This window comes from Tamandua tetradactyla, chromosome 15, assembly GCF_023851605.1.
Source record: "Tamandua tetradactyla isolate mTamTet1 chromosome 15, mTamTet1.pri, whole genome shotgun sequence".
In the NCBI taxonomy this organism is placed as follows: Eukaryota; Metazoa; Chordata; class Mammalia; order Pilosa; family Myrmecophagidae; genus Tamandua; species Tamandua tetradactyla.
This window is the reverse complement of record NC_135341.1, coordinates 11,799,936-11,872,024: the sequence shown is the minus strand read 5'-3', so window position 1 is coordinate 11,872,024 and position 72,089 is coordinate 11,799,936.

The window sequence follows — 72,089 nt, the reverse complement described above, 5'->3', positions numbered from 1 at the left end:
CATCATAATGTGACTGCCAAGTTTGCGTCATCAAGAAATTACCGCTTCCGCCTGCTTTTCTCTTGGGTCACTTCTTCTGGGGAGGACACCAGCTGCCACGTGGGAAGGACACTCACCAGTCCTGTGGAAAGGGACTGAGGCATCCTGCTCTCAGGTCACACTGACCAGCTAGCCCTGGGAGTGAGCCGCCTGGAAGTGGGTCTTCCCACTGCAGCTGAACCTTCAGATGACTCCACAACTGGCTGACAAGTTGACTGCAACCTCCTGGGAGGCCTGCAGCTAAAACTGCCCTGTGTTGCTCCCAATTTCCTGACCCACTGAAACTGTGTGAGAGATAATAAATGTTTAATGTTGTTCGAAACTGCTAGGTTTTGTGGGTTTTTTAGTGCAGAGACAGGTAAGTAATACAGGGCTTACTGTGGCTAAGTCATCATTCCATAAATGTTGTTTGTTTTCCACATGACCACTCAGGAATGTGCCTTCACAGGAACATCACACCTAAATCCAAATTTCCAGCTGATCTTGTTGCCCAGCAGTACTAACTTCATACTGAGGATATCCACTCCCAAGGGAAACTGACCAGGCTCACTTCTACCCCTTTTCTTATGCCATTTCACTGTCCTGGAATGATGCTATCCTCTCTTCACCCAACCAATGCTCACCCCCTCCCTTTAAATTCATCCCAGATCCTGCCTTTGGTAAAATCTGACCCTAAATCTCACTTCCTATAACTGTAAATTTATCCATCTTCCTATGAACTCTTAGAGGATTTGTTGTCTAAACTTCTGATAGATATTTATTCTTATCTTGTTCTGCATTCTAACTTGATTATTCAACTCTTATTCTTTCTCTTACTTTTTTTTTACATGGGCAGGCACCAGGAATCAAACCCTGGTCCTCGGGCATGGCAGGCAAGCACTCTTACCTGCTGAGCCACCGTGGCCCACCCTCTTTCTCTTACTTTTTAAAATAAATGAATACACATATCATAAGCTCAGAAAATTGAGTACACTTCTGTGGATTTCTCCTCCCCACCCCCCATTCCTGAACTGGAGCTCTGAATAACGTGTACATTTTGATGAACAAAGTAGTGAATGAATTAATGTAAAATTCAGAAGCTAAAACATCTGGAGAAGTGACTGATTTTTCTACCCCTCACCTTAATCTTTTGGCCCTTTAAAATTTAGTTATACTTGGAAGCTAGAAACAAATTAGCCTTCACCATTAATATACGTGATGGAGCCTCTTTCCAGGTGCCTTACCTTATCTGTGAATTTGTCCCCTGCATAGGAAGTGATGCATGGCACTTGCTCTCACAGTCTAGCTTAGAGGGCCTGTAACATGAGCTGAAAATATGAGGCAATTAACCATGTAATTCAGACAAAATCGCCTGGAAATGTACTTCATAAGTAGGTACACAGCCCAGTAATGGAAAAGTTGAAAAATTCATTCATGATAGATATGGAATCATTTATTAGAGGAAGCGTGGGATGTGCTGGGAACATTTCTAATCTGTTAAAGTCAGCATCTTGGAGAGAAGCAGACTTGATGACACAATCTCCCTTGACACCTACGAGAGACAGAATCTGGCACTGACGAGAGGGCACTAGTCTGGGTGGAGATGGTTCTGCTTTGTATTTTCTGAGCTGGCTAGGGTTCTGGATTGGCAAGTGAAAAAGACAGTCACAGAAACAGGCCAACTTAAGGAAAAATAAGGAGCTATGGGATAGCTCTCAGAAGTGAAGGAAAGGCTAGAAAATGAGACTTTGGAAAAAACTGGAACCAGGGAAGTTCTAGTATTTGGATGACAGGAACCAAGTCTTGGATATTTTCACTTGGAAATCCCAGTGGGACCTACCATTTTCCCCTCATCCCCAAGGTGCCATTGTCAGGATTAGCCAGCTCCATCTGCCTTCTCCCTCTGTCACCTGCATTCTGCCCTAAAAACAGGCTTCCATTGCAAACAGATTGCATTAGATTTTGGTGGGTCTTTTCAATACTCATTCTATCATTTAACAAGTGTTTCTTACAAACCTTGGGATAGGGACTATGGGGATTCAAAAGTAATTTCATTATAGATTCTATCCCAGGGAGGAAAAGGGAGATATGAGTTCAAATACTTCTAAGAAGGAGTAAAAGGCTATACATCTCTCAGGACCTTTTCATTACAAGGGGCAGAAACCAATCCCAAACCATCTTCACCAAGGAGGAGAGCTAGTGGCCTAGATAGAGGAACAAACAGTCCAGGAATAGAACTTAGCTGAGATGTGGCTGTATGCAAGGGCTCAGTGGGGACAGACTGGCCTTCCCCATCTCTTGCTCCTCTCCCTCTGCACCGGTTCTGTGCTCAGGGGAGGCCTCTGCAGCAGATCTGGACCTGCCCAGAGCACAGCCTTTTGCTGTTTGCATTCCTGGTTACATACCAAAGTTCCCTGGTTACAGTTCCTGCGATTCTCAGCCTGGGGCCACTGAACCAAGGTCAGTCTGATGGGGATCAGGTGCCAGGGAGTTAACTGCCTTGGGAGCATCCCTTGGTAGCCAAAGATAGACAGGAGGAGTTGGTAGATTCAAGAATTAATTAGTGTCTTTTGGTGGGACCTTCTGGGACATGTTCTATGCTTTTCCCCAGATGTCTCCAAAAGGATTACACCTTAGCTGCCCCCAGTGGGAAGCTGCTCATTAAGGCAACCTGCTTTGGCTTCCATCCCTTTGTATTACTTCCCTGCTCTCTTATCCATACTTCCAGGTATCACCTTCAAAATACCCCTCTCCCACACAAATCTGTGCCTAAAAGTCTTCCTCTTGGGGAACACCACCCTGGCAATGGCTTGGACCCTGCCAGTGTTCAATCTGGTAGAGAGAGAGCTTCCTTCCAAATACTTCTAGTTAAATTCTGAGCATGACTCATTATCCAGGGTTGGCCACGTTCCCATCCCTGGGTTGTAAGACACCTATAGGCCAGGTCTGACCACCTATGCATCGGTGAACTGAAAAGGATGGAGCTAATTCCACTCAAACCACATGATTGGGGAGAAGAGGAGGGATGGCTTCCCTAAGAACATTCAGGCAGTTACCAGGCTAGTAGGGAAGCAGTCATGAGCAGGTCAAATCACCAGATGTCCACTGACTGCGGGGGCCCCAGAAAAGGGACAAACAATCCCAGAGGAAGGTGACACAGTTTTGGCTTAGGAGGGGAGGGTTACAGGAGATTAGAGCGGAATCAACTTGAAATATCACTTTCTAAGCTTCCACTGCCTGCCCACCTCCCCCCCACTTCATTTTAAATCATGGAGAAGCTGGTTAATTTTCTCCCTCTTAATAACCCTGTGTTTTGAAATACCATGTCATCCAAACAAAACAGCATGCATTCAGCAGTAATTAATTCATTCTCACATTTAAAAAAATTAACAAGCTGCATTTTTAAGTCCATAATTCTAATAATAGGGAAACATCATATCTCCAAGAGGATCTTGTAAATATAAAAAGAGCTCCTGGTCCCTTCTATCCTTCTTAGCCCCTAGGGGTGGTGGTTCTCCTCTGATGTATGTGAGATTCCGTTAGGAGATCGGCTGGCGAACTGGACCATTTCATTATATTAATAGTCTTCCTGGCTTGATAAATTATCCTTCAGGTCACATTTCTCAAGGAAATTCCCCATGCTTCATTGTCACATCATTTATGTGCTAGCAGGGATATTTGGGAGATTATGCAGGTCAATTCCTAGTTAAGGAACTTCACTCAAAGTGATGAATCCAAATTCTCACATTCATTCCTGAGCCCAGAACCCTGAGCACCTCCTCTGTGCTAAGCTGGGCTCCTGGTTCTTGAAGAGGCAGAGCAAATAAAATGGACACAGGCTCTGCCAAGTGGGAGAGGCAGGTGAAAAATAACAATAAAACACTTAATATTAAATGCTATGGAGGAAAGAAGCTGAATGTTGAAGAGTGTGGATGAGCAACCCAAGGGAGGGAGCATAAAGGCCTGGATGAGAGAGAACTGGGCATGTCCCGGCAGTAAGGGGAGCCCTTGTGATGGGACACGGTGACTGAGGGAGGATGGAGTTGATGTGGCTATAGAGGAAGCATTGGCCAGATTATTCATGGTCGCAGAAAGAAGCTTGCTCTCTACTCTTCCTCTAACAAGCCTCATTCTTTGAAAAGAGCTTGTTAGAGATGAGCCAGGATGAGTTCAGATCTCTTGGTTTTCAATCTAGCGCCTACTGTCTACTGCCCTAATACATAAATGACGAATTCTAGAATGCACTGTCTGGAAAAAAAACATATATTCAGAGACATGCAAGCTTTTCAGTGGCCTCAAACCCTGTGGTCTATGGGCTGCTGTAGGGGCAAGGAAGTAATAAAACACGGTACACAGTGGTGTTGATGGGTATAGCTTGAACATATTGATATCCAGGCTCTGTGGTCAGGGACAACCTATTCTGCTTTTCTGAGTCCCTGTTTCCTCTTCTTGGAAAAGGTGATAATAAAAATACCTCTGGATTGGGTGGCTAAGACAATGAAATGAAATAAAGATTGATTTTCTCCCAACCATGGTCATCCCCGGGACTTCCATCTCCTAACTGGCACACCTCCCACCTAGGGACTCATGACAAAAATTTTGAGTCAAAAATCCTTGATTTCTACCCCCATTTTTCTTTGAATTCCAAATCTAAATCTTTGAAATGCTCTGATGACTCTTTTTCTAAAATATATCCTGAGTTTGTGCTTTGGTTTATCTCCCTTGCCACCATCCCAGCCCTAAGTACTATTGCATCCTCCCTGGTCTGCTTTCTAATGAGCACCCTCACTGGCCTCCTTTCCTTCTTGTTGTGCCCTACAAGCTGGCTTTGCAAAGCAGCTGCTTGTAATTTTTAAATTAGATTTGGTCACGTGTAAATCCTTAGATTAAACCCGTCTAATGCTTCCTACTCCACGCCTTCCTGCTTTTGTCCCTGTCTTTTTCTCCAGTCCTATTTCCCTCTCTGCTTTGCCCAGGGAGACAGTGGATCATTGTGCTCAATTCCTCAACATCTTCTGTAAGATCATTATATACCAACATCTTCCTTGGCTTTGCTGTAGATGGAGTGGATTTTGGGCCCCTCGACTTGTTTGGCTATGACACTTGTTTTGGCCAGTAAGATGTCAGTGGCTATGACATGGATGGGGCCTGAAATATGCATGTACAGTTTGGCTTGGCTGCTTGTACTTCTGTGACTCACTAGGAGAAGAACATACCTCCAGGGAGCTGCTTGTACCAGGAGATAGAAGAAAGATCTGCAGCAGATGTGAACCTAACCCATAGTCTGAAGCCAATCCTGCCCATGCTGCAGTGTGAAGCACAGACGCCCCAGAGCTGTGAGCAGGAAAAATAAATACTCGTTGTTGGAGGTAACTGAGCGTTGGGGTGTGGTGTGTCATGATTGCAGTAAGAGCTGACAAATATATCAGGATCTCTGTTTTCTTTCTATTTTTATGTAATTTTCATCCTACTTCTTCTACCTGAAGCTATTCCCTATGTCTGGGACAGAGTTTCTCAACTTCAGCACTATTGGTATTTGGGGTTGGATGATTCTTTGCTCTGTGGGACTGGCCTGTGCATTGCAGGACATTTAGCAGCATCCTTTTGCCCTCTACTCACTAGACGTGGTAACAACTGCTCCCTGCCAGGTGCTACAAACAAAATGTCTCCAGGTATTGCCAAGTGTCTCCTGAGGGTAGAATCTCCCGTTGCTGAGAATGACTGGACAGGCATCCCCGGACACTTGAGGAGATGGCTCCTCATCATTTAGTTCTTCCTTCTGATATCACTTCATCGGTGAGTCCACAGCTAATCATCCATTCTGTTGCTCATTTATTTCTTTTCTTGCCTCTCCTTCTTGCCATCAATGTAAGCTCTGTGAAGGTAGGATGCTTGTCTGTTTTGTTCATTACTGACGTGATGAATGGTTCCTGATATATGGCAGAACCCAATGAACATGTGTTTAAAAAAGTCAACACATCTTGTCACCTATTGACTTTAAAGCACCATAAAAAGTAATTATAAACATAATAGAAGATAGAAAAATCACAAGGATCTTTATATGTGCAGTGTAAGAAGCTTGCCCACTTAGAATTTACTAGCTGGAAAGTTTCTGATGTTATAGTTTTCCTTTCTGTAGCCACTGCCCTCTGAATTTTGGGCAGAACTATCATCAAAATAAACATTCTGGAGCTTAAGCTGGATTTGAATAACTAAGGAAAGAGAACTCTCATTGGTCTTAAGATACCTTTAGGATGCATTTAAACAGCAAAATAGTTCAGTGGGTGGGATTTAATTTGTATCCCTAAAACATATTAGCTGTGCCCCCCACTGAAATCTCTGACAACGCATATATAACCATCACACAGCCACAACTTAATAGTAGGAGACAGGGGAAGGCATGTTAAAGTACGTGAAGAAGGGTGCCAACCTGTTTCTTAATAATTAACTATGCATGGAATTTATCAGTACCCTCCACACATCCCCTTCCTTAATAACAGTTGACAGTGTCAATTTCCTCACTGGCACAGAGCCCATCACACTGAGAATTATTTGCTCAAATGAAGATATCACCTAAAGACAGAATCAGCAACAACGAAAGGTGTGAAGGGGCTTTTGTTGTTTGGATGAGAAGACAAGTGGAGGGGAGGTGGGACTGGATCTCCATAGCCCACCTCAAACTTTGATCTGCAAGCTGATGAGATAAGAAAGTCAAGGCAGTTGAATGTGGTACATGTGGCTTGGGCCTGCCTGGGAGAGGGATTGAGACAAAGACGGATGGTTGACAAGGTCTTCCCAGAGACCCCCTCATGACAGATATGTTTTGACTCAGTCTGATTGGACCTAATACCCCAAGGCAGATTCTTAGAGCTTTACAACACTTCTTGGAAGTTTTCCCAAATGTCCGATTTAAATTCCTTGTGTTACAGTTGAAGCTGATTGCATCTCATTCCTTCTTCATAGGAAGCTGGGGAAAGTTGCATTCCACCGATGACACCCTTCTTATTGACAATGAAAATGGATAAACAGCTTCATCTTGACCCCTCCCGTCCAGAGGATTTTACAGTATCTGTCCAGACTCTGCTCTTTAGGAGATGCCCTCTCTGCATACTCTGCACCCATCCCACCCCCACCCCAGTTGCCATACTTTTGCTGAGTTGCCCTTCCCGGCTACTGAGCTCAGTCAATATGAATTTCTCTCTTCAGAACCAAGGTCTACAGAAAGAAGCTGAGTCACATCATGGCAAAGCTCTAAAGAAGGAACCACAAACTGGATGCCAACAGACCAGATCCAGCTGGCAAACATATTTTATTTGGCCTGCACCATATTTTAAACTTTTGGAAACTTCACTGAAAACCCAGATTTTTGGTTTCTCTTAGAGAATTGGCTGATGTGGCCACACTGGGCCTGCATTCCTAGAAGGCAGCAATCTGCTAGAGCTAAAGGCTCCTTCGTTAGAGTGGCCAAGGGCTCTTTCAATCCCTGCTGTGCCGCTGTGTTTTCCTGCTTCCCTTCTTTGCCCTACATCCCAATGCTTGGAATCATTTTGGTTTGGGATTTGTGCTCTAGAAGGATAAGTCTCAAATACCAGTTGGAGCAGTCCTGGTATCTACTCTTTTGAGACCTGTTAGTTCAAGCCATTAATGAAGTTCATAAGATACCTCTGTAGGCCATCAGTAAAATCACTCTAGCCCCCTATCATTTAAAGTAGTTCCAGTTTCTTTCAGTTTCTGGTAACCAGGGAGTCCAACCAATAAACATGCTTTCTCCTGCAGTCTGATTATGTCTCCTTCATTGCCCAGATCCTTTTCTCTGACTTTTAACCATATTCTCTTCTAAGCCTCATATGTGAAGGCTTGTGAACAAACAAAAATGAGCCAAGATCTTGGTGTAAATAGAGATGGAAAGTCAGATATGGAGACAAATATTTACGCTCTACTCTACTCATCTGCTTAAGTAGCTGCACAACCTTCAGGGCCAGTGTTGTCACATCTAGATATTGTGACTGGACAAATACTAATAGTCACATCTTTGGAAAATATGAATACCTGTCTGAAAAAGCTTAAGGTTGCACTTAGATCATGCATTCCCCATTGAGAAATAGGGGTGATGTCACTGCCAAGGAGGAGAAATTGGCTCTTGGGGGCAAGAAAAATTCTATTCTTTTTACAAATGAAACACAGATATACATACAGCACACACAGAGAAATGCATAACATATCTGTAGTTTTAAAATTTCCATTGGAGAATAATTAGGAAAAAAATATCTGTGGGTGATAATAAAATGATTAAGAAACACTGATCTAAATATTTGTTATAGTGTTAATACTCCTTTCTTAGAGGGCATTTCACTGTGAGATCTATTTGCTTTCAGGACTGTCCTTTTTTAACAAACAAATTGTATCTTTATACAATCATCTTCAAGAATCAAGGCTATAGCTCAACAGTTTCAGGTACTTCCCTCCAGCCATTCCAATACACCATAAACTAAAAAGGAGTATCTATATAATGCATAAGAATAACCTCCAGGATAACCTCTTACTTCTGTTTGAAATCTCTCAGCCACTGAGACTTCATTTTATCTCATTTCTCTCTTCCCCCTTTAGGTCAAGAAGGCTTTCTCAATCCCATGATGCGGGGTCCTGGCTCATCCTGGAACTTCTGTCCCATGTTGCCAGGGAGATTTACACTCCTGGGAGTCATGTCCCATATAGGGGGGAGGGCAGCAAGTTCACACCGAGTTGACTTGGAGAGGGAGAAGCCACATTTGAGTAACAAAAGAGGTTCTCTGGGATGATTCTTAGGCCTCATTTTAAGTAGGCTTAGCTTATCCTTCGTAGGAAGAGGGTGAACCCCAAGATCAATGACTTGGCCTATTGATTTGGTTGTCCCCACTGCTTGCGAGAATATCAGAAATTCTCCAAATGGGGAAGTTGGAAATTTCCTCCTTTCTCCCCAGCTCCCCAAGGCGACTTTGCAAATACTTCTATCCAGATCAGCTTCATTCATATCTCTACTTGAAGTTGCTTCCATGAATTTTCAATGTGGACAATTTTAGGAGTTCTTAAATAGAAAAACCTATCTTTGCATTCTTTTACTCCTAGGGTAAATCAAACAATCAAAACCATTTAGTCTTACTGACTGAAGAGCAAGGTTAAAACAGAAGGAACTGGTAAGGGTGTGGTGGACACAGTGAATGCCTGCCCAATAGCATTTCCTTCACCTTCTTTCTTGTCGGCAAAGCTCGCTTCCCAGGATGGAAGCTACTTGTTATGCACCTAGGGCATAAGTATGTGATCTAATTCCTCAGGATGTGGCTCCTAACCAACGAAAGGGTCTAAACAGAAGAAGGTCCCTGTCTCTCCTTGAGTTGGTTGCTCTCTTATCTTCTGTATTGTCAGGAGCTGCAGTGACCATCTTGTGGCCATGAGGGGATGACCTTAAGGAACAAAGGAGCTAAGAGTAATGAAGTGGAAGCAGGGTAAGAGACAGAATCATTGATGACATTGATCAATGAGGAGTAAGCTGACAAAAGAAAAGAGCAATGAATAAAATCAACCACATTTCACATTAAAAACAAAGCTGGGGGGGTGGGCCATGGTGGCTCAGCAGGCAGAGTTCTCGCTTGCCATGCCAGAGACCTGGGCTCGATTCCTGGTGCCTGCCCATGCAAATAAAAAATTTAATAAAAAAATGAAAAATGAAAAATAGCAAAGCTGAATTTGGGTGTGCAGTGACTGTATTTTGTATTAAAATTGAAGTTAAATTTGGGAATCAAATGATTGATGACCAAAGAAAAAGGACTAAGTAGAAGACAGAAATCCTGGATGTTAGTTCTGGTACTAGTACTAATGAGAGGGATAACTTTGGGCAAGCCATTTACCTTCTCAGCTTTGGGGAGATGTTTATTCTGCTTCTTGTTGGTTTACACTGTGTCAACTTGGTTAAACTGGAACTACATTTCTCAGAATCTCCTCCCTGTGTGAGTGTAGGTTAGAGTTGGCCAGAGGAAAAATTTGCATGAAGTTTGGAAGGCAGAAGAGAAGCAGCAGTCATTAATCTCTGACAGTCACGCGATGAGGGACAAGTGTTGAGATTGTAGTGGATTCTGGCTTGTCTTCATTCTCTTCCAATCCATTTGCAGCCCTGCTAGACCAGCCGAGACCTCGCCGACTACCATACTCTGAGGCAATAGCCTCCTGTAAACCGTCACCACATTCTCCCATAGTTGTCCCACCTAGGCAGTGGGACATGCCTGCCCTCCCATAATCTCTTGCAATCTCTTACTCATTCACCCCATACAAGTGCCTCATGATGGTCTGGTGGCTTCACTCTGACCCTCCAGGTCCCTGTTTTGGAGACTTATTTTGAAGTTTCTCCCACAATCGAACTGAGTCTTGTTACTAAATTAAATACTTATTCCATACCATTCACAGAGTTTTTGCTTCCCTGACAAAATCCTAATTGATACAAGGATAAAATGAAATAAGGGATCTAAAGCAGTTAGCATAGCTGGGGCATGGCAAGAGTGTAATAAATTGTTAGATGCTATTATCACTGTTTTCACTGCTTTTAATACAAGAGACCTTGGAGACTCCGCTTGTCTAACTGCCTCATTATGCAGAGAGTAAACTAAGATTCCGCCAGGTTCAATGACTTGCCCAGGGTCACACAGCTCACCCGTGACCCAGACAGCACAGACTTTGGCCTGTGGCCCTAGTAGTCACCTAGTAGTTGCATTAGTCACCTGTCAATCAGGACATTGTTGGTTGAAAATAACATAAAACCCAATTCAAATTGACCTAAACAATAAGGAAGACCTATTGGCTCATGCAAGTGAAAAGTTGAGAGAGAGGGCAGACTCAGGCATGGCTGGTACAGGGATTTATGACGTTGGCAGGGCTGATCTCCATTTCTCTTTGTTCTCTTGCCTCTGCTTTTTGTTGGGTCCCTGTCATGGCTCTCCTCATGCAAACCACCACTGTCCTGAGGAAGAGAGAGTTTTTGAAAATGCAAATACTGAGATTCAATATGATGGGTTTGTGTCACATGCCGACGTCCCCCCAGTCTCTGTAGAGGTGGTGAGAGTGGAGGGCAGGAGGCTGTGATCAGTAAGCCTAGAACTGGCAGGACGGGAGGTGGTGTGGGAAGAGTTAGTTTCCCTAGACCCACATGGACCCATAAGTAGAAACTGAGGTGTGTGTGAGTGTGTGGGGAGGGGGTGTTTTGGGTCTTGGGATTGAGAAGTGAATGCCGGGGAAGTCACATTTGCAGAGTGGCTATCACATTTCTTGCCTTAGTATTTTTTCTCAATGATTCTGAAATGTCTTTACCATCTGGATGTGCCCAGATGAGCACTACTCCCAAGATGAATGTGAAATTGTATGTGATGTAGTTAAAAGTAGTGGCCACATGATTAAATATTCATGGTCACTTAGTTTAATGATAAAACACCCATCAACCATTTCCGCTGAGCTTGCCTGATGTCCGTGAGTCATGCGGATGGTGGGGACATTAGGGTCATATCTCACCCTGCATTCTGCTGTCATATTAATGAGTCCAAGAAAAGGAGAGCTGTCCACCTGCTCCCGGCTGGGTACATCCTACAGTATGGAAATGTGGGCCAGGAAGCCAGCCGGGACACGATAATCCTCCCCTTCTTGATAGTAAAGACCAAGCAGAGAAGCATGAAAGCTGATTCTTTTTTGTTTTCTGCTTTTGTTTATTACTACTGATTTGGCATAAGCATCCAGTAAAATGCAGAGATCTTAGGTTTTCAATTCAAAGGGTTTCAATAATTATATATACTTGTGTAACTCTTACCCAAATAGAATATTTTAATCACCTCAGAAAAGTCCCCCTTGTTGTTTCCCTCCTCCCCCACTCTCACGCCTGCCATCTGATTTCTATGACCGTAGATTCAATTTTTGTCTCTTCTTGGAATCCATATAACTAGGATACGATGATGTGTACTCTTTTGTGTCTGGCTTCTTTATTTAACATGATCTATTTGAGATTCATTTACACAGTTGTGTCTTGCAGTAGTGTGTCCCTTTTTATTGCCAAGTAGTATTCCGTTATATGCATAATATACTGTTCCATCCTCCTGTGCATGGATATTTAGGTTGTTTCCAATTTGGGGCTATTATGAAAAGAATGCTATAAACATTCTTGTATAATTCTCTCTGTGCCATGTTTTTGTGATTCTTGGACAAATACTGCAGAGTGGAATTGCTGGGTCACAGGGGAGATGCATGTTTTAACTTACCAGAAACTGCTAAACAATTCTCTAAAGTGGTTGCCTCTATTTGCATGCCCACCTGCAGTGCAAGAGAGTGTTGGCATTTGATACCCATTTCTGACAGGGACTGACAGATGACATCTGTGGCTCCCAAGATCCATTTCTCCCTGGCATAGAAGGGGGCTGCTTCATGTGGGAACCGGACGACGGCAGCCTCTGGGTGACAGCAGTGTGCAGTCCTAGGATCTGTTGGCCCTCTGATCTAGTCTCACCCACACCTGCTGGGCTTCATGGCTTGTGACTGGCTTTGGCCAATGGGAGGTGCTATTGTGGGTTTGGGAAGCTCTGTTTCTAGTAGCTTCTGCAAGGATTGTGTGTCTTCCTTGACTCCAGCCTCCCTGATACAGACTGGCCAGGGCTCCAGCCTCCACTGGATGACTCCAGCCCCTGGACACAGGTAGCAACAACTCCTATCTCTGTCTCTCTAGCCTGGTAGGGTAGTGACCTCCTGCTATTGCTAATCCCTGGCTTGTCTCACAGTTCCCCATTGCTTCTCAGCCTTTCCATCATCCGTGTGATTTAGCTCTTTGCATTCAATTCCCTTTGTTCAAATACCTAGCGTGGGTTCTGTTTTCCTGGTTGGACCTTCACAAATACACACAGTGTCAAGGATTAACAGAGACCATTTTGAGGACAAATCACATCTGAGGCCTCCTAAAACTAAAACTGCAAAAAAGCAAATCCTAAAACTGCAAAAAATAGGACAACCTTCTTCAGAAACACCATCTGGTACCATAATACTCCCTGAATGTCTAGCCTAAATCCCTGCTGTGATAAAATTTGCATCTAACAACCAGATAGAACCAACTCACTTGGCCCAGGCTCTAATGTGAGTGTACTGTCACTGTCCACGGGCCATATCTTAGCACTGGCAGGAGCCAAAGTCATGTAGGTGGGAGAAGGAAAGGGAGAGGTTAGGAGGAAAACGGGTATTTCTAAACAGCCACATCATTGGATGGATTGACCCAAATTCTAGGCCATCAGGCCACACAATCAGTTCTCAAAGAAGCTGGTCATTTTGCTGCTTCTCAGGCTTTTTCTTTAAGACTGAAAACAGTGCCTTGGACAAAGGAGATACTCAATAAATACTTGTGGAATTGTATTTGTTCATTCATCATTTGCTAAATACCTACTGAGTTCCTGGGTCATTTAGGAATCTTGATTGCAAGTGAAAGAAACCCAGCTCAAATTGGTTTATCGAAAAAAGAGATTACAGTAATCCACGTAACTGAAAAGCCCCAGGAAGCAATAGCTTCAGGCATGGCTAGATCCAGGCACACAAATAATACAGTCAGGAGATATTGTCTCTGTGTCTCAGTTCTGCTTTCCACTGTGTTGGCTTCATGTGCAGGTAGACTCTTCCAAGGGAGGGTAGTAAGCAGATCCCCAGTAGCTCTCGGCTGATATCCTACCAGAAGAGCAACCACGGGTGAAAGAGAAAGCTTCCTTTTCTAATACTTTCAGTAAAAATCTAGGATTAGTCATTCACCAACTGTGATCGGACTGACTTGTGTCTCCTGACTCCACTTAACCAGGGTAGGAACCAGGGAAAGGCAGGGCACTTTGATTGTAAAATCCTCAAGATTGTCTGCAATAGGAGGAGGAGTAGTTCCTCCAAGGAAAACAAAGTGCTGCTGTCAGAAGACAGACAAATGGAAGCTGGACAGTCAGGAACCACAAATGGCCACAAGGGGATTCCACCGTGGGCCAGGGGTTGCCGCAGGAAACAAGTCAGGTATCCCCATCCTCATTTGGCTCACATTCTAGCAGGGAAGCCTGGTGGGGCCCACGTTTTTGGAGTCAATGACACGAATCTTTTCATCACAGAAGTGAAGGATCATTTCCTCCTTGGAAAATGACTTCATAGACTGCTGTTCGAATACCCACATATCCTCAGATTTGGCCTGTCTGGAAGCCGGTCAGCTGGCTTCGTGTCCTCGTTGGACACTCAGTGCTTCACTGATGTATTCCAGAAAGCTTTGCTGGAGCTACGGTCTGTAGCAGATTATGCAGTTTATTGAGATGCCAGGAGTTTCTGGGAGAATGGACCGTAAACAATTCGTAACACTGTGGTGGGGGGAAGGGTGGACATGAAATGGATCTGCTGTACTGAAATGTACTTCGGGTAATATGGAGCTGCCATTTCAAATCAGTTGGAAGATGTGAAATTTGATTTTTGCTTTTTTTTTCCCCCTAATTAAACATTGTTCATTTTGAGGTAATTGATTTCACGTGAAATTGTAAGAAGTACTACAGAGAGAGTCCCCCATGCCTTCCATACACTTTCCCCATTTTCCCCCAATAGTAACATTTTGTAAAACCACAGTGTAATATCACAACTAGAATACTGGCATTGATGCAACAGAGCTCCTCAGATTCACTTGCTCTCATTTGAATGTGTGTTTGTGTATTTAGTGCTGTACAAATTTATCACGCGTGTAGCTCAGCAAGTCCATCACTGCAGGATAGTTCCAACCAATGCATTGCCTTTTTAAAAAAAAATAATATCTTTATTGAGATACCTTCAAGCACATACAGTTATTCCAAAGCATAAACTAATGGCTCACAATCTCACCCCATAGTTGTGGAAACGCATTGCCTTTTTATAACAACACCCCTACTTCCCCTCCTCCACCCCTGGCAACCGTTAATCTGTTCTCCATTTCTAGAATCTTGGCATTTCAAGAATGTTGTATAAAAGGAACCATACAGTATGTAACCTTTTGGGATTGGCTTTTTAGCTCAACATAATTCTCTGGAGATTCTTCCAAGTTGTTGCGTGTATTAATAGTTCGTTCCTTCCTATTGCCAAGTAGTGCTCCAGGATATGGAGTTACCACAGTTTGTTTAACCACGTCCTGGTTGAAGGACATCAGGGTTGTTGCCAGTTTGGGGCTGCTACAAATAAAGCTGTTTTGAACACTGGTGTATAGGTTTTTGTGGGAACCTACGTTCTCCTTTCTCTGGGATAGATGCCCTGAGACTTCTTTTGAACTTGTGTTGTAGCCCTTCCATCCTGTCCTGTCATCGACGTGATCCCCTCCCTGTTGAGTGCTCACCAGTGGTGACTTAATATCCCTGATGTTCGTACAGCCTTTTCCATCAGTCAGAGCAAGTTCACACTGATCACCTCAGTGTATCTCATAACATTCTGGTTAAAGGGAAGAGATGTTTTTCTTTTTAAAACAGAACTCGTTTTCTGTTATCTCACAGCGTTCTTTTTGCTTCCTTCATTGGGCTCAAGTTTCATTTCTCCTGCTGAGCAGCCTTGCTTCCTTATTGGAATGTCGGTTTCTGGCGAGCAACACTGCATCTTTGCACTGACTTCAGGGTTGGCAATTTCCTGACACTTTTATTCATGCAAGCAATACATGCTTGATGAGCACCTACTGTGTGCCAAGAGTGAGGGAGAGAGTAGCGCACCAAATAGTCTCTACCTCGTGGAGCTTGCAGTCAGGGGGGAGGAGAAAAAGAACTAGGCAGGGGGGAGAAAAAGTGAGCAATAAATAAACAAGAGAGATACTGATTTGTTAATGGCTCTGAAGGAAATAACTGGGAGAAGTGCTGGGGAATGACTTATGGGGGAGGTGTGCTGTGTGGTAGGGGGTCTGGAAAGGCTACTTCAAGGGCATAATAGCTAATCTAAGATATCTCTATGTTGCGATCAGACATACCACCATTTCCCCTACACACTATAGTGAACATCTTTAATCAGCCAATATGCAGCTTCAGAACCCTTCTCAACACAGTGCTCCCAGCAACCACATCTGTGGAACTGGATGTGCCACGTGGAACTTATCTGCTTCCTCAATATAATCATTCTTCAATGAACATTAGGGAAAGAATGAACAAACCTTCCTCTAACAAGAAAAGGCAGATGTCATGGAACTCATTGGATCAGTAAAGAAAAAAATCCAAGGGAGGAGGCCTTGAACTTGTTGAAGATCTCATAACTGGCCAGGGCAGAGTAAGGATTAGAATGCAGCTGGTACAGGCACAAGCATAAGTCAGCCATTCTCAGACTTGGGGTGTAACAAAGTTACATGGTATGCTTGGGGAAAGGCAGATTCCTGGGCTTTGCCCAAAAGAGTCTGTTCCGGTAGGTCTTTGGTGGGACTCCAGAGGCTGCATGTGTAGCAGGCATCCCAGGTGATTCCTATGCACGTGGCCCATAGACCAGACTCTGAGAGTGACTGCTCTGACCGCTTGGTGTCTGTGGGTGACAAAGTCTACCTTGTTTCCATAAATGAGCAACATTCCCTTCCTGCAGCTGCACCTAATTTACTTACAAGTTCCCATCTGAAGACCCCAGATCCCCAGATGTCCAGGACCCATGGAGACAGGGAGGTGATGTTCTGACCTAGCCCTGCACAGACGTGCTCCTGCCTCCCTCTCCAGCCTCTCCCTGCACCCACTCCCTCATTCTGTTCACTTTAGCTAACTTGGCTTCTTTCCATTCTCTAGGACACAGTTCCCCAAACAAGTACCTACTGCTCCCTGCATCCCTTCCTTTCCTCTCTTCACTGAACTTCTAACCACTCTCCAGGTCCAAGAAATTATCACTTTACTTGGAGAACACTTTCCTTCACTCCTTGGCAGTGACAGAAACTCCACTAAGCCCTAGAATTTAGTTTGTACAATGTAAGGAATTGTGCCCTTTCTGAGGACATTTTGATACCACCTACTGGGAGGCTGTCATTATATTCAAATCTATGATATCTATGTGCCTCGCCCCCCTAAAGTTGTGCAGTGCACAGACAGCTAACCATCTCTGACAGTCCTGTCCCATCTCTGTCGAATTCTCACTTTACTGCTACTTATTGCATTGAGAGCTTTCCCTTGGTAGCACTGATCTCAGTTGCAACATTAAATTGTGATGTTGCTTAATATTTCTTTACCCCACCTGGGGGATGATTAGGAAGTCTGGTTTTGTTCATGTTTGAATCCAGGACCTAGGATTGTGCTTGGCTCATAACAGTCAGTTAATATACAAGCAGCTCTTGCCTCCTGCACAGCTTTCCAGTCCCTTCTAAAAGAGCTCTTGCCCTTTCTTCTAACCTGCTACATGCTCCCTATTCCTAGGACGTCCCTGTCTTGCAATATTTATCACCAAGTGTTGCCTGCCTGAGTTTTGTCTCTCTTTTAGCCTACCCATCTCCCAATAAACCACTGAGCACTAAGCTCCTTTAGAGCAGGGGTCAGGCCTGTTGTGTCATCTTTTGTCTCCCCGTGACTCACCTGGAACCTGGTAGTTGCTGACTTATGTGCTGAGTGCCTGAGAGGCGAGAACGCTCCCGTCTGCCTGAGGTGGGAGCAGGGGGGCCAGGGCTTTGCTTAGCAGCCCCTCTTGGAGACCTTCACTGCAAGAAGCATGGCTCCCAGCTCACCCCACAGAGCAGAGGGTCCTAGTGTGCCAGCGATCACCATAATACGAGCCATTATCATTTAAATCCCAGTGGCTGATAAGAGCATGAATTTAGGGCATCATCTTTGAAAGAATCTCTCTATTCAGTACTTGCCAATTTCCTACAGGAACACCCCCTTCCCCAGACCTCCCCTTTCCCTCCACAAACCTTGAGAACCAGAAGCCAGGAGGCAGACAGGGACCCCAGAATGGGTTGAACTTGCAATCCCGGGCAGCCCTTGAACCCACTTTCCCAGCCTTCACATATCCCTGCAGAATAAAAAGACCCACAAATCCTTTGTCTGGAAAATTATCTTCCTGTAACACTGGAAGCTGTTACCATGGAAATAAAATAGCGTATTAGCCCAAATCTACCAAAACACGGGAGAGGCCTGGTTGCATTTCCGAGGTCCTTCATTAATAAGGAGAAAAGCAGATTAACCTTTAAAAGAATTGACAAGAATGGCCATGACTTGCTGGATTATGATTTTCACATTGAGTTTATCTGGGTTAACGTCTCAGCCTGGAGCAGCCATGCTGGGTGGAGAAGAAACAAACAGAGGACTAGGTCTGGAGATGTAAACTCCTGCCAGCTCTTGATTGGGTTGGCGTGTGGTTTTGTCTCCATCTTTGTCACCCCGGACTCCTTCCCTCCCATGGATTCCTGGGGTAGCCTCCTCCCTAGACCAGTCCACTGGCTAGAGAGCGATTTCCCTGTCCTGTTTGGCAGCTAGAGTGAGGCTAGAGTGGAATCTGCAGAGGGCTCCGAGTGGAGCAGCTGAGATGCCAAACAGAAGCCAGAGACAGATGGAGCTGAACCCAGCCTGTCCTCTTCTGCCTCCTGCTTCCGAAGGGTCCCCAGTGCCAAATCCCAGACGCCCAGGCTGCCGGCCAAGGTAGCAAGGGCTTGGTCTCTTCCTGCGCCTGGCACAGAGGTTGCCAGGGCCGAGGAGGGATGCTGCGTGGTACCCACTGTCCCCAGCAGCCCCAGGCACTGTGCCGTCCCCGGGCTGGGCAGCCAGCAGGGGACTGTGTCCTGCACAGCAGGGCAGCCCCCCACACCTGGCCACGAGAGTCCTTGGTGTCTTCACACAGGCAGGTGAGGCATGCCAGGGTCTTGACAGGTGTCTCAAGAGGGGCTCTGTCAGCGGAAAACTGACAACAGCCAGCGTGTCCTGGGAATCCCCCCATCCCCCTTCTGTTGTTAGTACCAAATTAAAGGAAGAAAGGTAGGAGCAGGTCTCTGAGGCCATCAGTCATCATTATGAAAGGCTCTGGTGCCTGGGGCCTCCTTAGAGCCTCCTGGGGGGGCTGGCCTTGTGCAGGTTCTGACAGCAGGATGGATGTCAGCCGGGCCGTGGTGGGAGACACAAGGTGTGAGAAGGGAGAGATAAGCTTTTTCTCCTCATCCTGTAGCTGTTTCACAGGATGGTGGCGTGAGCTGGCTGGGGTCTGCTTGTCCTGAGTCGCCGCTGCCCTTAGCTGGCCCGGGCTCACCACCGTAACAAACCCGACCCAACTCTCAGCGCCTTAATCCGACAGGAGGTTTACTTCTCGTTCATGTCTCGGTCCTATCAGGCGGTGGGGACAGCTTCCAGGGCCCCGGATTCTTTGCATCTGAGGGCACCGCTGTCTCCTAGGACTCTGGAATTGCTCACTGGTCCTTGCATCTGGCTAGGAGTCGAGGCAATAGGTGTGGAGGTCTCAAGGGGGGACTTTAGGGACCAGGCCTCTTGCCCTCATTCCTTGGCCGGGATTTGGTGGCAGCCCCACTCGTGGACTGGAGGGGTGAGGAATGTGGTGGAGTGACGTGCCAAGGCGGGGGGGGGGGGGGGGGGGGCGTCCACAGACATCGGAGAGCAGCTGCAGACTCACCCACCAACTCTGAGACCACAGCTGAGAAGAGAAGACACCCGCTGCCCTAACTTCACTGTAGGGGTTCTGAAGGTTAGGGGGAGGGGGATTCTACCTACTGTACTAGCTGAAAGGTATATATGTTGAGGAATTCAAGTCCTGCCCTGTGTTTCTTGGAAACGGGCTTTCTTATCCTGATATGCTTGGGGAACAAGGAAACGGAGGTTGTTTCTCGGTCTTCGCAATGCACGTTGCCTTTGCTGGGGCACAAAACAGCTTCAAACCAGCACAATGTTCTTTTAATCCATTCCTATGGGTGCAGACCTGTTGCAGGTGGGAACGTCTGGTTAGGTTATTACAAATGAACCGTGACCCAGCCCATTCAAGGTGGATCTTGATCCTTTTACTGGAGTACTTTATGAGAGGAGAAAGGAGAGGGGAAAGCAGACCAAGCGTAGCACTGTTTTGCTTTGTTTTTGTACACAAGCTGACTGAGGCTCACAATGAAGGCTTGATTTACCCAAGTTCTAACAGCTCATGAGGAAGCTGCGGGCCTGTGTGAGGTCTTAACTAGAGTGTTTATTCCCTAAACTTCCTCGAATGGGGTCGTGACCTCAGAAGCATGAGATTGGCAAGTACGCACTAAGCTACAACATATACACAATACGTCTTCTTGGGGAGAGGGGCCAAATTTATTCATTTAGCAAATGAATCAAGCTGCCTCAATTTTCTCATCTGTAAAATGGGGACTTTAAGAGGATCATGCATTTAAAACACAGCCCAGAGGTAGGCACTGGGGCTACAGCAATGAACTCAACAAGCATGGCCTTTGGCCTCATGGAAACTACAGGCCAGGGTAATAACTAAATAACTAAAATAGTCATGATTTGTGTAAGTGCTAAGCTGGAAATGTTCAAGGGGCTGAGAAGGACGGATAGGTGTGGGCTGCTTTAGATGGGATGGTCACAGGCAAGGTTCTCCAAGTTGGTGATATCTAAGCAAAGCCCTAATAAATGAGAGCATAGCAAAATGAAAGAAGAGTCCATTAAGGGCATGAGTCATAGTAAGTGCTTAGTAAGTATTAGTAGAATGAATTGTGGACTGAGGTACAATGTAATATTTTGGAGTTTTCAGATAAAACACTTCAAAAAAACTTCAGTCTTGCACCCTTAAAACTCTTCCCACTGCATATGTTTTCTCTTTCCACTGCTCTCCACTGATAGAGTTAATTCAGTGGGAAAGTTCCAGTAATCTTAGTGCAGGAATTCTTAATCACAGCACTATTGTCATTTTGGGCTGGATAACTCTTTGCTTAGGATGGACTGTCCTGTGCATTGCAGGATGTTTAGCTCCATCCTGGTCTGTACTCACTAACAATTCTCCCATCTCCCCCCAGCTATGAAAGCCACAAATGTCCCTAGACATTACCCCATGTCTCTTGGGTGACAAAATCCTCCCCCCAGGTGAAAAGGACAGCTACAGCATAACTGAGCTCTTTCATTTTAAAAATGGGATGAGTGAGGATCAAAAATCACTGACCGCCACTCTCCTGGCCCTCATCTCTGTGGCCTCCCCAGACTTCATGAACCAATCCCACGGCCTGCCCCACACCCACCTATCACTATCTGTGCAGCACTGGCTCATCAAAGCAGCCCCTGTTGAGTTGTCTCTGTGCTTCTCTCCTCTCTCGCATGCTCCCAGAATGTCCAAGTTGGTTTCCAACCATCCTGCTACAACTTCTCAACAGAAAAAAATTTTCCTGGGTTTGCATTCTAGCAGCACTGCCACCTGAGCCCTTTGTGTGTTTTTGGCTCCTGTTTCTGATTTCCATGCTGGGCTTAGAGAAGGGAATAAACACTCTTTGAAAGCCTTGTGCACTCCAGAGGAAACATCCAGTAGGCTCTGAAGAAGAGAGTGGGGTCCAGGGACTGGCTGGTGGAATATACGATGCCGGGCACTTATGTAGAAAAGAAAAAGCCAGAGGGTGAGCTGTGTGCAAGTTCCCCAAGCTCTTCGCTTACTGGCTGAGTGACTCTGGCAAGTCCCTTAAATTGAGACTCAGTTTCTTCCTTTGTAACAGGGAGGAGATGCTACTGTCATTAGTGGCTTCTGTTACATATTATGCTGAGTACTATGGCACAATAATTTTTGCCCTAGGCAGCTCAAAGAGTTATTGTAACGGTTACATTACATAAAGTAAATGAAAGTGCTATAAAACTCCAAGGTCTAATTATAGTTAATATCTACCTTAGATATTTATACCAATAATCAAACACATGAATGTAGCAGATTGGTTGAGTCTGGTCATAGAAGCAACCAGACCTGTAGTCAAATTCCAGATGGGCCACTCCAGCTGCATGACATTGGGCCTATTATTCAACCTTCCTAATCTGTAAAGTGGAGCTAAATAGGATTTTTAGGATAATTTAATTTTGATCATGTATGTTGAGCATTCAGTGCCTGCCACTTAGTGAGCCTCGATTGCTAACAGTGGCCAATGTTTGGGGTGTCAAAGGGTTTAACTAAAGGAGCAGAAAGAAGGGTTTGAGCAGGAATTGAGTGGGAGGGATGGGGAACCTGAATTTGTGGAATGGTGGGGGAAAAGGCCCCACTCCTCCAGTGATTCTGGGATATTCTGGACCAAAGAGAAAAGAAATAGTAAGATTCAAAACTTCGTATTCGCTATGCCAAGCATGACTGAGTGAAAGAATCTTGCCCGTAACTCTTCTGAAACCCACGTCTGTCTCTGCTGCAGGCTGGGCTTATTGCCCATGGGACTCATTTGTGACCAGTCTAAGAAGGGCTTCGCCTAACCCTTGGGCCCATTCTTATATACTGGGTCAGCTTCCCCCGACTCCTGCACACACACCAACTCTGACCCAATGAAGCCCAGTGTTCTAGTTTGCTAGCTGCCAGAATGCAATATACCAGGAATGGAATGGCTTTTAAAAAGAGGAATTTAATAAGTTGGAAGTTAACAGTTTTTAGGTCATGGAAATGTCCCAATTAAAGCAAGTCTATAGAAATGTCCAAACTAAGGCATCCAAGGACAGATACCTTGATTAAAAAAGGCTGATGAAGTTCAGGGTTTTCTCTCATCTGGAAAAGCACATGGAGAACATGGTGTCATCTGCTAGCTTCCTCTCCAGCTCCCCGGGAGGCATTTTCCTTCTTCATCTCCAAAGGTTGCTGGCTGATGGACTCTCTGCTTCGTGGTGCTGTGGTGTTCTCTGCTCTCTCTGATTCTCCCGCTTTCTCCAAAATGTTTCCTCTTTTATAGGATTCCAGTAAAGTAATCAAGACCCGCCTGGAATGGGTGGTGACACATCTCCTCCTAATCCAGTTTAACAACCACGCTTGATTGAGTCACATCTCCATGGAGATAATCTAATTAAATTTCCGATTTGCAGTTCTGAATAGGGATTAGAAGAAACCGTCGCTCCCACAAGGTTGATTAGGATTAAAACATGGCTTCTCTAGGGTACAAAAACCTTTCAAATCAGCATGCCCAGGATGTCCCAACCTCAGCCCACCCCCTCTCCTGATAGTGCTTCCCGCCCACTAGAAGAAGCCTAGTTGGGTGAAGACACGTCATAGATATATCTCACACATGCCCCCGTAACTTGTGATGATATGAAAACAGACCTATTCGTTTAGCAAAGACTTATCCCGCTAAATCAGGCCCTCTCTGGTTTGGTGCTTTTGGGTGGGTCTTTCCTGAACCTTCCCCCTCTAACTCATGCGTGTGCCTCTTTGCTAGGTGTCTTATCCTTGTTCTTTAATTTGGATTTCTCCAGCAGCTGTCTCTGGCTTGGAATCCCAATCTTCAATCTTAGGTTTAGTTTTCCCCGAAGGCAGACTCTGGGAGGAGGATTTGAGCATAGGTAGCTTGTTGGGGAGGATGCACAAATGAGGGAGTGGGGAAGTGAGACACAGAAGGGAAAGAAGCCAGTGGGGTGCATTATCGAACAAGTTAGTCTCGTGGGCAATTGGAGCTCACCCTTGCTGGGGAGTTCCAGGAGACAGTGCAGAACCTGCCTCCAAGTTATCCTGGCTGAAGAGGTGGGCCTGAGGTGTTGGTTCATCCAGCTTTGGTCAGGGCTGCTCCCAGACTGCTCACTCTCTGCCCTGCCCTGAGGCCAAGGAAAAAGCCCCTGGGCAGAGATTCCCAGGGCGGTGTGCAGCAAGCTGCCTTCCACCAGTCCCTGGTTGAGATGTGTGCAGAAGGCACCTGACGGGGCACCCATATCATCTGGCATCCTTCCTGACGAAAGTCTGTGAACACTCAGGGCCCCCAGGCACCAGCCCCGCATTGGCCATGTCAGGGGAAGAGGCGCTATCAGGGGGTTGTGATCCACCCCCTGCCCCTCCAGCTTCCCAGGGGGAAGCATGTTGCAACTGTTGAAATATTGATGGAACTCTAAAAAAATATGTGGAATCTACTAAGGAAATTGGAAAACATCAGTCACAGTTCTGTTTATTCAGTGCCTCTCTAACCATGGCAAATTTTTCATCAGAAGAAAAAATTAAAACAAAGTAAAACCATGAGCACTCTCTCCCAGGAGAGGCTCAGAGCTCATTTCTCTATCTGTTCCCAGCCTGCCCCTCATTGCTAATATTGAAATTTAAAAAAAAGGACTTTTTTGTTGTTCAGTATTGCAGATCTCCTTCCCTCTCTCATTAAACTTGCAGGGGTGGGGAAGGTTTGGGAAGAGAGATGACATTGATCCAGGGAGTTCTTTCCAGTGACCTCTCCCAGCTGATACAAACAGATGTCCCTGGACTGCCCGGAGGCCGCCTGGACCTCTAACCCCTGCCTTCTGCGGGCTGCAGCTCCCTGACTGTATTACCGTGGGCAGACGCATGACTCCTTTGAGTCTTGGTTTCTGCAACTTTAAAGTGTAGGTACTAATAGGATCCCCTCTTGGGGTTAGTGTGAGGTTTAAATGAGATAACTGGCACACACTGAGCCCAGTGTAGGCATACAGTGAGTGCCCCATAAATGCTAGCTCTTAGTCGTACTCATCTCCAGAGCTCCGTCTTGGAAGCTAAGGGGTGGGCTTCAGTCCCCCATGCTTCCTTCTTATACTTTTAGTCCTATGGGTTCCACTCAGCTTTGGTCTCTTAAACCTTTATGCAACTAAAACGCGGTGGTCTACCTGTCACCCACTGACATGCTGGAGTTCCAACGGAGGTCCCTGAGAGAGCCTGGCAACATTTCCCAGGACATCAAGAGAAGGGAGGGGATTCTCAGTCCAGAACAATTGCACCTCAGGGTCTGGTTTTATCCCTACATTAATCCCGAGTATTCAGGGGTCAGTGTTAAGAGTAGCTAGAAGGAGGGAGAGTAATTCCAATCAGGTGTGTGGGGGGGGGAATGGGGTGGGGGGTGGGTGCAGGTCGCTCTATGTTGTTGCTTAGACCATGTCTGCATTATCATATTTCTTCCTAGATGTCACACTTTGAGGGACTTTGGAAATCAGATGTAATTTTTAGATACAGAGATTCATTTCCAGGCTTTATAGGGCGCTATGTGTAGGTGGAATGTGTGACAAGAAGGGTGAGAAAACCACTTAAATTCCTAAAGCATCTAATGCAGGGGGCTCAGTAAACACTAATGAAATTGAACTAATGAGAATATTAAACCATAAGGCTGTGCATATTGGATCAGACCACTTGACTGTGCATAATCACATTTTAGCAGCAGGTATCTGAAGCTCTCAGGAATTTTAAGCCCAAAATGGAGTGTGTGTGTGTGGAGGTATTCCCTCCTTTTCTGCGGCTACAATGTGCGAATGGAGGATGCTCTGTATCTCAAACCACAGGACTCACAAACATTCGCAGTCAGGAAGTCTTCGAAGATTTCCTGCGCTCCCGTCTCCAGCCAGCCCCCAGCCGCCTGCTTCTGGGCCGCCTGGTGTCACGTCTCCCGGGACCGTGGATTAGGCAGGCCTCTGTTCATTTGTAATTCTATTTGCTTTGGCCAAGACATCAGAACAGAGGTGTTCGATCTGGTTCCTGTTTGAATGTAGCTCACATGGGAGACTGATTAGGGAATCTGAGCAATTCGTGGTCATGAATATTCAGGATGGAGGAAAAAACAAACAGGGTTTGTGGGGCATGTAACTGAAGACAAGTGAATACTCAGCCAGAGTCACAGGAATGGAGCCCAGGGGTCAGGACTGACATTTCACCAAGCAGAATAAGAGGATCCCTTAGGATGGGTTACTTAGGAAATCAAGAGCAGGGAGTTTGTCCTGTCCATGGCTCTACTCCCAGTCCCCAACACAGTGCCTGGCACAGTGGGTTCCCAATAAAGATGTGTGGAATAAATGAAAGAATGGACCAAAACTTATAAACCCCTACTGCTGTCTCTAAGATGCGTTGTATTTGTCCCCTGAAACATCTTAATGTTGTTTGTTTTTTTTTTTGGTTAAGTACAGTTGTAGGCAGAATTTGAATCCCCCAAGAATTCCAGATCCCTCTCCCCCAACACACACACACACACACAATTCCTGCCCTTTGGTTATTCAATCAGACACGAATCTAGACACTGCTATGAAAAGATTTTGCAGATGTAATTAGTCTCAGCTCAATTGACCTTAAGGTAAAGAGATTAACCAGGTGGGCCTGACCCCATCAGGGCACCCTTTAGAAGCAGCGTCATCTCCAGCTGGCGGCAGAAGGAATGTCAGAGAGATTCAAAGCACAAGAAGGGTTTCATGTTCTGTTGCTGGCTTTGAAGACTGAGGGAGTTATGTGCAAAGCCTGGGGAACAGCCTTCAGAAGCTGAGCTCAACCCCTGGCTGATGGCCTACAAGGAAAAGAGGACTCAGTCCTACAACCACAATTTCCCAAATGAGCTTGGATGCCAATTCTTCCTCAGCACCTCCACATGAGAACCCAGCTCAGCTAACAACTTGATTTTGGCCTTGTGAGACCCTAAGCAGAGAGCCTAGTTGAGCCCACTTACTTTTGACCTATAGAATGGTGAGCCAACAAATGGGTATTGTTTTAAGCCACTAAATTTGTGGTGATTTGTTATACAGTAAGAGTGATTTTTTTTTAAAAAGTGAATATATCAACAAATGGTGCTGCAATAATGGGATAGACACAGGGAAAAAGAATGAAATGTGACCCTCTCCATGTAGCATTCAAAAAAAAAATGTGAATGTAAACAAAATCAAGAAATTTATTTTCTGGCAGCATGGTGGTTAGAGATATGGACTTGGAGTCACACTATCTAGATTCAAATCCCAGCTCTGCCACTTACCCGGCTGAACTCACCACTTTGGGCAAGTTATTTAATCTCCATGAGACTCAGTTTCCTCATCTGTGAAATGGGGAAAGAATGGTACTTTCCTCATCGTGGTAAGTCTCAAACAAGTTAATACATGTAGTGCTGACAACAGTGCCTAGTACATGGTACATGCTTTGTAAATCCTGTTATTACTATTATTTAAAACAGTAGGATTTCTAGAATCTTCCCCAAACCCAGGATCTGGGAAAACCAGGCTGACAGATCCGCACAGCAGCGCCAGTTGGAGCTGTCCTCCTTTACTCTCCCACTCCCTATCTCATATCCAGCCTTCTTCGCTCACTTGCATTTGCTGCCTAGTCCCTGTAGGCATTTGGTCTTGCAATTCCGGACCTTAGATTGATTAGCTGGAGATAAGCAAAACCTCAATTCCAACCTTCACCTATGAAGGCAAGCCAAGGTCTTCATTCATTAGATGAGTGGGTATAGTCTTCTCCTAAGTTGTAGTCAATTTTTCTTGGGAAGAATTTAAAGGGCTGGCTGGAGTTCAGCTTCAAAGAAAATGTGCAAAGACTCTTGTGGGCCTTTGAACTGAAGATCCCAGTGGATGAAAGAGAAGTGGCCCACAAGGGCTCTTGAGTATCTAATCCATTTGGGGCTGTCATTTCTTCCCTGCTTCATAAAATAAAGGACAACATGAAGCCTATGAAAGCTGTCATCTGTCCCTTTGGTGACCCTGAAGTCCGAGTCCTCTGGGCACTCTCTCTGAATTGTGAATGTCAGCAGCTCAAGGACCCTCTCACCTCTCTCTTTTATGTTTTTAAATGATCCCTGGTCCTGGACCATTGCCAAGAAGGAAGAGAAAAATGCCACTTCCAGCCTGAAGCCATCTCCCTATCTCGGCTCCAATTAGCCCATAGCATTTGGGGAAATTGTGTGTGTGAGAGTGGCAACAAGGAGCCAGCAGAGCGCTTTCCAGCCAGTGGGCAGATGGGCAAGGAAGAAGGTCGGCATTTGTTTGAGATATAAAGGAGGGCCCAGGGCAGGGAATACAAGCAGTTTTCTCTCTGAAGGGTAATCTCTCAGGGCTGTGAGAAAATGATTCACCGCTATGATGCCTCAGTTTACCCCCTTTTTTAGATGCTGTGTTAGTTAGATTCAGTTGTCAACTTGGCGAGGTGAGCATACCTAGTCTTGTTGCTGCGGACATAAGCCAATGGTGCGTGAACCTCATCTGTTGCTAATTACATCTGCAGTCAGCTAGGAGGCGTGTCTGCTGCAATGAGTGACGTTTGACTTAATTGGCTGGTGCTTAAATGCGAGATTGCAATGTAGCACAGCTAAGCAGCTCGGCATTCCTCATCTCAGCACTCACAGCTCAGCCCAGGCCTTTGGAGATGCAGAAAGAAGTCACCCCGGGGAAAGTTGTTGGAACCCAGGAGCCTGGAGAGAAGACCAGCAGAGACCATCCTGTGCCTTCCATGTAAGAAAGAACCTCAGTGGAAAGTTAGCTACCTTTTCTCTGAAGAACCAACAAAATAAATCCCCTTTTATTAAAAGCCAATCCATCTCTGGTGTGTTGCATTCCGGCAGCTAGCAAACTAGAACAGATACTATGATCTCCCCAGGCTTTAAAATGGATGGTTGACAATGAATTTTTGGTCTCAAAACCAAGAATCTGGTTTTCAGCCTCACTTTGGAACAATCATGGAGTAGATCAGTTGGCTGCACCTTTCCTTCTCTCAGACTTGTACCACACACAAGCTTGAGTTCTAGGAACAATTTTGAAATATTAGATGATGTGTCCATTCTTCCCTGCTCCTCCCTCTTAGAACCTGCCCCCCACAATACAGGCTTGCTATTCAAAGTGAGTTTCTCAGGCCATCAGCATTGACATCACCTGGGTATTTGTTAGAACCATAGGGTCCCAGACCTATCGAATCAGAAACTACAGTTGAACGAGATCCCCAGGGGATTGGTGTGCACACGAAAATTTGAGAAGCAACCCCTTGCTTAGGGATCTTTCTCTGTAGCCCAGACAGCTGGACAAAGTCACCCAGAAAGTAGTCACTATGAAATGGAGAAGAGGGTAGAGATTCCTGACTACTGAGTTAAAAAAAAAAACACTAGTTTCAATGTAAGGCAGAAATATTTGCGTGCATATGTGCAGAACACTTCTCCCCCATCCCCCATGACAGGAGCTAAGTGAGATCAAAAGACTCAGGATCTCTGGGAGTGATGCTATCCAGGGCCCGAGCCAGGAACCACATGGCAGCCCAGCCAGTACCCAGTTGTCCTTCTCAGGCCATCTGCTGGGGACACTCATGGACATGTTGCCAGCCAGTTGTACAGAAGGACGACTGCTCTTTGGCATCCAGAGAATGTGCCTCAGTGCCCTCCTCCCCCTCTGACTACCAGGGCCCTTGTGACCCCCAGCTCCCTGGAATGGAGGATGGGACCCTGGAGAGTGAACGAGGTAATGTGTCCCAGAAGGAAAGCCCAACTAGGACCGAGATGGCACTCATAGTTAATGGACCCAAACCACTCACACTATACTTTCAATCTGGTTTTCTCCTGGCAGGGTCCATCCCTTGGAAGAAGTAGAAACAGCTAAATAGACTTATCGTGTGATATATTAACAGAGCTGAGAATAACCTCTGAGGCCATAAAATATAACCTGCTCTTCCTTCAGTCAGTCAGTCTGTCCATCCGCCTACCCTTTCAATAATTTAACAAACATTTACTGAGTGCTTCCTAGATGTCAGAGATCATACCAAACACAGGGGATCCAATGCTCAGCTAAAGCAGACATAGACTCTGTCCTTATGTAGCTTACACTCTTATGACAACTGAAATGACCAGATGTGGTTCCCTCCAGGCCAGGTGATTAGAGACAGCCTGAGTTCTCCTAGGGAGTTTAGAATAGGGCTTAGAAAAAGAAGGAATGAAGTAAGCATTTGAGATAGGACTGAGAAGGCTGCATAGCTGCCATCTCTCTGCCTTCCAGGTTCTCTCCTAGCTGACTGGGTCAGGTTGAATATATGCTAGGTACAGTGCTGGGCATGGCAAAGCTGGTCTTCTTTCTCGCTTATCTTAGTGGATTCCCTGGCCCCTTGGTTTGTTTCATTCAGCCACTTACCAGGCATTGTGAAGGAGGGAAAGGTAGGATCCCTGTGCCTCAGAAAAGTAGGAAAGAATGTTTCTCCAGGAGATGCATCAGAAAGGGATACCTCCCCTTTGCTAACAGTTATAAAGGTCTCCGGTTGTGGCCAGCACCATGCTAAGTATGACTTGCATAATCTCTTTTAATCCTTGCAACAACCCTATGAGTTGAGTTCTGTAGATATCCCCAGTTTGCAGAAGTGGACATGGAGTCTTGGAGAACTTAAATGACTTGTTCAAGGTCACAGAACTAGTGCGAGGTAAAGCTAGGATCTGAACTTCAGGGTCTATTTGGGATATGGAATCTGGTGCCCAGTTACTAGGCTACAGCCATCTTCCCCACCCAGGCCTGCCTCATAGGTAGGCAAGCCATGCTGTGCATGGAGCCCCAAGCTTGCAAGAACCCACATTGGTGGTTTAATGCTCTCTAGTCACCATCTTGAAATTCCTAATAACAGTATTTTTGAATTAATGTTTTGTAAGTCAAATCCAATGGGACAGTGGAGAATGCCACTGACATTTGGAATCCCTTTTCAGGTGTGGTTCTGCCTCCTTTCTACCCCACTAGAATGGGTTCTCAGTTGCAAGCTCCTTCATCCCCCAAGGCCTCAGACCTGGCTGGGCTTCCCTGTCCCTGGCACTGCCCAGAGACTCTGGTGGGCCCTCCTACCCTACAACCTGGGCCCCAGAACCTTCTCAGCCTCATCCTCCAGGCAACAGTGCCTCCCTTTTCTCCCCTCCCATCCCATCAGAGACATAGACAGGGGCACCGTGGAAGGAGTCAGAGTTGGGTGTTTTCATCCCACAATACCCAGAAGCAAAGCATGGTCGTGGCTTACATGCCTCTGACTGGTACAGCCACGGCGTATGTGGTGGGTGACTTGGCAGGTGTGGCTTCTCACCCACCTCTGATCCCGCCACCAATTATGTCTCAACACAGAAATTGCTATTCCTTGGTTGTTGCCTGCCTACCATGGATTGGGGCAGTGGGCCTGGAAGGGGAGATAGACTTCCCTACCTAATGCTAGGGCACCGTGGGATGGCCCAGCAGCTGGTGGGAGTCTGGCTGAACACTTGTGTGGGCTGACTCATACAGCAGGGCCCCGGGTGCCTGGGTGGTGGGGTGGGGGTGAGGGTTGGGGTCCATACTCACCAGGCAAGTACGATGGAGTGTGACAGTAAATAGCAAAGTCACCATGATGGGGCAAGAGAGACAGTGGAAGAAGGGGGAAAGTTTTATATTTTAATATCTTCAATGGCACTTCTTGTCCTGAATTTTGAACAAGGGACCCTGCATTTTCTCTTTGCACTGGACCTCCCAAATTACATGGCTGAAATACTCCATTCCACCCATGGACTGCCTTGACAGGGCAGAGAGGGTGCCTACACCCCCTGTGTCTGCAAGGGAAACTTTTCTCACTTCTGACCCAGAGGGAGAGACCACTCCTCTAAAAGGAACACCTTTCTATAGCCTAGAATCTAGACTCTAAGAAATATTATTAGATTTTCATTCCCCAAAATGGAGGGTACATGTTCATGTGGGGAAACGTATTCAATAAATAAACATTTTTTTAGAATGCAGGATTTATCAGAGCCTTTAATGTTAATATGTTTCAGTTTGCGAAAGCTGCTGGAATGCAATATATCAGAAGTGGATTGGTTTTTACAAAGGGAATTTAACAACTACAAATAAATGTATTATTGTATTAATGCATAATTTGGAAACTCCTGACAGGTTAGGTCTACACAGGTAGCTTCTTTTGATTCATTTCTTTATATTTTTACTCTCATTTGTTGAGTGATGGCCATGCTAAAACATTTACATGGATATCTCATTTAATCCCCGCAACAACCTTATTAATTACAGACTATTATTAGCTCTATTTTGCAATCGAGGACTCTGAGGCTTGAGAGTTAGCCCAAAGGATTCAGCTGAGGATCTTTCGGCTGCCTCTTTACAGATCCCTTTCTCTGACCAGCATCCGTCGTGGTAGCTAGGACTTTGCCTGTGTTTCCACTTGATAAAATAGCCCTCTTTCTCATTTTTCTTCCAGGACCAGGCTAGCTTCACAGAACCGAAATCTGCGGATTTTCAAGCTTCATTCTTAACACACTGTTGAGGTCCTTGGGTCCTGCCTGAGACGAGCTTCCTGAACGACGAGAACTGGAAGGACTGACTGCCCATCCTAAGAAACACTTTCCAAAAGGAGGAGATACCGTAATCACGTAAAAGAAACTTTCCGAGGGATATATGGGTTGGGTGAGACTTTTCAAATATCACCTACCAGGCAGTGCGACTGTGGCTCAGTGGCAGAATTCTTGCCTGCCATGCCGGAGACCCGGGATTCGCTCCCTGGTGCCTGGCCATGCAAAAAAAAAAAAAAAAACAAATACAACCTCCCACCCTGCTAACAGGGAGCGATTTATACACAACTGCCTAGTTATTTACCAAGGGAAGTCTGCAGAAGGCACACTGGAGACTTTCTTCTGTGGGTCTTTCATTGCCAAGAGGCACCCAAAGAATGCAGAGGTTACAAGTCCCGTCATCCCAGAGCCAGCTCACGGAGGGAGAGCTGAATAGAGCTCTCTTTGGAAGGCCGAGACAGGATTACAGTAATTGCAGGCCGGCTGCTGGCTCTCTGGCGGCAGTGCCCAGTGGAGGCTGCCAGCTGGCCCTGCTAATTACCTGTCGCCCAGGATGGGGAGGGGAAGGCAAGAAAGGACTGAAGAGGCCCAGACAGAAGGCACTGGAGCATGGCAGGCTGGCATCTTTGGGATCCAGGCCTCCCGGCTGGCCCCATGGCAATTGCTCTGCTGTTGTAGAGAATGACTTGGCATGTTTCTGCCTTGTTCTTCCCAAATAGCTCTCTCATGCAGGCATGTCTGCCTCCCTGCAGAGCAATGAACCTCTCTAGTCTAGAGTTTTCCCCAAGGCACTGCAGGAATTGCTGAGGATGGGCTTTTGGGCAGGAGCTCAGAGAGGGAAGGAGAAAGTGGCTCTCTCTGGACTAGTGCCATCCAGTAGAAATTTAATGTAAGCCACAAATGTGATTTTAACTTCTCTGGTTGTCACATTAAAAAATAATAATAATAATAAGGGAAAAAGAAGTAAGTGAAATAATTTCAATAATATACTTTATTTAACCAGATATGTTCACCATGTGATCATTTTGACGTGTAACCTATAAAAAGTATTGATATGTTTTACATTCTTTTTTTCTGTACCAGGTCTTTGAAATTCAGTTTTTCTTTTTCTTAAACACATATTGTACATCTCAACCAGGACCAGCTACATCAAGGGCCAGGAGCTACATGTGGTTACTGTATTGACCAGCACAGCTCCAGATGGGTGGTTGAAAATAAGACAGGAAGCATACCTATTGGTCTTTATTATGGCTTGAATTATGCTCCCCCCTCCCCCAATTATGTTGTAGTCTTAACCCCTAGTACCTGCGATTGTGGTCTTATGTGGAAATAGGGCCTTTCCAGATGTAATCGCATTAAGATGAACTCATACTGGATTAGGGCGGGCCCTAATTCAATGACTGGTGCCTTACAAGAGAAGCATAGACCGATACACCAAGAGGAGAAGCCCATGTGACAACAGAGGCAGAGATGGGAGTGATGCATTGCCAAGCCAAGGTACACCAGGGATTGCTGGAAAACCCTCAGAAGGTAGGAAAACGTAAGGAAGGATTCTCCCCTACAAATTTCACAGGGAGTCCAGCCCTGCCAAGACCTTGATGTTGGCATTTGACCTCCAGAACTGTGAGCAAGTAAATTTCTATTGTCTATAAAGCCACCCAGTTTCTCGTACTTTCTTCTGACAGTCCTAGGAAACTAAGACAGACTTCCTTGCCCAAATTCCCAATTCCTCTTTTCTCTTTGACTTGACCTTTGCTTTCCAAGCCCTAGATCCTTGCCACTTCAATGTGGGCTGAAGATAAGTAGGACAGACATCACCTAGGAGCTTGTTAGAAATGTAAAACCTCAGGCTCCAGCCCAGACCTACTGGATCAGAATCTGCACTTTAGCAAGGTGATTTATATGCACACTCAAGTTTGAGAGGCACTGCTCTAAACCTGTCCCTCTCCCCTCCTCCATGCTGATTGCACTTGACCTTGAGAACCTGATGATTCACTTCAGTCTTGGTCTCCCTTGTTGCCTGGATTTCCTTGTTCACCTACTGAACCTTTGGTTTGTGGCAAATATAGATGACACCTGCCTTCTCGGCTACCATCCCAGGCCGCAGAAAGTCAAGAAAGTGGAAAGTTAACAATAATGAAATGAAAATGACTTAGCTATCATTAATTGACACTTACTATGAACTTGTCCCCATGCACAGAAGTTTTCATGCTTACTCTCACTGAATCCTTATGTGCTTTTGGAGCACAGTGTGTAATTATACATTATTATACCCATTTTACAGATAGGATTTAGAGACTAAGATTCACATACAACTCATTTCTGGTGGAGAGAGGATTAATCTCTGGGTATGCTTGAGATTGGAAAGCCCATGCTGTTCAGTTAGGTTCGTATTCAAATAGTGTGTGTGTATGTGTTTGTGTGTATGTGTATGGTGGGGGCAGTTTCTCTTGCTCAGAAATTTTTTCATTCTGGCTTGTTCATTCCTCCACAGTATTGTGCACAATAGCTGTTGTATACTTTTCTATTGTTCTTGAACCCCATCCTCACCAACCTGACCCTCTGAAAATAACTTCCCCTTCTAATGGCAATTCAAAACCATCTGACATAAACATACTCAGTTCCCTTCTCCTTGGTCTCAAAATCTCTGCATTTTTGTCATGCCTTGACTGTTGCTCTGTTTCCTGGCTTTCCAAACACCTTGTGACTTTTGGATTACAACTTGGTTTCACCTGGAAGCTTTTCTGTTGGGGTAGGGGTGGGGGTGGAGAGGAAAAGCATGGCCAAGCCTACATTAGTATTCCTAAATCTGTCTGGCAACTGGCATAAATTCACATACTATATACTCACAACCAGCATTCTGATTTATATCCTGTTCTCTTGGAGGCCAAAATATGAGTCTCTCCAAGCTGGGTCAACTCAGGATGTACCTCCACAGAGAGATTTCCAACAAAGACGAAGACCTTGGTGACACCGCAAAGTTACCCTCCACCATGAGCAGTTGGCTGAACTCTCTTGCTGGCATCTCTCTCCTCTCCCAATCTCTCTCCAAATGTAATACAGGATGTGGCTATCACATAGAGTCTTGTATTGTCATTGCTTAGACAAACTGATCTTGCCAGCAGGGTTTTAAAGTCCCTAAGTCATGAGCCTTTAACACTGTCTGGCCCAGAGAAGGCATTGGAGGGATGCTTGTGAATGAATGTCTGTCTTAGTTTGGGTTGCCCCAAAAGTGGTCCTTAAGACAAAGATTTGAATGCATGTAGTTTATTTGAAAGGGAATAGAGCATCAGTAGGCAAGTAAGGATTGAGATAAGAAAGGGCAAGTAATCAATAAAGGGTGTGTTTTCAAGTCAGCTATCCTGTGGGCAACTGGAACTTAGTGCCACTGGAGAAACTCTAGGAGCCAGTGGAGAACAGAATGTGCCTCAGAGCTATCTCATCCTAAGGATGAGGGAGCTGGGATATTTATACACCAAATCCCATGAGTAATTGCTTGAGGGCTGATTACAAGGAATGTTAATTCTCCAGTACTGTTGGCCTGCCATGCAGGCAGCATAGCAGGCTCCAGCAGCAAGAGAAGGTTCTCAGGCAAAGAAATAGAAGTGTTGGTAGATGGAAGTCAAAGCAATGTGCATTCGAATGGTAGGGGAGAGGGCTATGAGTGGGGCCTGGCAGTATCTACAATGATAGACAAGATTGCCGAAGTCTTCACTGTTATCAACTCAAGAGGTAATGAACTACCTCTTACCCTGGAGTATCTAGCTCTGAATGCCTTTCAAAGTCATTTCTGGTGCTCATTTTTAACCAGGTATCACTTGCATTAAAATGTTGGAATGAGCTGAGTCAGGGGCACTTCATCTGTAGTATAACTTATTCCAGGTCCTGACCCACAGATGCCTTTGGATGGATCCCTGGAAAGACATGGCCCCAAGTCCCTCTGTTTGGTTTCTGTTGGCTGGCTAGCAATCACAGCAGTAAAATAGGGCTCTATGAGAATGTTGGACTCCTGTGCCTCTCCCATTCCAGTTTCCAGCTTGACTGGAAAGACTGGCTGGGCAGACTTACGCTACACTCACTAGTTCAAAACACTGGCTTCAGTCAGTTCCTCAGTGTCTTTTTGGGGGTCCAAATTGACTTTTGGGGAACAGAATCTATCCCAGGAGAAGCATGATGAAAAGTGTCTCTCTCTCTCTCTTGCTCTTTCTCTCTCCCCCCACCCCCATTCATCTCTCTCCCCTGCCCCCAGTCATCTCTCTCTCTCCCCATCTATCCATTTATCTATCATCAATCTATCTTACTTCTATCTCTATCATCCACCTTACCTATCTTATCTATCTGTCTATACACACTATATACACATAATGGGGCAAGGACAAGCTGTCTTGGTGGTAGTGGAGAAACTGAGGAGGACAAGAGGGTCTGATAGTTTAGAAGATTGGGACCTCATTTTGCCAAACTCAACCTAGGTGGGTCTGTGTTTGGGTAATGTTTCTTTCTAGAATATTTATATTACTCTTACCCTATGGAAATACTCCTTTCCTATAACATTTCAATCTTCTTTGGAGGCCTGTGTTTTCAAAATAAGAGAGGAGGGCACAAAAAGTCAAGAGAAAGCATAAAAGCGAAGATTAAAAAGCCAATTTGGTGTTTGCTGCTTGAGATAGCAGCTTCATTGGTTTTGACAGTGCCACAAAGGCCCTGGCCTTTGCTAGTTTCACAGCTCTTCAGGATAAAGACCCTTTTTTTGGAGTGAACTGTTCCTGCTGGTTGGATCTCAAATACCATCAAAGCCAAGAAAAGTAACGGTGGGGAGGAGAGCATGCACTGCAGAGAAAAGGAGAGCCTAATGCAAAGCAAAGGAGGCTCACAGCATCATTTCAATAATCTTTCAACTGTATCTATTTAACCAGGCAGAAGAGGCCCCTTCCCTTATCCTTCTGAATTAGGTTCTTGAAGGGAATTCATTCATTCATTTTTTAATCATTAATTTATTCATTCAATAAATATTTACCGAGCATGTATTTTATTAGGGATTTGGTAATAAGTAAGAAAGCTATGGTTGCTGCCTTCATGGAAGGTATATTCTCATGGTGGTAGAAAATAAGAAATAAGGAAGGTCTATTATGTGGTCATTTCAGATTGTGACAAGGGCCAGAGGGAATAAAATGATGCCACTGCAGATGTTGATTATTCAGGGCAGTACATTAGATTGGCTATGTTGTCATTATCCACTAATGTGTAACAAATCACCACAAGACTTAATGGTCAAAACAATAATAGCCATTTATTTTTGCTCACAAATATGTAAGTTAGGTAGGGTTTGGTAGGGATAGCTCATCTCCATCCCATGGACTGTCAGTTGGAGAGGCTCAATTGGGGCTGAACTGTCAATTTCTAAGATGGCTCATTTCATATACTTGGCAATTTGGTACTGACTGTCAGCTAAGAGCCAATCTGGGAAGTCAGTCATGGGTTGTAGCTACTTGAGCTTCCTCACAGCATGGTGGCTGGGTTCTAGACATTAGTATTCCAAGAGACAAAAAGTGGAAGTTTCAAGGTTTCTTAAATCTAGACTAGAAGTTCTCAGAACTTTGCTGCATGTTGCTCCTCAGACAAATCACTGACACCAGTCCAGATTTAAGGGAGGGGAAAAACAGAGTCAAAAGGTGACCAGGAGGGCCTCTCTGAGGAGGTGGTTTTGGAGCCAACGCATGAAGAATGAGTAGGTACCAGCTAGGTGAAGGAGCAGCAAATTCAAAGGCCATAAGCATGGTGTGACTGAGAAACATTAAAAAGGCTAGTGTGGCTGTCAGCACTGTTGGCTGGGGGAGCATACTACAAGATGCAGTTGCAGAGGTAGGCTGTGACCAGGGGATGTGGGCCATTTGAGGAGTCTGAATTTTATTGTAAGTACAGTAAGAAGCCATTGAATAACTTAAACAAGAGAGACATGATTTGATTTAGATTTTTAAAAGTTCGTGTTAACTGCTAAAAGGATGATGGACTCCCAGGGGAGGTCAAATTGAATGCGGGACCAGGTAGAAGGCTGTAGCTATAAATCAAGTGAGAGATGAAAGTGGCCTGGAGAAGTTCGATATCCATCTCCTGATGGAGAACAATGGATGGGAACTAGATAAGTATATTTTTCTTATTGGTAGAACTGATGTATTCTATGGAAAAATGTGGTCAATAAAGGAAAAGAGGAATCCAGGATGACTGATATTTGTAGCTTGAATACCTGGAGGTTTTCATGCAGCTGGGCTGTCTGGTCTACCTCCTTACATGTTGTATTTCACTGCTCTTAACATCTTGGCTCTTCTAACAGTAACCCAAGGAAGATCTGAATCCAGAAACCAATTCCATAAATCCTGAGCCATGGCTTCTATTGAATGTACATTCTTATTCCCAAGAACTAAGGCTATACAGGGTAAACCAGAAGTGTGGGTGAATTAACTAGAAGAAGCTTAAAAGCAATCTAATGGGAGCTGGTAAATAAATAACCCAGCTCTCCTGCTCACCTCAGTGGGAAAAACTCTGAGGGTGTGTTCTATATCACTTCCCAGTATTTTCTGGGGGGATTAAGCTCCAAATACCCACAGCACTAGATGGTTGAGAATACATTCCTTTTCACTGTCTTCCTTCCCTGTTTCACTTCTCCATTCTGCTACTACGATTTCCTGTAACTCCCAAATCAATAATCTTCATGAAAATCATTGTCTCAGGGTTTGCTTCTGGGGCAGCCCAGCCTAAGTCCCTCATGGATAGCTCATTTCTGGTGTTTCAAGCCCAATCCCTCTGATCAGGGTAAATGGGCTGTCTCCCCATTTCCCCACCCCTCACCCCCATCAAAGGCCATCCTCTGGCAACCCTGGCTCTTGAATATTTCAACACCATCAGTTGGTAGGATCCAGTGGTATATCAAATATCTCATTTATATTAGGGTATCTTCCTCTACTCAAGCAATGGGCTGCCCAGGGGTTGAGGGAGGGAAGACTGGTAGATTTGCCAATTACTGCCAAGGTAGTTAAGTAAAACTTGAAAGCAGGAAAGCAACAAATCATCAATGTTTGCGATGTTCAGGCTTTCTTAAGCCAGGTCACTCTGTGCTCAAAATAAGACAGAAGGATAGATAACTTACAGACCATATATGAAGTTGAATTATTAATGGGGTGAAGTTGAGGAGATAGCATAGGTAGTATGACATCATCAAGATCCTAGGGAGTGTAATTTCTCCAGCAGACAACACAATACAAAACTGTGCTGGTTTAAAATATGTCCACAAATTCTTTGACACTCCCCCTTTCAAAGGTGGAACCTAGCTCCCCTCCTCTTGAGCATGGGCTGGACTTAGCAACCCACTGCTATCAGATAGAATATGGTGGGACTGGTGGTATATGACTTCTGAGAATGGATCATAAAAGGCACTGCAGCATTTTCCTTTCTCTCTAGGGTCACCTACTCTTGGGAAAACCAAGCACCATGCCATGAAGTCACCTCACCCTGTGGAAACACCTCCACGGTAAGGGACTGAGCTCTCCTACCACACCCTCCCTCCAGATGACCCCCCCCAGGTCAAGTTTTTCTGTGATTGTGGCCCCAGTTGACATCTTGACCGCAAACCATGAGACCCTAAGCCAGACCCCAGCTAGGCCACACCCAAATTCCTGACCCCCAGAAACTGTGAGGTAGTCATTATTTATTAAGCCACTACATTTTAGAGGTTATTGGTTATGCAGCAATATATAACTAATACAATTGTGTATGATTTGATTGTTAATGGGGATTGGGGGTGGAGGGATAGATCAGGAAGCATTCATCAAGATTTTAGGTAGTAAACCTACTTTAGCATATGACAGTTGATGGGAATCAACATTTCCTGATTATGTTGTCTAAGATATGAAGGCACAACATTGCGCATGATTTACAACATATAGATTACTTATGGAACTAGAATTTTATGGGTTGAAAGACACCTCAGAGAGTAGAAAGGCATCATTATTTACAGATAGGAAGACCCAGGTCAAAAGAGAATAAATGTTTTCTCAAAGTTTCCATGCCCATTGTGGAGGGAACCTGGTCTGCCTTGGAGGAAACAGGCAGATTCTTAACAGTTATGGATGCCAGGAACTCCCTTTTGGTCAAGGTGGCAATCTTTCCCACACCCCATCTACACTGGGTGTCCACAGGCATATTGCAATATCCAGGAGACAGAGCTGGGAAATTACAATTCAGGATCAATATGTAAAGCTGGTTTGTTTTTGGTTTAAGAAAAGTTGTTGAAGTCTTTACTTAAACAAGTCACAAGTCCCCAAACACAGATAGTAAGTGTTGAATCATTTTCAGCTACTTCTTGCCAACAACTGGCTTTTCATCTGACAATCCCAGCCTTCAAAAAGAAGTTCTTGAATGCAAGGACTGATTGAGGAAAACAAACTCTAGACTGGAGATGCCTCACAGTGGCCGCCCATTTACTGAGAATTTTCTTCAGTTGTTGAAAAGTTTCCAGTTCAGAAATAATAATGAGGGTTGGTTTTTATTGATGATGTCCCAGATAATTTCAGTTTGGTGAAATCCCATACTTCAATAATCACAGTACTTTGTTTGAGCAAGCAGACAGTCAGCTTTAGTACCAACGATATATCCAGAAATACTTTAGGAGGAATCCTACCCTCCTTTCTCTACCCATCAGCATCTTTTAATAAATAGTAATTCTCCTGGAGTTTTATAAACTTGACGTTCACACATGGTGTCACGATTCAGCTGCAGCCTTCGTCTCCCATCCAGCTGGTACCATTTTCCTTCTGGATCCCTCTATCCTAGCCATGTTAACCTTTTAGTTCCTAAAACAAGACATTCTTTACTACCTCAAAAGGTCTTTATACCTTCTGCTTTTTCCATCCAGAATGTTCCTATCTCCTGGCTTGTAGAATGCCAGTGCAATGATCAATGAATGTCACAAGGTTCAAGTCTCGATTTAAATGTCCCCACTTCAGAGACCTTACCTGATGATTGTGGACATCCCTCTCTTTTCCAAATGTGATGGTCAGTTGTATGCGTCAACTTGCTTAGGGCATTGTCATCAGTTATTCAACTGAACACTAATCTATGGGTTGCTGTGAAGGTATTTCATAGCTGCGATTAAAGTCAGTTTACTTAAATAAGAAAGATTACCCTAGACAACCTGGGTGAGCCTGATTCAATTAGTTGAAAGACCTTGAGAGCAGAACTGAGGCTCTTCTGAGAGAAGGAGGAAAAAATTCCGCTTGTGGATGGCAGCTTCAGCTCATACTGAACTGAATGTCTGCAGCCCGCCCTTCCTGACAGCTGCCCTACCTGTTACTGGCTTACCTACCCAGCCCCCACACCACTAAGCCAATTCCTTGCAATAAATCTCTAAATATAAATATCCTACTGGTTCAGTTTCTCTGGTGGAACCCTAAATGATGCACCACCCCCATAATTTCATTTATTTCTTTAGTACTAGGTTTGCCAGATTTAGCAAATAAAAATACAGGGGGCAATATTTGGATACATTATATGTTAAAAACTTTCTGTACCTGAAATACACATTGAACTGGGCATCCTATATTTGTTCTGGCAACCCTACCTAGTATTTATCACAATTTGAACATACCCAGCTTACTGGATTTCTTGTCTGCTCACTGACCATCTCTACCATCTTGTCTGTAAGCTCCATGAAACCTTATATGTTGAAGTTACAGTTATATCCTCAGTTCCTAAGACAGAGCCTGGCACATAGTGGGTGTTTAATAAATACTTACGGAGCGAATACTAAACAAATGAATTTGTACCATCAGGATAGTCACGCTTTCTGCCTCGCCGGCCCTAAATCCTCCGTCACACATGGAAATCAGGTTTCTGTTCCCCAGCAGTTGAATGGATGATTCAAACTATGGCTTCAGAGTGTCTGCAGGTCAGCGTTTCCATTTCTCGCATTGTTGCCACAATTGTCTGCCCAGTAGAGTGTTAGTGTGATGGTCTATTTTAAGAGCTTTGTGCTCTTATTATTTGGTAAAAATGAGCAGAAAAATGGGAAAACAAAGATGCTGATAACAACGATAAGAGGCTTGTCTCATAAACACAGTGCAATGATGACGACAGTGGAACTCGGTAGGCATGCTAACTATGGCAAAGCTTCAGCCCTGATAAGCAGCTTGTAGAACTCAGGCTGCCCGGCTGCTCAGTAATGAGAGGGGTAAAAAAATAAAAAGCAATACTAAGAACATGCCTGGAGTCCTAAAGATCTGTCACTGAGGACTGGCTAAAAGTTGAATCAGGGATTTTTTTTCTTTCGCATCTGGAGGCAGAAACCACTTTTAACAAACGATTCTATTGTTTGATTGTAGGCATTGGCCTTTTCTGCTGCTTGCAATTTAAGCCTCAGCTTAAGTGCCACCTCTTTCCTGAAGGCTTTCCCAGTCCCTCTGCCCCAGCCCCCAGAACTTTCCTCTCTCTCTCTTTCCCTGTGCTCCCTTGAGTATATCTGGATTCATTTGAGCATATGTTCTCACTTTCTCTCGTATTATAGTTACCTGTTTTTAATTCTACCTTCTCTTCTAGATGGCAAATTCCTTGAGAACAGGAAACGTTTTACACCTTCCCATCTCCACCCTCCCTACCCTAATACCGCAAACAGAGCCTTGGTTATAGTGGGTTCAATGCTACAGTTGAAATAAATCTGAACTTGAATTTAAAATGTCTAAGTTGAAGCTCAGCTCTGCCATTTGAAAACGATGTGCTCTTTGAAACGCCATTTCATTCCTCTCTGAGGCACAGTTTTCTTGCTGTCAAATGAGGACAAAAATTTAGCATTGAGAGGTTTGCATGGGGTATTGTGGAGGGAAACTCTTGGAAAACCATAAAATGCCAATGAGGTGGAAGGTCTTAATGACGTGGATCTCAGCAGAAATAGTGGTCAGAAAATGTGATTGAGCGGTTGGCTATTTTGGCTCTAGATCTTCTCAAGTGTTGGAAGAGAATGCAAAGTGAAAGTTTCTTCTTAGGTAATAATGTCTCTGGATTCTGGTGTAATAGACCTGCCTACCACGCTCCCATCCTTCTACCATGTGGGACTGAAAGTATCTGTCCTGAACAAATTCTGTCACAAGTCTTTCATGTTTGAAATCACCATTATTATGGTCCCTTCCTTGGGCAGAAGCATGTTTTCCATCACCTGTGGACTGAAATATCAGTGGACCTCCAGACAGGTTTGGTAGGGAAAGTGGTGGTGAAGAAAAAGCACCGAGTTTGTGTTCTGGAGACAAAGACTTCCACTCCAGCTTTGCCCACATTCCACCTATTTGACGTCCCCCTTCCATAATCCATCCTCTCTTAGCTTCTGTTTCTGCATCTATGAGCCATACTTGATAACCATACTTAACCTCACAGGATTGTTGCAAAGAAGGATTTCTCCATTTTGGCACCACCACCATTTGGGTTGAGTTCTTTGTTGTTGGGGGCTGCCCCTTGCATTGTGGAATGCTTAGCAACACCTGTGCCTGTGCCTGTGCCTCTACCCCCCCCCCCCCACACACACACCACTGCCCCACTCCAGTTGTGACAACCAAAAATGTCTCCAGATATCCTGAGGGGGACAAAATTGCCCTTAGCCAAGGATCACTGCAGTAGGGGGCAAATTCGAAATTTCCTAAGTGAGTTTTCATAAATACACACAAGTGTTATTCATAATTATTTTTCTTGGATTCCAGGCAAAATTAAGCTTCCCCCTTTTGTGATTCCTTACCACTTAAAAAATGATAGCTGCCAGTAATTGAATATTATTCAATAAGTCATAGAGTTATTCCAGTCTATGTACTGCTCTCTGTTATCTCATGCTGCACATGAGAAGACCAAGGCTCTGAGAGCATACATGACTTGCTGGTAAGTAGTGGAGACAAGATTTGAACCCATGATACATGATGGATGACTTTAAACCCATGCTCTCAGCCAATATTAGTTATCTACTGCTGTGTAACAAGTTACCATAAGTTAGCAGCTTTAAACACACCACATTGGTTATCTCACAGTTTCTGTGTGTAAGGAGTCTGGGCATACTAGCTGGGTCTGCTCAAGACTGCAATCAATGCTTTGGCAAGCACTGGAGTCTCACCTGAAGGCTCGACTGGGGAGGAACCCAGGCTGAAGCTCATGTGGCTATTGACAGGATCAAGTTCCTTGGTCATGTTAGATTGAGAGCCTCGGTTCCTAGGGGTTGTCCCTTGAAGGCCACCCTCAGTTCCTTGCCTTATGACCTCACTGTAGGATAGCTTACAAGATGGCAGCTTGCTTTATTCAAAGCCAGCAAGCAAGAGAGTCTCCTAGCAATATAGACATAATCTTATGTAATGTAACCATGGAAGCAACAGCTCATCACCTTTGCTGTCTCTATTGGTTAGAAACAAGTTTCTAGGGCAGCCCACATTAAAGGAGTAGGGATCACACAAGCACACAAATACCAGGAGTGGGTGGGGAGGACACAGAGACCATCTTAGGGTCAGCCTGCTTCATGTTTAGCCTGTTGCATTGGAGATTTGTAAGCCTGTTATAGCTCCCAGCCTAAGTGTTTTTTTCTTGCTGTGTCCTCTGTTGAAAGGTCGTGTTTTTTTTTTTTTTTTTTTGGAGAGAGAGGGATGATGATTCTTCTGGAATGGGCATCTCTGTTTATCTACCTCTCCTCTCAACCAAGGCTTGGAACTTGGTAAATATCAGAAACTGTAGGCTCAGTGAATGGGAAACATATTTGCAGGAGCAGAGGAAAAGTACCAAGAAATTGGGATCCAGGATAGGTAAACCTAATGGGGTTGGGGAGCAACTTTAAAATGAGAAGCACAAAAGTCTACCTCAGTAGTGCATTATAAGTTCACAGCATGGGCTTTGGGGTTCAATAGACTCGATGGTCGAGTCAGTCTCTCCTAGTAGCATTTTTCTCACCAGCAAGAGGGGATGATAATTATTATTAACTACTAATGAATATTATTGATATTCTCACTTGCCTCAAAAGGTTGTGAAGACTGAAGAAGATAATTCATGAAAGCATCTAACATAGCTTATGGCCAGAGGAGTAGTTGACAAACTATGGCCCGCAGGCCAAAAAAAGTTTTATTGGAACCCAGCCATGCCCATTAATGTATTGTCAGTGGCTACTTTTAGGCTACAATGGCAGAGTGGAGTCATTGCGACAGAGACCGTATGGCCCAGAAAGCTGAAAATATCTTCTGTCTGGCCCTTTATAGAAAGTTTGCCCACCCTGAAATTCTGAATTTCAGAATTGAAATTCAATATGTAGAAGCTTAAAAAAAATGACAGGCTTGGGTGGTTGGCAAAAGTGGGGCCACAGGGAGGCTGTAAATGTTTCAGAGGCTGTTGTGGAGCTGCGAGGAGGAAGGTGAGATGCGAGGGCTGAAGGATGAGGCAGGAGAAAGTGATAGACTTCAAAAATAAACTTGACCTTCTTGGCAAGTTGCCTTGGAAGCCTGGAGCCAGGGAAATCAGGCAACAAGATTAAGAAGGAAAATAGAAAATCAAAAGAAACCAAAAAGAAAGTTGGGGTAGCAATCTATATTGGGCTCATTTATGAGGAAGAAAAAGATCACACCTGGAGTCCAGCGATGAGTCCCTGAACACGCAGGAAGCATGCTGCTTCTCCATCTTCCGCTCCCTGAAAAGAATCCTGTTGTGCACCTATTAGGCAGCATTTGCTCAATTCTATATGCCAGCTCCAGGTTCCTAATAAGCTGTCTCCCCTCTGCTTTGCCCAGTAGAAATGAGAACACAGGGCAAGATTTGTGTGTGGGCTTTTTGGGCTTTCACTAAAAGACAGCTTGATTAGCCTTTTTAAAAATATGATTACTCCTTGAATCCCGGCGCATAAATCAATTTCAAGTGACCCTGCCCAGTTGCCGGCCCCTGCTTGCCTGGATACCAGCTGAAAATGTTCTTTGGCCTAAACAAAGCAGGACAAATCAGGAGCAAAGACTCACTCAGCCATCTAGAGATTAATGGAAACTGATTTCCCCTTAAAGAAACAGCTCACTTGGGGAGTTGTAAAGAGGAAGAAATGAACCATTCAAAAGAACCTCTGAGGTGACTGACGGGTGAAGTCCTAGCTACTGAAACGGAACCCGTTGGGGTGGAGAAAGCCTGTCAAGTTTTGTGGTTGCTCCCTAAACACACCCAACTGTTTCCATATCAGGTTTGAATATGCTGCAGCCCCCTCCTCCTCGCTGCAGGAAGCCAGTCTCTCTCCCCAAGCGCCAAGCTTAGAATCCCAGGACAGTTTGCTCTCTTGATGAGCTATCTGAGGTTTCCGAAGCAGGTGATGTGCTCTATTTCAGGAAATCAGACCAAATATAAATCATTCCAATTAAAAAACGCCACTGGGCAAGTTTAAGAGTGAGCGCCCACTTCACACAAAACAGACCAACCACAAAAGGCAGCCTTTCATGTGTGCTGTTGATGGCAGAGTTGCTATCAGAGCCTAGAGTTTATTCAATGAGATGAAAGTTACCTGGTAAATTGGGCTGAGAGGATACTGTCCCTTACGGCCACCAGAAAGCATTTTATGTGCTTATCATTTACAACTGCCCAGAGGAATAGTGGGATCAAAAGTGATTATTGACTTCAAATACTACAGAAGAGCCCAGTTATTATATGGCTTATTAACACTGAGCGTCAGACACACACCAGATATAGTTCAAAACACACACTCAAACCCTCTGTACATGCTTCGGTAAAAGCCTAGTTAATGTTTGGGACTTCTTGTGGTGAGTGTCTTGTCTTACTAAGGGAGGTGGGCTCTACATTTTCACAGTAATGAAAATTACTTACAGTTACAAGATTTTGAAAAATCCCTTCAAATTCTTGCAAGTCCAGCAAGATACTCTGTGAGAGGCAGGAACGACATCTGACTACCTGGGCCTCTCTAGCTCATCAGGTGGAATGGTGAACAGAACACAGGGCCTGCTCTGCTGAAATTACTTCTCTTTACTGCTGTTTGTGCTGAGGGTGTGCTCATGAATTCACTGTAGTCAAATGTATAGGTCTTACAGCCTCACTGTGACCTGGTCAGTGCTTCCCAGGAATGTTAGTTCCCCCTACAAACAAGAGAGTCTAGTGTTCCTTTTTTGTAGGAAGAGTTTTTGACCACCCGATTTTTCACTCTCTGATAACAAAGACCCTTCACATCATTTCATCTTGTAAAAGTGCTCCTGGTGTCTCCCATAATTTCCCTTCCTCTTTCTTAAACAGACTAGCTTGGACTTTGGAAGATTAGTTAAGCACTCTGTGTCTCTCTCTCTATTTTATTAGCATTTCCATATGTAATACTCAAAGCTTCCTATAGGGACACTGCCTTGAAACTTCAAACACCTCCCAAGGGTGCCTTCCGATGCAGATGTAGGCAATTGAGTATGGAATTAGCAATTTTTCTGCTGCATCCAGATTTCTAGAGGTCAGAAGGTTACGGGTGGGTAAATGGACCTTATTTATCAGACACTTAGTTAAAAGTACCAGAAACCAACTGAAGGTGGCTTACGTAAAAAGAAGGGAAAAAATGTTGACTCATGCAAATAAAAAGTTAAGGCATGGCATTGGACTTGGGGTTCTAGAGATACAAATGAGAATGACACCCACCCCCTCCACCCCTTCTACCCCCTCCCACCTCCAGACTCAGTATCTCTTTTCTTTATGGATTGGATTCATTCCCTCCTATTGCAAGTCCACTTCCTCCATGTATAGGGGTTAAGAAAGCTGGCTCGCAACATCCCATCTTAGCAGCTCCAGAGGAAAGAGAGACTTCTCTTTGCCGGTACCCAAAGATGAATCCCCAGAAATGGGTTTCAATAGACAGTGCTGGGCCACAGGCTTCCTGGGCCCAGTCAGTGGGACTGGAAGGATGGAGCACTCTGACTGGCTGGGCCTGTCTCCCATGCCCACCTCTGTGGCCAGAAGGGAAGACAATGAGTTTGGAAACCTGACAAGTTCCATATGGAACCACACAAGCAATTCCCCAAGAAAAGATGAGGGGAGAGTTTGGGTGCAAATACGAAAGAGGAAGAACTGCTGAATGGAAGAAGCAGCAGCTGTTCACCTCAGGGTCCTAAGAAAAATATGGCAGGAAACAGACTGTCTCACTCCTGCACCCACCCACTCGCCAAGCGTCCTAAAGGACCTGTGAGCATGGCTGACCTTCTTGGCCTTCTGTATGATTTCACTTCTCTCATTTTAGCAACAGTCCCGGCTAGTCACCCCTGAATCGAAATCCACAACTCAGAGAAGACAGGAAAGCCATGTTTCTCCAATTCCAATATCTATTCACTTTCTATGTCAGTATGTTGCAAGTGTTCTAATTTTGGTGGCTTATCCTAAAACAAGCAAACAAAAACCCAATGCCATATTTGCTTGCTGTACTCGTAGCAATTATATTTCGCAGCTCCACTTACCTTATCTATCATCCACCACGATGCTGGTGGATCGAAAATTCTCAGAGCAAGCCCTCTGCTGCCATTCCAAAAGACATCAGCCAAAGGTCACACTGGTCTTTATCTCCATTTCTCTTGGTCTCTACTCCCTTCCCTTCCTCGTTGCTTCCCCTATTAACACGTTTCCTTTTTTTCTTCCTGCTCAACGCCCCCCCCCCCGTTATCTACATAATAAATTTAACACTCAACCATTCAAAGACTTTAGCAGTCCCACCTTCCAAACTTGCTGCCTATTAATGTATTTATCGTTAGGAATTTCATTCATTTATTGAGCACTTATAACAAGCCAAGCACTTTGCGAAGTCTCTATCGTATTTTGGCTCATGTTAACCTCCCACCAAGCTGTGTGATTGTGCCCATTTACTGTTGAGGAAACTGAGGCTTAGACAAACTGGGGGACCTGTCCAAGACCAGAGTTAATTTAGCCAGGGTTCAGCCTGGCCACTGCTCTTTTAAAAAATATTTTTATTGTAAATGAACAAATGTACAAACATTCTTGACATGCGCATATTCTTGGCATGGTTACAATCTATGGCTCACAATGTCATCACATAGTTGTGTATTCATCACCATGATCATTTTTTGAACATTTGTATCTCTCCAGCAAAAGAAAGAAAAAAGAAAAAACTCATACACTCTGTACCCCTTATCACTCCCTTTCACTGACCACTAGTATTTCAGTCTACTCATTTTAACCTTTGTTCACTGTGCTGGTCTGAATCAGAAAAGCCATGCCCTTTAATCCTCATTCAATATTGCTGGGTGGGAGCATTTTGATTGTTTCCATGAAGATGTGACTCACCCAATTGTGGGTGGTAACTTTTGATTAGATGATTTCCATTGAGGTGTGTCTCCCACCCACTGAAGGTGGAGTTGCTTGCTGGAATCCTTTAAAAGAGGAGACATTTTGGAGAGAGTCCCCTTTTGGTAGAGCCACGTGAAAGCTAGCAGATGCCGCCATGTTCGCCATGTGCCCGTCCACTGAGAGAAACCTTGAATGTCGTTGGCCTTCTTGAACCAAGGTATCTTTCCCCGGATGCCTTAAATTGGACATGTCTATGGACTTGTTTTAATTGGGACATTTTCTCGGCCTTGGAACTGTAAACTAGCAACTCATTAAATTCCCCCTTTTAAAAGCCATTCTGTTTCTGGTATATTGCATTCCGGCAGCTAGCAAACTAGAACATTCACCTTATTATTTGTTTATTTCTTATCCATACTTTTTACTCATCTGTCCATACCCTAGATAGAAGGAGCATCAGACACATGGTTTTAACAGTCACACAGTCACATCACACAAGTTATATCATTATACAATCATCTTCAAGACACAGGGCTACTGGAACACAGCTTTGCAGTTTCAGGCACTTCCCTCTAGCCTCTCTAACGCACCTTAAACTAAAATGAGGATATCTACATAATGTGTAAGAATAACCTCCAGGGTAACCTCTCGACTCTGAAATCTCTCAGCCACTGACACTTCTGCTTCATTTCTCTCTTGGCCACTGCACTCTTAACTCCACCCAGCACTGCCTCCCTGCTGTGTTCTCCTTTATCTACCGCTGCCAGGTTCCATGGCAAGCCTCAGCTGCTCCCTCTTCAGCACCTTGCTTGCCGCCCCCTCCCCGGGATCATGACCACAGTTTCTTATGCTGTTTTAAATGCACTGAATCCCCAAAACCAAATCCAAATCTCTACCTGTTTTTCCCCTGACCTAGTTTTTTGTTTTCTGTTTATTTGGGTTTTTTTTGGGGGGGGTCTGGGATGGGTGGGGAGTAGGCAGTGCTTTTCCTTGTCCCTTTTCCCTCCTGTTATTTCCCAACTTCCTTCTCTCTTCTCATGTCTCTTTGCTTACCCTAAGGAGTGAACACTGCACCCCCAACCTCCCCATCCCACCAGTATTCCTTCTTCACTTCACTTCCAGCAGGTCAAGAGCGATCCCTCTGGACCGTTATTAATAACAAAGATTATTCACGTTGTTAAGCATTGTGGGTACAGCTGCCACATTGTAGCCATGACAGGCTTCCCCAGAAAACTAAAGCCTTGACTGGAGGGAGCTGATGACCTCAAAAAGGCAAAATGAAACTCTGTGGTAAGGGGCTTATTTGCCAGTCGTCTTCAAGTCCTTTCTTATTTTGAGTTTTGAGGATAGAAAAACTGAGTGAAGCAGTGATAGAAAAGGGTGACCTGGTGGGAATAACGAGGGACACCCTCACCCTCTCGAAGGTTAGGTCTGAAGTCAGGGTGACAATTGAGGCTTATATAAATCCGGGGGCCGGCAAACTCTATCATACATCAGAATCACCTGGAGGCCGGGCTTGGTAACCCACAGATGGCTCTTGTCCCCACTCCACTTTCTGATTCAGTAGGTCTGGGTAAGGCCTGAGAATCTGCATTTCTAACAAGTCCCCAGGTGAGGCTGATGCTGCTGGTCCAGGCACCACAATTTGGGAACCACTGACCTAAAAGACTAACTTATTGTTGTTGGAGATTTAGGGGTGAATGAGGGTGTATTGTTTGGCTGCTTTGGCTACAAAGCAGAAAGCCCATCGGACTGTGGCTTAAGCACAAGACTATTTATTTTTTTCAAATTACAAGGAGTCTGGAGGGAGGAGGATCCATGGTTAGACCAGCAAATGATTGATTTAATTAGACCAGCAAATGATTGATTTAATTAGGGACTCAGGCACTTTCCATTTCTCTGCCCTGCCATGGTCATTGCCTTGGTTCTGTTCCTGAGTTAGCCTCTTCATTAGTCCAAGATGGTTGCCATAGCTCCAGGTATCACATGTGAAGCCGATGTCTGCCTGAAGAAGAGAAGGAGTTGTCTTCCATGTATCCATTTTTATTAGAAGCAAATTCTCTCCCAGAATCCCTCCAGCTGATATTCCATTAAATCCCATTGGCTATGAGTGTCAAATGCCCATGGCTGCAGGCAAGGGTAAAGGAATCAGGGCCCTCAGGTGAGGATAAGCAACATTTCCCCTCCTGTGGCTGGGGAGGAGCCACTGTTCCTCAGCATGTGGGCAATGAACTCTTGAACTAAGCCAGAGCTCTGCTTAGGGGGAGCAGTCAACAGTGTCTACCATGATCGCCCACTTCTCCTTCTCTCTGGGTGGCACCAATTGAGAAAACAGACACAAGGAGGCAGGCAGGCACCAGAGCAGCAGCCCGTGTTTCCTGGCACACTGTTTTGGAGGACGTCTGTGGTGCACATCTGTGCTTTCCCACTCAGCAGCCAATCTTCCCTCTTCTGACAGCACCCCAGTTTTCCTCTGGGGAATCACTCTAACCCCACTTTAGGATGCCTTGTTGGGTCTGTCAAGCAAAGCATGCTGCTCTTACCTGGCCCTCTGTGTCATTCAAACTTAACTAGTCTGAGCCTCTCTCCTGGGATTTCATCCTTGAGCAAAGTGATACAAGAGCAGAAAACATTTGGAGTAGATTCCTCTCACTGGGGATGTATCCTCCCTTTTCTGGAACTAGGGAATAAGTATCCTCCCCTTATCATCCTATCCTCCTCTGACTCAGTTGGTCCAAATTTCCCTTCTTATAAGGCCTCCAGTCATACAGTTTAAGACCCACCCTGTTTTAATCTGGCCACACCTTAACTAATAACTTCTTCAAAGATCCTATTTACAAATGGTTCACACCCACAGGGCCTTGGATTGAGACTTGAACATGTCTTTTGTGGGTCCATGATTCAATCCCCAGCAGTATGGCAAGGTACCTAGGTAAAAACATCAGTGTAGTATTTAACAGTTTGTAAAAAGAACTAATGAGAGAAATAAGCCACCGCCCATGAATTCAACAAGCCTTTGCCAAGTACCTACTCTGTTAAGGCACTGTGTAAGATACTAGAGAAGACTAACATGAATGACACTCTTTCCCTACCTTTTAAGAATACAAACCATGATGACAGAGGCCCATGCACTCTAATGATAACTCACATTACGAGGGCAAGCACAATTTGGGAATTCCTTGTGGACAAAGTGCAATGTCACAGACCTTCAGAGGATGACTTGAATTCTGACATTTAGAGGAGGGAAGGGTGGCCTTCCAGGCAGATGAAGCTGAGTGAGCCAAGGCAAGAAGCCTGGAAGTTAATTGTTGAAGGACTGAGGAGGCGCCATGTGGCTGCAGGAGGAGCCAAAATTCCAGGGAAGCCGCCTCTAGGTTAAGGAGGTATTGATTGCTTGTGAAGGGATTTGCACTAGATTCACAGATCAGATGCCCTCTGTGCTCTGCTAAGCATCCCCGCCTATCCCTTCACCATTTCCACACCTGAGGACTGGTGAAGCAACTCTAGCGGAAACAGTTCTTGTTGCTCAAGGGCTAGCCTCTTAAGAAGGTTGCAGCTGTGAGCCTTTAGCTGCCACAGTGCAGGCAACACCTGGGGAATGGTTACAAAAAATAAACAGACAAAAAAAGCCACGGGCACTACGGCCTTTGCTATGCTAGGAAAAGCCAGGTAATTCTGTCTTGGCTGCAGGTATGACTAACGCAATGGGGATTTGGAGCCAAATCTCAGCTGAAGATGTGGTTTGGGATTCATCCAAATACAGGAGATATTAACACCTGGGATGGGATGAGATCACCAACATAAAACCTGAAGTGTTCGGAGAAAGTGGGGGTGGGGTGAGGAGCCAGAAGGCTGTGGAGAAACCAGCATCAAGGAGATGCGTGTGCCTGAACTTGCTTAATTATGCAGCTCCTGTCAATAAATAATTGCCAACTAGGGTGAAAGCTAATGCCTTGGGGGAGTTTCAGTAAAACCTGTCCCCAAATCTCCAATGTTCTTTTGGGACTGGAAAAAGAAAATCACTCTTCTCCCATATGGCTGAGGTTCACATTAGTAGGAGACTTTGGAGAAACACAAAGTCTTTACTCAAAAAAAGTGATGAGTATTAGTTCAGAGCTCAGGCTCTAGGATTCCACTCTTGGGTTTGAATTTCAACTCTTATCACTTATTTAACTGGGAGACCCTGAGCAAATTACCTACCTGTGTAAGCCTCAATTTCCTCATCTGTAAAATGGGAAGACTGACAGTACTTACCTATCTAAAAGAGTTATTGAGAAGATATAATGAGATACTACATGTAAAGAGCTTATGATAATACTGGGCTAATAGGTGCCTTATAAGTGACTGCACATTTTCAGGCACTGTGGCCAATGGGGGTTGGATGGGAGTAGTGTTTTTGATCAGGTGGAACCTTAGGGGGTCGCACTAATCATGTCTACAGTGATAAATGATATGAACTCTGGAGCCAAACTGCTTGAGTTCAAATCCTTAGTCACCTACTGAGATTCTATGCATCAGTTTCCTTGTCTGTAAAATGGGTATATATAAATAGAACCACTGCTTTAGGACGGTTGTGTGGATTAAACAAAATTTGCATGTTGGATGCTTAAAATAGTGCCTAACACATGGCAAGTGCTCAATATAGACCTATTAGAGGGATTATGCCCCTTCACTCCTTCTTCTGAGTTCAGATCTAGCCAGGGCCAACCTCACAATGTGTAGCCCCATTCTATCAATTAAGATTCCACAACATGACAGCCACGAAAGGCGTTATGCTGGGAAAATTGAGCTCTGATTAGAGAAGAAATTAATTTTATATTATATACTGCCTAACTCGAGCTCAAAACTGCACGTAGGTGCCCATCTTTGTCACACAATCTCTTGAGAAATTCTTTACTCTGAAGGACTTTCAACCAGTAGTTGAGTCTTTGTGTGTCATGTTTTAGAGTAGCCCATGTAACCTCTAGGGTCTGTGTAATCCAGTCTCTGGGCAACAACCCATCACAAGGAACTCAGAAATGAAGCCAAAAGTGGTCTCTCAATCCAGAAGAAGCTTGACTTCACACCTGCTGCAGTGTTCCCACCCTTTGCCGTAGCTGCCAGCTGCTCCGGAAACTCTGACCTCTTACTCTTTTTCAATTCTTCATTCTCAACTTTCTACTTCAACTCTTGAGGACACCCAGGCTTCAGGGTCCCTGTTTTTTTAAAGCCCCATTTACTTTCCTTCCTCTTTTCCAGACCTGTCTCTCTCCACCATTCTCCTGATGCTACAGCACAAGATCTTGGAATGAGTCTGATAGAATTGACTGTCATTAGAGAGCCATGAGGAGGGGAACCAAGAGGATAAAAATAAGTTCCCTTTAGTTGTAGGGAAATGACAAAGGTGAGGGGAAGTAGGAGGCATCTAGGAGCTTTCATCTTAAACCACTCTCTGTCTCTCATGGGCACCAGCTATTTGGGTCTTCCTTAGGTGGCTCAAATTCTGCTTCATAGCCTTTGCTTGTACAGCTCCTTCTGTCTGGAACATTCTTCTCCCACTCTCGCCATGACTGATTACCTCTCATTCTTCAGGTCTCAGAATAAGAGTCTCTTCACAGAAGTTTACATGAATCAACCTGTCAAGGTAGCCCCATCCCTCTCTGTTTTTCTCTTTTGGCCCTTGGGGTTTTTACTCCTTCTGTGGCACTTACCATAGTGTGTAATCATTTAATTTGTTAATTTCCTGTTTTCCCCTATCATATCAGCCTCTCTAGAATCCACGATCCTTAAAAGCAGAGGCTACACAAGGGTATCCCCTGGGCTGGACACTTAATAGGACTCAATAATGAATAAATACCATGGATAAAAGAATGAATGCTTAAATAGCTGTGTGACTTTGGAAAAATTCACTTAACCACTCTGGGCTTTATTCACTTCTAATGGGGATGGTGAAACTTGTTCTGATACCCTTCAGAGGTCATCATAAGGGCCCACCTCATGAAGCAACCAAAAACACCTCAAAATGCAAAGCATTATTGTTTCACAATATAGAGCCATAATAGCTGAAATTTTCTAAAAATTTAAACAGCACCCAATGGCACACTTTGCTTGTAGTAGGAGAATTCTTTTGTGGATGTGCTTTCTCATTTTGATATTTTTTTCCCTTTTAATACATCCCTGACCAACGGTCATCTGGGAGGAGAGCACCCAAAGGAATGTGTAAGTAAACAAATGATCTGCTAGCTGAGCCGCGGCCGTCACCTCCTGTCAGCTGGCAAAGTGGCTGTCTAAATGGAGAGCAGCTTTCTCCCAGAAAAATATGCATCACTTTCCTCTGTGATCTGGTTCATCATTATCATATTGTTCGGCTCTAGCCGCATTATGCATCCTGCAGCCAAACGGCCTGTGTGGGAAGGCGTCGCTGTCCTTCCGAGGATCAGGAAGGGTTTGGCCCAAGGGACTGAACTCCCCCTCCGCGCCCCCTACCTCCCACCCCCAAAGAAAACAACCTGAACCCACAGCCTCATCACACCACAGCTTGGCTATTACTTCGCTGACAACATGTCCGCTTTTCATATTCGCACCTGGAGTCACAAATCAGTCACATCTGGTGGCTGAGCACTTTTCTGCATCCTGATTAGCTGGGAATGTGTTCCTGTGGCTGAGACCGGTGGGGAAAGGGGAGCAGCGCGAACTACCTCGCGCTCTGTTCTGGCGCTTGAGATTGATCTTGCTTCACAGGTTTCTCCTCTCCTCCCCACAAACTGCACCAATCCAGGGTTTGAAAAAGCATGGCCATGTCGTCATCTACTTAAGGTGAACAGGAAACAAAGGAACTAGATACATGCCCTTGTGTGCCCGACTGAAATATCTCGTTTGGGCCCATCTGGGGGCTTAGCATGGTCTCTCTACCTGTAAGCTTGTAAGCGTCCAAAGGAGAAAGACAGTGGCTGATTACCGCCCCTTTTCAGAATCATCTAGAACAGTGCTGTCCGAAAGAACTTTGTGCAAGGGCAGGAATAGTCTCTATCTGCCCTGTCCAATATGGTAGCTGCTAGCTCACGTGTGGCTGGGGAGCACTTGAAATGTGGCTGCTGCGACCGAAGAACTGAATGTTTAATTCTATTTAATTTTAATTAATTTGAATCTAAATAGCCACACGTGCATGTGGTTACTGATGACAGTGCTGGGCAGTGCAGCTCCACAGAAGTGCCTCTCAAAGCGTAGCGTGGACAGGAATCGCCTGGTTAACATTCAGATTCTGAATCAGTGTATTTGGGATGGGGCCTGAGAGTCTGCATTTCTAACAAGTGCCCAGGCTTAGCTGAAGCAATTGCTCCCTGGTTCACCATTTGCATAGCAAGGGACTGATGGTTCTCAAATTTGCTTGCGTGGTAGACTTCCCTGGGAGTTTTTTAAAAATGCAGATGCCTGGGTCCCATCTTCCACAGATTGTGATGTAATTGGTCTGGGTGTGGCCTGGGCATTAAGGTTTTTAAAAAGCTTCCCAGGAGGAATCTCGTGGGCGGTCAAGGTTGCGAACCACCCTCACAGCGCTGCAAACGACCTAGTTAATGCTTTTAAAAATAAATTATCATCCCAGATAACAGTCACTAGTTTTATAATAATCTTTGAAGGACTCTTATGGATACGTGGACAAACTTTAGGGAGTTTAGACTGATTTTGCCCAACCTAACTAGAAATGGGAAAATTGGATTAGAGGTCAGATTTTTGGTACTCAATTCAATTAGAGCAGAGGAGAGGGGGCTGCAGAGGAGCAGAAGGGGAGGGCAGAGCTGGGAGGTCTGTAAGAATCACCTGGGAATTTATTCTCAGCCTTTGCTGGCCTCAAACAAGGGTTCAAAATCACTCCAAGGCAACTCACATGCTGGTCCCTCCTACTCCTCCTGCTAGAATCTAAAGGCTCAGACCAAAGGCTCTGTAGTCAAAGCACCTGGGCTCTAATTCTAATTCTGCTGCTCATTAGATTTGAGACTTGGTCAAGTTACCTCAATGACCTGGGCCTTGATGCCCTCATATGTAAAATAAGGGTAATTCCTCTTAGAGTTGTAGTGAATATTGGAACAGTTCCCAGCCTCTGCAAGCAGTTCTAGGTGTCAATTTTGTCATCAACCACATCCTCTCCATCCCCAACCTCTGGGCTCCAAAGCCCCTCATGTCTTCCCAGTTCCTGGAGTCCACCGTGTTCCCACGAACCCCAGGGCCTTTGCACATGCTAGTATTGCCAGCATGGAATGATTTCCTTCCTTTTATGCCTAGTTAATGCTTCCTGATCTTTCTTAGATCAGCCTATCATTTCCCCTAGGAAGTCTTTCCTCTCATCCTTCTCCACCTTGTGCTTAATAGCTCTGGGTGCAGTTCATTCATTCAATAAGCATATTTAAGTACCTACTTTGTGCCATGTACTGTTCTAGGTTCTGGTAATAATGCAAAGAACAATACAAAGACAATAAAAGTAAAAACCCTTATTCTCAAGGAGCTTATATTCTGGTATAAACTAGCCATAAACAAAGGGACATGAGAGTGAGAGAAAGAGAGAGAGAGAAGCAAGAATATTGACAGAATGCATGGTCAGGGGGTCTTCACTGAAGAGCCAAAATCAAGGAAGATCTGGAGGAAACATGGGGCCAGCAATGTAGATGCTTGACAGGTACAGGGAGGATTGGTCGGGGGGGCGCTGGAGGTAGCATTCCTGGTGGAGAAAACATGGAGAGCAAGGTGAAATAGCAACATCATTCACATTTGTGTAATTGTTTGTTTAGTCTCTGATAGGCCCGCGTAGACGGAAAACTCCAGGGGCAGGGGCAGGAGCAGGAATCATACATTTTGTTCCCAGCACCCTGGCTACTTGGTAGGTAGTAGACACTCAATTATTGTGTTGAATGAATGCAGTCGACTGTTGGGTTATTCCAGAATTTCTGGAGAATGTGTGTCTTGGGAAGGTAGGGGTGGGGTAGTGGCATGTATTATTTGAAAAATCTGTTGCCACTACTGCCACTTGTTGAAAATAACTGTGTCAGAAGAAAACTCTCTTGGAAGGAGAGCTATTTTTTTCTTTTTCATGTTTCCTTTAAATGATCTTCCTTCTACCCAGCCAGAGGGATCCATCACCCTGGAAAGGATTAGGACTGTGTGGCAGGGATGCAGAGAGGGAAAAAGAGTTCATGTTCAGATTGTAACTCCTGAAATAGGCGCTTGAAGCCCATTTCCAAGAATTCAGTAGGCATCACGAAAGGCAATGCTTCTGATGCACACAACTGGTGGTTTTGAAAGGAATGCATTTAATAGCTTTATATAAACATCTTTTTTCCCCTCTAACTCAAAAGGCAGAGCCATGAGGGAGAAGGACATACATTTATCCACAAGCAATAGATTCAAACACACGGGGATGCAGTAGGGAAGCTGGGTGGGGAGGAGAGATGGAATTGCTGGAGACGGTGGGATGGCCAGACACAAAGTTTTCAGCATCAGGAAGTGGCCTGCCCCTGTTCTAGCAGTCAGGGTTCAACCAAGGATGCTTTATGCAGAGAGCACTGTCAGAGGTGTGAGAGGCTAAAGGAGCCAGCAAGGGAGCTTGAGGCACCCAAGATTAGCAACCAGGGAAAGCCCTTACATCCCTCAGCCTGAAAGGACAAAGGGTAGTGTGGAGAGCCTCTGTGATTCCAGTGAGAGAGCTGGCACCAAAAAGAAGTCTGGCTTTGTCCCAGCTCCTGGGGCTTAACCTTTGGACTTTCCCATGATTGGAGGTTCCATGTTGCTCGTGTTGGACCCTGACCACACCTGATAGTTTACAATGATTCCTGGGGTGGGGCCGGCAACTCCAGAAAGGAAAATCATGTGACCAGGGGTTTGTGGCTTTGATTCACCTTATATTGACTGGGCCTATGGGGAAGGGGGCTGGAGATTGAGTCCAACCACATGGACCTTAATTCCATCAAACCTGCACAGATAGTGAGACTCCAGTAAAGTCTGGACGCTGAAGCTTGAGCTGAGCGTTCATGGTGGGTAATATACATGGACGTGCAAGGAGGGTGACAGGTTCTGACTCCCCAAGGAGAGGACACAAAAGCTTGGTATTTGGGGGCCTTCCCAGACTCACCTTATGCATCTCTTCTTATTTGTATCCTTTTTGCTAGAATAAATCTAATCTTAAGTACAATGTTTTCCCAGTGGCCCAGGAACCCCCCCAAACTGCAGTTGGTGCCTGAAATCTTATGGGGACTGTTTGCCTTATATGTGGGGTCTGAACTGACTCCAGGTAGTTCGGGTCAGAATTGTATTGTAGTTGGTGTCAGGAGTTAAGGAACCCACCTTCCAAGCTTCTGCACCATTGCCTCCCATCGGCCAAAGCACATGTGTGTGGTGGGGTGCTTTGGAGTGCCCCACATCACATGCCCTGGCTTGCTGCTGATTCCAGCTGCAGCTGCATGAAGTTCCTTCTGAGTTCAGACCATTCTGCCAGCATCCCGCCTCAAGTGCATCCACTTTCTGCAGAGGGTCTTCTCTGAAGACAGGGAGCCCTCTTGGTCAGCATGTAAGCGAAGCTCAGGAATGCTGGCATTTGAAGCCTCCCTGGCCTGGTTGCTGAGAGATAAATGTCTCCCCAAGGGCAGTTCCTGGGAGAGGGATGGGCAACCTGGTGGCTTCTCCAAGGAACCAGTAAAGTCAAGCCTGGCTGTCCGCAGTGACTTTGAAAATACGCCCTTAAACTGACCCCCCCTTTCCTACCCCATTTCCCTGCTCCTGCACTCCTGTGTCTGCGGATCAGCTATGCCAGGGTTGGGTTCTCTGGAAGCAGACTCTGAGATGAAATTTGAGATGCAAGATGTTTATTAGGGATTTTTGAAAGTAAGGGGGAGGAGCAGTTTTAGGCAGAAGGGGAAGCTGAACTGCGGTGCAGCCCAGGAGGTTGCTCCAGGCAAGTACCTTTGTGCTGAGTAGCCAGTCCTGCCCCGTGGGAGGTGAGCAGCCCGGGAAAGGCGTGACCTCAAGGGAGGCAGCTGCTCTCTGCAGCTGAGGCAGGCCCTGAAGGAGCAATTAGTCCTTCCTTGAAGGGGATCTGGGCAGGTATCTCTGTGTCCAGAACCTTCCAGAGAAATGACCTGTACTCACGTCCTTATCCGAGGCTCTGCTGTTGGGCAAAGCACTGCATGGGTCAGCTTCCCCGGGCTCTGAGCAGGTCTGGGGAAAGGAGAGGCAAACTGGAATGCCATCCAACAGCATGTTCATAATCGGTGCTGGGGAGCCCGGGGAGTCCAATTGCCCAAAGATTGTCCTCCTCCATGACTGAATTCCCCTAACTGTGCCTCAAGACAAAACTTGCATGGTCAAGCCATCCCATCTCTCACCCCTACCCCCCATCCCAGGTACTCAGGAGACTCAGAGAACCCTGCAAAGAAAAGTCTTCCTGCTTCTTCTCAGGAGGAACTAAACAAAAAGAGCATGATATCTCTTTGACTGCTGCCTGAGCTACAATCAGGGTGGTGAAATCTGCCCTTGTATGGCAAGTGTCCAATTCATATCAACCTTATACAGAAGAAAGCATCACATAGTGAGTGCCTGCTATGAGTTCCAGCACCATCCTTAGTATTTGTGATGATTTATTTAGTAGATAAGGAAAATGTGACTCAGAGAGGCTAAGTAACTTACCCAAAGTCACACAGAGGAAAACCGACAGAACCAGGATGAAGAGACAGTCTGCTGCCTGACTCCAAGTGCCATGTAGTTGTGTTATGATGCGTAGGAGGCTGGGCAGATGGCCTTTTGGGTTTGGGATGCTCAACATGAGGCCACAAGCCCATGCTGGATTCCAGCAGCCTCTCCAGCACTGTCTGCCTGTCTTCAATCTTGCTGTAACAACCCCTGCCTTGTTCATCACTGCTTTTCTTTCTCTTGCCTCCTCTAATTTCTCTCCATATCCTTTATGATGAGCCATTGCGTAAAAAGATGATTTACAGTCTCCACTCTCAGCTGCCTAGGGTTTTTTAAAAAAGGAGAAGAATTAAATTGGATCTAGCACTCTAGGAACCTGTCTCTGACTTCAGCCTCTCTCGTTTACCCAGTGATGCATCACGCTGTGCCCTAATGGCTTCGTAATGGGCAACTTAATCTGCTATTAAACTGACTCATGAAGCACCATCTCATTGGACTCCTGGGCCAGTGGTCTGCTTGCTGAATCATGGCACCTGCACAGGCTCTTGAGACTGGCGAGGTCTTAGGGCAAAGGGGTTGTTTCTTCTGGGGTCACAAACTCAAATGCTGATGGGGGCCAGAGAGGTAATAAAGGTGAGTGAAGCCAGCGGGGTGGGGACACAGGTACCTTGTCTAAAGGGGCAGATGCTGTCAGTGCTTGGCGTCTTGTGAGGATTGGGGTCACAGATCTTCCAGTTTTTCAACACAAGTCAGAAATGCAAAATCTCATATATAATCTCCTCTTTTTAAAATGTCAGCATCTAGTTTAAAACATTTTTTTAAAACACTGGGCAAGCCAAATAAAATATGTCATCCAGCAGCTCTGTCCCACTTGTGAATTCTGTCTCCAAGAGACCCGAAGGACTTCCCCTGTGGTGTTCTATGCCCCAGAGATTTTCCTACAGCTCCGCTCAGCATGGATAAGAAAATAACAAATCGGACACTTCACTATCCAATTAGCAGCCACCGCACATTCCTTCCCTCTCCCCTCTGGAGGAAAAAATGGAAAACCCAGCCCTGTTTTGATCTGACTCACAACAACAGCGTGACTGCCTTTTGGAGGCGCTCTGGAGTCTGAACTCTGTGGACAGACTGACGTGGGGCTCCCGAGTGCCAAACCACAGCCACCGCAAGCCATGGGTACTTCCCCAGCAGGTCCCGTGGGAATCCAGGGGCCTTGTGCAGGGGCAAAGCCAGGTTTTGAAGCCAGCTGGAGTGAGCCTGGGGGCATGGGCAGGCTGATAGGGATGCATTGCCATGGTAACCTGCAACTTCAGGAACCATCCATCCTTTGGAGACCTCCCTGTAGGGCTCAAGGGCTTTCTTTCACAATCCCTCTCGTCAATGTCCTAACAGTGTATTCCCTTAAATTGCTGAAGAGGCACCATTGTTGAGAGGCCGTATGGAGTGTAACCTTAGAGCCAAACTGCCTGAGTTTAGGTGTCAGCTCTCCACTTAGTACCTGCAGGAGCTTGCGCAAGACACTTAACTCCTGAGCCTCAGTTTCCTTATCTGTAAAGTGGAGATAATAGTTGTGCCGCCCTTGAAGGTGAGGATTAAATAAGTTAACAATATAGCAAATCTGTAACAGTCCCTGGCACATAGTAAACTCTACACAAGTATTGTTATTATTATTATTATGTGGAGAATCTGCTGTCCCCTTAGCTCTGGAAGATAGAGAGTCATCTATTTGTTGGCTCTCCCAGTAGGATATGGAGGAGCGGGCTCCAGGGTGCCAGACTTCTTTAACTTATCATATTCTTTCTGTTCATTTAATGTACTCCTCTCCCCTCCATCTTCTCTGTTGAAATTCTACCCAACCTTCAAAACCCAGCTCAAATACCACTTCTTTCTCCACACCAGACACAACTGTCATTGCCCTCCTCTGAACTCACTTCTTACTTTATTGACACATTTACCAGAGCACTTGACACAATTTCCCTTAGATGGCAGCTGTGTGAAGATATGTCTTATCTCCTTGCAGACAGTGTTCACATCTTAGTCTTTATATCCAGCGTAGCACTGGGTTTTTGACATAATAGTTGTTAAGTCAATATTTGCTAAAGATATGTTAACACGAATAAATGAATTAGATTTCCTAAATAACCAGGATAATTCAGCCAGGGGAAGGTTGAGCTTTTGTTGCTGAGAGCTCTCAGATTGGATTTAGACTCAGCCAAGGAAATACCACCTTTCAGGATACTTTTATAATAGTGATAATAACTAGACAGTGGTGGCATTTATTGAGTGTCAGCTGTGTGCTAGACACTGTTCTAAATATTTAATGGAATCTTCATAACTGCCTTGTGAGATTTGGTCTCCTTTTATCACCTCATTATCCCATCAGGGAAGGCTGACGTCTCGACCACTGGAGTCAAGTGCCCAAAGACCTATAGTCGTACCGGGTGGATTTGAACCAGGTTTCTTCGTGCCCATGGAAGTAAACCCTGAAACAAATATTTGAGTGGAAATAGGTAGTTTGGGAGGCGGTCGCAGAGAGTATTGGGAAAGAAGTGAAACAGGAAAGGGAAAGAAGGCAATACAGAATGTTAGTGAGCTAATTATTTGTGGGCAACTGAGGCTCAGTCCTGCTGGGGACCGGGGGGAGATATGTCCAATATGCTTCAGCGTCATCCCACCCAGTGGCCAGGAAGCTTGCGTATCTATCCACCAATTTCCACTCATTTTTGTTTGGGACTGCTCTCAGGGATATCAACTCCCCAGCCTGGCCAGTGCATGGCCAGAGAAAGCCCCCAGATGGAGAGTCACAGGTGTTTGCAGTAGGGAGCTGGTACTGTATATAGGAATGGTGAGTGCCAAGGGGATGGGCAGGTGCCAACATGGTCTTCTACACCAGGACTGGCTGATTCAAAGGCAGTCTTCAGGGCACCAGGGCCCAGTGCAATCCTGCTCCCTACAGGGCTCAGATAGCCCACACTTCCTGACACTCTCATCTGGGCAGCAGATACCTACACTAGCGGCATTTTAGCCATTTTTTAAAAAATTCCCATAATATTGTCATAACTTTGGTTTCCTACATTATACTTCTTAAAACACATACACACCCAGAAATCTACAGGAGGAAAGATTTCCATTTTAGAGGAAGTAAGCAAAGCCCAGAGGAACAACGAACCTGGTGAGGGCCACGGGGCTGACTCATGTCGGAGTAGGAGCCGGAGCCAGTCCTGGACATCCACAGTGCTGGGAGGGAATTTTGTCTTTGTGATGGTTTGAAGCTGTGTGTACCCCAGAAAAGATCGTGTTCAGAAAAGATCAGCTAATCCAGCCTTGTGAGTGCAGACCTATTGTAGGTGGGACCTGTTGATCACTTCAATTGAGACATGACCCACCCCATACAGGGTGGGTCTTAACTGTCTTACTTATAAGAGGACGAAAGACAGAAAAAAGGCACAGAAACGAGCCCCAGAGAAGCTGAGAGAGGAAGTCACTGAAGCTAGAAGGTGGAAGCAACAAAAGCTGGGAGAGATGGGAGAAACCAGCTGACGTCACCATGTGCCTGGTTGTGTGACAGAGGGGTCCCAGAGCACAGGGAGCCTGCGGGGAGAAAGCATTGCCTGTTGATGCCTTGATTTGGACATTTTCATGGCCTAAGAACTATGAGCTTGTAAGTTGATAAATCCCCATTGTAAAAGCTAACCCATTTCTGGAATATTGCATTTCCTCAGCTTTAGCAAACTAAAACAGTCTTGTTTAATTTTTATTGATCAGCCTAATGAATATTAGAAGTGAATTCTTACTGGTGAAATTAAAGGAATCCCAAACATGTGGTTTGGCTTAAATCTTTTAGAGATCCATGGTAACGTGGGACCAGAGGACAACGTGTCAAGAGGCACAGGGCTCCTTCTCACTCTCATCCTGCTTTCTCAGCCATCCCCCAGCAGGCAGTGTGGGCCAGTAGTGGGGAACACAGGTTTGGGAAACAAGCACGCCTGGATCTAAGCCCTCACTTGGTAAGCTGGGAGGACCTAGGGACCAGATATTAAGTGACTGCAAGGTTTGGTTTTCTCATTAATAAAAAGGGCATAAACTAGAATATATCTACTGCACAGGGTTGTTGTGGGGATTCAATGAAATATGCACAGAAAGCAGTTGCTACAGTTTCTAATTGTAGCAAACTGTCAAGGGACTGTTTGCTATGTTCTAAGAAATGATCATGATGATGAATACACAACTACGTGATGATATTGTGAATTACTGATTATATATGTAGATGGAATGATCATATGTTAAGAATGTTTGTGTTTCTTTCTTGTCACATTTTTTTTTTAATTTAAAAATTAATAAAAAAATATATTGGGTAGATGGAAATACTAGTGGTCAATGAGAGGAGGGGTACGGGGTATGGTATCTATGAGTTTTTCCTCTTTTCTTTTTATTTTTCTGGAGTGATGCAAATGTTCTAAGAAATGATCATGGTGATGAATATACAGCTATGTGATGATATTAAGCCATTGATTGCACACCAAATATGGAATGTTCATATATTAAAAATGTTTGTGTTTGTATGTTGTTTTGTCAATAAACATATAAAGAAATAAAATAAGAGACTGTTTGCTCACAGGAAATCTCTTGGGTTCTTATGTAGGACATGGCTGGCAGCCACTGAGGGCATTTGAGCCCCAGAAAGCTAGCCACTCTGTCATGGTCAGGTTCATGTGTTAACTTGGCCGGGTGGTGGTGCCTGGTTGCCTGGTCAGGCAAGCACTGGCCTGCCTGTTGCTATGAGGACACTTCATGGACTTAGATCATGATTACGTTGGCTGTATCCACAGCTGATTGCATTTGTAATCAGCTAAGGGGAGTGTCTTCTGCAATGAGTGACAGTTGATCTAATCACCAGAAGGCTTTAAGGAGGATTCAGAAGAGACAGTCACTCTCCCTGCTTCAGCCAGCCAGCCTCTCCTCTGGAGTTCATCCAGACCCTTCACTGGAGTCGCCGGGTTCACAGCCTGCCCAAGGATTTTGGACTCTTCCATTCCCATGGTGGTCCAGCCAGCCTCTTCTGAGAGTTCACTGAGGACCTTCATCGGTTACCAGCTGGCCGTCTGCCCTATAGCGTGGACTCCACATTCATATGGTTATGTGAGACACTTAGAAATTTTATGTCTACAGATAACTCTTGCTGATTCTGTTTCTCTAGAGAACCCTAGCTAATACACACTCTGTGTTAGTTAGAGTCAGTTGTCAACTTGGCCAGGTCAGCATACCTAGTGTTGTCTCTGCGGACATAAGCCAATGGTACGTGAACCTCATCTGTTGCTAATTACATCTGCAGTCGGCTAGGAGGCGTGTCTGCTGCAATGAGTGACGTTTGACTTAATTGGCTGGTGCTTAAATGAGAGAACACAATGTAGCACAGCCCAAGCAGCTCGGCATTCCTCATCTCAGCACTAGCAGCTCAGCCCAGGCCTTTGGAGATGCAGAAAGTCACCCCGGGGAAAATTGTTGGAACCCAGGGGCCTGGAGAGAAGACCGGCAGAGACCACCCTGTGCCTTCCACGTAAGAAAGAACCTCAGTGGAAAGTTAGCTGCCTTTCCTCTGAAGAACCAACAAAATAAATCCCCTTTTATTAAAAGCCAATCTGTCTCTGGTGTGTTGCATTCCGGCAGCTAGCAGACTAGAACACACTCCCTCCACAACTTCTGAGTTTTAAAAAAAATAACTTTCTCTCATACACATAGATGTTTATCAATTATTAGTTTTCTAGCACATGAGCACAAAGTAGTTTGCATGACCCATTTGGTTGCCATGTTCCCTTTGGCATGAAAAGGGTCACTCGTGAACATTTAGTAATTTTTTCCTAGTGATTTTCTGAGGGTATAAGTCTATAGACCTACCTGGGTTTTTATATCCTGTTCATGAAACATGTGGAATGTCTCTAAAAGATTTAAGTCAATCCAAATATTGTGAATGCCTTAAATTTCACCAATGAGAGTGCATTTCTAATATTTATCAGGTTTGACATCAGGCCAATATTTATATATGTGCACACAAACACACATATACACATGCTCGCCCCTCAATTCTAACATCATGGATGCCAATTAGCAAAGCTTTGTTGTTGAAGATGTGGAAAATAAAAGGGCTTGCAGCCACATCTAATGGAATGGGACTTTCTGGCCTCTCCTGGACAGAATTCTTTTTTTTTCTTTTTGCTATTAACATTTTAAAAATTTTTTATTGCAGTTTTAAGACAGAATAAACTTATGAAGCATGTAATAACATGGATGGTCCTAGAGAACATTACGCTGAGTGAGACTAGCCAAAAACTAAAGGACAAATACTGTATGGTCCCACTGATGTGAACCGACATTAGAGAATAAACTTGGAATATGTCATTGGTAACAGAGACCATCAGGAGTTAGAAATAGGGTAAGATAATGGGTAATTGGAGCTGAAGGGATACTGACTGTGCAACAGGACTGGATACAAAAACTCAAAAATGGACAGCACAATACTACCTAATTGTAATGTAATTATGTTAAAACACTGAATGAAGCTGCATCTGAGCTATAGTTTTTTTATATATATATTTTTTGTATTTTTTATTTTTATTTTTTTCTCTATATTATCATTTTATTTCTTTTTCTGTTGTCTTGCTATTTCTTTTTCTAAATTGATGCAAATGTACTAAGAAATGATGATCATACATCTATGTGATGATATTAAGAATTACTGATTGCATATGTAGAATGGAATGATTTCTAAATGTTGTGTTAGTTAATTTTTTTTAAATAAAAAAATATTTTTATTTATGTATATCTTCATACACCATACAGTCCATCCAGAGTATACAATCAGTGGCTCACAACATCATCACATAGTTGGGTATTCATCACCGTGATCATTTTTAGAACATTTGCATCACTCCAGAAAAAGAAATAAAAAGAAAAAAGAAAAACTTCCTATACCCATACCCCTTACCCCTTAATAGGCCTTCTTACTGACCATTAATATTGTAATCTACCCATTTTTTTTACTCCTTATCCCACCCTATTATTTATTTATTCATTGTCCTTATGTTTTTTATTCATCTATTGTATTAGTTAGGGTTCTCTAGAGAAACAGAATCAACAGGGAACACTCGCAAATATAAAATTTATAAAAGTGTCTCACATGACTGCAGAAATGCAGAGTCCAAAATCCGCAGGGCAGGCTGTGAAGCCGACGACTCCGATGGAGGGTCTGGATGAACTCCGCAGGAGAGGCTCACCAGCCGAAGCAGGAATGGGACCTGTCTCCTCTGAGTCCTCCTTAAAAGGCTTCCCGTGATTAGATTAATCATCACTCATTGTAGAAAACACTCCCCTTTGGCTGATTACAAATGGAATCAGCTGTGGATGCAGCTGACGTGATCATGCTCTAATTCTATGAAATGTCCTCATTGCAACAGACAGGCCAGCACTTGCCCAACCAGGTTAACAGGTACCATAACCTGTCCAAGTTGATACATATCCCTGACCATGACATATATCCATACCCTTGACAAAGGGAGTGTCAGCCACAAAGTTTTCACAATCAGATGGTCACACTGTAAAAGCTATATAGTTATATAATCATCTTCAAGAATCAAGGCTACTGGAACAAAGCTCAACAGTTTCAGGTACTTCCCTCCAGCCACTCCAAAACACCATAGACTAAAAAGGGACATCTATAGAATGCATAAGAATAACCTCCAGGATAACCTCTCTACTCTGTTTGTAATCTCTCAGCCACTGAAACTTTATTTTGTCTCATTTCTTTCTTTCCCCTTTTAATCAAGAGGGCTTCCTCAATTCTATGATGCTGGGTCCTGGCTCATCCTCGGGAGTCCTGCCCCATGTTTCCAGGGAGATTTACACCCCTGACAATCTTGTCCTATATAGGGGCGAGGGTAGTGAGTGTATCTGCCAAATTGGCTTTGAGAGAGAGGCCACATCTGAGCAACAAAAGAGGTTCTTTAGATGGTTATTAGGCATAATTAAAAGTAGGCTCAGCTTCTTCTTTGCAGGATTAAGTTTTATAGGGTTGAGCGCCAAGATCAAGGACTTGGCCTATTAAATTGGTAGTCCCCAATGCTTGTGAGAATATCAGGATTTCTCCAGGTGGGAAAGTTTAATATTTCTTTTTTTCTCCCCTGTCCCTCAAGACAACTTTGCAAATACTTTTATTCATTGCCCTAATTACTCTGGGATGTATCAGGGTATCACAGTAGCCTGTACAAACCAAGAAGATCTCAGTCCCTGTTCAGGAGTGCATGTAATAATGGTATTTGAAAGAACTGACCGTACAAGTTGAATTAGATAGTGTGCTACCAAAAATATAAATTTTGCACCAAATAAGCATCTCTTCCTTTGCACCAAATAAGTATCTCTTCCTTTGATCTCACACAGAAGCTAAAGTTTAAAAATATGGACCATATCATCCTTTACCCTATATTCTGATTTACCTTAGTCCTATCCAGATCAGCTTCATTCATATCTCCAGTTGAAGTCTTGTCACTTTCTCAGCTTTTTGAAGTTGTATATGGACCAGAATTCTTTATTGGTCTGCTTAGCATCAACTGGGTTGTAGATTCAGCACACTCTTAATGTCACACCAGCTATGCTAAAAGACTGTAAAGAAAATAGAAGACATCATAAACCTGGAATATAATGAGTACTCAGTAACTGATAACCCACTCTTGCTGCTATTATTGGGGCAAGGTTTTCCCAATCGCCACTCCTACTCCAACCTTTGCCCACCACTGACTCTCCTTGGTGATCTGTTTTCATGGGGCAAAGGCCAATTGGTGAGAAACTAAGAGATTGTAGAAGCACCGCACAGTTGGCACATGTAAAGGTTAAGATAAGGGAGTATATTTGTATTTCCAAAGTGGCATGTTTAGGAATGAAGAGGAATGGTGGATGCTGTGATGAGGTATCCATATCCCTCTTTAGGAATAAGGAATTTAGGCTCTCAATTGCTGGGAAAGCTGCCCACAGCCATCCTTAAATTGTCATTGCCTTAAGGGGATTGCCCTAAGGAGATTGCCTTAGCTCCTTGCTAAGAGAGCTGCCTCCTTGCTAAGGTCACACCCCTACTCAATGTGTCTTGAATTGGGGCTGTAAATGCTATATATAAAATCCTATCCCTCCAGCTCGAACTGGGTTTTCCCACTGTAGAATCCTCTCAAGGGTTGGCTGAAGCCTTTCTTTTGACTGCATTGTAGTTCAACTTCTCCCTCTGCCCAATTTGACTTCCCTTCTCTTCCCATCCCATCTCATCCTTTTTGCAGATGTTGATATTGAGAGGAGTCTTTCATAAACCTCCTGCTCACCCATCTCTGTCTCAGAGTATGATTCCTGAGGAACCCAGTGTTTACAAAGAAGGGTAAAATTAAGCTGCAGCACAATTTATGCTTAGCAGAATTCAGATGTGGGGCTCACTGAGGGTGTGGGACCCCGATGGTCTAACAGCAATGTCAAGTCTACCTTTGAAGCCAGGTCCCCAAGGGTCAGTACAAAGCCGGAGGGATTTCCACATTCTGAGTTTCTCCTCATTGATACTTAGGAGATGCCAGATTCAAACCTCAAAACGACTTCATCCTGGATGCTCTCTCTTCTCAGGATTCTTTTCAAATGTCTCAAGGACCCAAATATTCAGGAATGGGGCTTCTATTGCAAATGGATCCCACATTGCTCAGAATAAAGCAGGGCATTGGAGAGCCCAAAGAGACTATACAGTGATGGTCTAAGCTCATCACTGTCAGATGTGGAAACTGAGGACCAGAGTGGGAGAGAGACATGTCTAAGGGACCAAATGACTTAGTGGTGAAGTTGGGACCAAAACTCCAGGTCTCTCAGTTGGGTCATGAATTTTCTGATTTGCATCACTCCAATATCAGGGCAGGGTGGGGGTTGAGCCAAGACAAGATGGGGTGGGTAGAGAAAAGACTCAAAATTCCACTGGGTCAGGGCAAAGGTCCCCTCAATAATAGCAATGAGACCCTTTATTGAGCACTTCTGGGTAAGAGCAGCCATATTAAGCACTTAGCTCCTTTAAGCCATAATCTCATTTAATTCTCACAGCAATCCAGTGAAGGTAGGTATTTTTGTTATACTCATTTCATCGAGGAGGATTCTGGCTCAGGGAGGTGAAACAGTTTGCTTGGGAATGCCAGACCTGTGCATGGCTGAGCCAGGACTGAGCACCAGGTCAATCCCATTTAACAGCCCCTGCTCCCAAGCAGTGTGATTTCTAGTCCCCTGGTCTCTCCTTCTAGCCTCCTGGAGACTTAGATTCCCTGATAGGCCTTTTCTTCTTTGTCTCCCTTTCAAAATTACAAGGGGAAGATCATCTGTCCTTTAATGAGTGTTTGGGACTGTGACAATGTTGCGAAGCATTTGAGCCCAGACAGTCCCAGAATTGAAATCTTGTCTCTGTCACTTGCTAGCTCTGTCCCTTTTTGAGCCTCAAGTTCCTCAGTGGCAAAATGAGAGGTGGAAAATCTGTGATTATTAACCCTTCTATCCTGCCAGAGCAAAAGGCTCTACCCTGACTTAGAACATTTTAGTTCCCTCTGTTCCAATAGGGCATCCATCACCTGTAGGGTTAGGAGTAAGGATGGTCTCGGAGTTGGTATTAATTGTGAAACTCAGGGGTTTTATATTCAAAATATTTAACCAGCCAATGAGAATGTGTAATGGGAATGAAGCTAACAGAACCAGCCTCCGAGCATTGAGGGAATTGAATGAGATAATATGTGGAAAGAGCCTGGCCCAATGCTTGGTGCATTACAAATAACCAGTGAATAGTGCTAACTAGTGTCATCATTTGTGTTCCTCAGGCTTCTCCAGAGAAACAGAAACAACAGGAGAGATCTGCAAATATGAGATTTATAAAGGTGTCTCAGAACATGTGGGAATGGAAGAGTCCAGAATCCATCGGACAGACTGTGAAGCTGGTGGC